Source organism: Anastrepha obliqua, chromosome 5 (assembly GCF_027943255.1).
Source record: "Anastrepha obliqua isolate idAnaObli1 chromosome 5, idAnaObli1_1.0, whole genome shotgun sequence".
In the NCBI taxonomy this organism is placed as follows: domain Eukaryota; kingdom Metazoa; phylum Arthropoda; class Insecta; order Diptera; family Tephritidae; genus Anastrepha; species Anastrepha obliqua.
In genome coordinates, this window is record NC_072896.1 from 12134875 (window position 1) to 12191675 (window position 56801).

Consider the following 56801-nt stretch of genomic DNA (forward strand, 5'->3'; position numbering starts at 1 on the left):
ACAATTAAAAATATATCAAAAAATATTTCTATTATTTATACCCTTTATCGGATATTTGGCCGAGCATATCCTCTTATTAGTGCGTCCCTTTTTTGTTGTTCCACAAATGGTGGGACCTACAGTTTTAAGCCGACTCCGGATATTCGAACCTGCCATTTCCATTAGCTACGGCGGCTCGTATATTACATTTATGAAATATAAATAAAATAACTAATACAAATTATTAAGTTGATTTTGTATGGTATATATAAAAACATGGCTCCAAACATAAATCAACCCAATTTTGACTTTATAAAATAAATAAGAATAATAATATATATTATATAATAATGAAGTAAAACACGTCTTCTTCTGTCAAAGAACTTTATTTAACTTCCACTTTACAAAAACTCTTCTTAACTTAAAGCTTAACTAATATTTAACATTTAATGAGAATGGGAGAAAGTAAAACTAGCAATGAATGTAGGAATGCATGTTGTGTGTATGTTGAGTGCGTGAGTAAGCGTGTGGGTGTAGAGTGTGAGAAAGTATGTAAAGCAGTTGTTGGTTTACATTAGAGTTAGCATAAGTAATTAAATATGAGAGTAAGATTAAGTTAGAATTAAGAGTAGGTATAATATAGGAATAGGGTGATCATGTAACTAAGTATAGTAGTATGTAACATTATAATATAACTATATAATATACATATAATATAATAAAAAATAAGAAAAAACACCATACGCAGAAGCCGGTGCAAATGTCAAGTAGCGATCGGCAAGCACAATTCGTTCATGTGTTGCATTTAATACAAACATGTCGAAACTTGCAAACAGCACTCGGGTTGGTGAGTTCGAGTATGTCCACCCCACGCGAGCGCTGTTTGTTAAAATCGTTAAGCGGTTAAATTAGATTAATCGGTAATTTTATTTATATTTTAATAAATAATAATAATGGTAAGAAGTGGTTAAAATATGTTTAGATTCCATAATAAAACATTTGTTTATGTGTATGGAATATTTGCATGGAAAACACATAGAAAGTACGTGCGATGCACTTTCTGAACATTCACAAACACATATGTATAATATGTATAACCCACACTGAGTCTGTTAAAATGCTGGCGCCTAGTTGTATGTAAGTGTATGTAGCGCCTATATAAGTATGATACATGCGTATATAGCAGCGATGCCAATATTCGCGAAAATTTCGACAACGGGATTTTGAGACATTTTTAAGCTATCCCACCTATCACCTTGAGACATAATTTTTTGTACTAATCCCGGGATTCTGTGAAACACGGAAAGTCTACCAGGTTAGGGAGCGATTTTTATTGAGGTTAAAAACCCGGTGAAACTAATCTCTTTATACGAAAAGCTCCAGCACCGTTCCCACGACATTCGATTTTGCGTAACCGCAACGCCTCGGATTTATAACCAAGGACTGTAGGTTCAGCAGCATTCGCCGTGTATGTATGGGGAATGTTTATGCTGCTATAACAAGCTCTAGCACCGTCCTGCAGCAATATTTACGGTGCTTACGCTGTTTGAAAATATTTATGACTTCAACATCCTGTAATTCTAATTTGTCTTCGGGCTTTAACCCAGATTTTAGTGGAAGATATTTTTGCATCTGATCATACATAATATATTTTTATGATTGTACAATAGTTATTACTTATTAAATTAAATTGAAAAATTATTAAAAAAATATTTCTGATAAGTTTCGAAAAATCAATGTCTTTTATAAAAAATGGTTTTAAAATGAATTTCTGCCACTATAAAGAAGAATGAAAAGGAACAGTTTCGAATTAGTGTCTGCTATTTTAAAACTACAGTAGCTACAAATGGGTTAAAAGCTCATTGAACAATAGAAAATTTGGTTTTAATATATTAAGTAAAAATTTTTTACAACGTGAATTTATTTTAAATCTTTGAGTTTGTTTTAAATATTTATATTTATCGCTTGAAACAAAGAGAAAAAAAATCTCATATTTATGCTGCTGCACAAACAAGAAATTCGTTTTTTATTTCAGTAAGTGATATATTCCCTGAAAGCAATACTGGTAAAAAAAAAATACTAGAAAATAAGTTTAGCATCCCATCGGCTCCACGAAACGATAAGTAATTATAATAAAAAGAATATATGTACTTGTATTGTTAGTTCCTGCAAAATGGCCCAGTGACGACTAAAGTTGCAATGTACGTATTTTTTTTTTATTTAAATTTAATTTCACAAATTACGGCAAAACTATAAATTAATGAAAGTGTGTTTATGTTTTATGTTCTTATACTTAGAGTAATTTATTAATAATGTAATCATATTACTGCGTTCTTCTTGATTTGAATTTATTTAGAATTATGTGAAACTCAAAAAAATTTCTTTAACACACCATAAAAAATCGTAAGTTAGTTGTTTATAAAAATATCAGCTTAACTATTAAATCCCAAACGATCGAAAACTGATCCAGAATTTTTTTGTTGTTGCTTTCTTTGCATTGCCGGTGAATTCCTCGAAATATTCACTTTGCTGATGCGCTTTGAAAGTGATGACACAGACTTTCCTTGCATTGAGGTGTTGTTCATATTGCTTCCACCACCCAAACGACGATGTACTGGTATTTCTTGGCGCATCATAATCTCGTCGGACTTTAATCGAATAGATTTGATTTTAACTGGACTAACGCGTGATTTGGGACTGCTATTGCTGGCAGCCTTTAAATTGTAAGCTTTCTTCGTGGTGTGCAAGATTGTGTCTATTAATAGAGGTAACATTCAATTTAAATAGTGACATATGCATTTATTAAACTTAACAATTTTTAAGAGACTTCTGGCCCTTTAAATAATTAAATTCAATTTCTTTTAACTCACTCAAACCCAATCTGGACTTAACGCCGCCTGGAGCTTTTCCGTGATGTGTGCCGCCAGCTGACTTAAAACGAGGCTCCGGAGCTATTTCATGCACCTCTGCTGTAGACGCGAATTTGACAATTTTCTCACTGCTGCTCACAGCATTTGAACTGGTGACTATGTCATCCATATCCATATCATTAGCACTATTCATTGAATCATTATCATTGTCATCACTTTCGTTGGTCTTCAATGGCACCTTCTTCACTAGTATAACCTTTTGCTTTTGTGTATGTATGCGCACTGGTGATATATTCGAGGCGACAGCCTTAGCCTTAATAATTGCAGAACGATTCTAAAATGAAGCTTCCTTTAGCCAAGCAGCTTTGTTTTTATTTCAAATTATTCTACTTACTGTTGTTTTCGATGCATTTTTCAGTATGGGCTTAATATGTTTCGCTATGATGAGATCATCATCTGCATCTACTTGAGTTTTCCCACCCAAACGCGAAAATATGGATGAACTGTTTGTTGTTTTGACATCTTTTCCACCAACACCAGTAATTCGTACTCGCACGTTACGTACGGTGGTACCTTCAAGATTGTCACTGTTGCTGCAGCAGCTACTCTTACTGCTTATTTCACCCTCATCTGTATCATCATTAGCCAAATCTATAGTTGAGGCAGAGTTCTTGGCTAGACGTTCGAAGACATGCGAGCGTTGCATACTTTCACGTTCTGAATACACTACAAGAACGTAATTATTTCGCTATAACATAACACAAGCGATACAACATAAAACAAGTTGAACACTCACACTTTTCTTTTGTGGCAAGTATTTCACTACTGCGTTTCGTACTGCCGGTGGGAAGCTTTATTTTATATTTGCCTTCATGCTCGGGTAAAACACGCCGCGCTTGTTTTGGAAGTGATGATTCAAAATCTTCGGAGGTCTTGACGAAAACTCTATTGCTGCCGCTGCTCGATGTTACTAGTGCCGCTATATTAAATGTGAAATATTGTTTCAATTTTTAGTGTTTCAAATATATTTCTAAATAATCTGAACCGTTATGGTAGAATAAACTGAAATAGCACGAGCAAAATTATTCATACTCACACTTTGGTTTTGCTTTGGTAGTCGTAGAGGGGCGCTCTTGTGATAAATGAGGATTTGCTGGTACAGCCGCGATTGGTACACACACTTCGGAATTGGTGAGTACTTTTTCTCGAGCAGTTTGATCACTGACATTTTTGGCATGTCTAAAATTAATTACAAAAGTAATGTCACAGAATATCATACAATTTTCTAGCTATTGTTATTGTTGTTATAACAGCGTATATCAGTCGCCCCAAGCATGCTCCTGACGCTGCTGGGTAGATAGCTCTAGGCCGGTTTTAATTCCAGATAGTCGTGCTACCGTGGACCTGACCTCCATAGTTACGATTTTTAGTTGTTAGTTCTATATCAAACTTACCTTAATATTGCGATTATATCGCCCATTGGTGTTACACCCATTTCTCGCAGATATTCTTTATTGAGATCCATTAGCATGTCGTTCTGTATGCGATTCTCCACGAATATGTGCGCGTAGCTGGCTGCCGCTGGAGAAGGTATACCAGACGCATTGAAAAATTTCACCCATTGTGCTGTTGAAGAAGTCATTTTCATTTATACCGAAAACTATAAACAAAACTGAAATGTTCTTCGACCTCTCAACTGATGGCCACAAGAACTTGATACACACCTGCAGCTGCGTTGGCCATATTTGAGACCCTTACAGATACATTTATTTATAAAAATTCGTTAAATCAATTACTTTTACTTTTCACAAAAAAATCTTTCACAAGCTAAAAATAATTTTCCGTTTGCTGAACGGCAGCCATTAAAGTTTTACCACTGAAAACGTCATTTTGCAGACGTCAAAAAAAGTGCAGGGACATTGCCATATAGTACTTTTTCATATTAAAAACTAGAGTCGAATAAAAATAGATAATAGCTAATGAATAAAAATAATGACTGATCGTATACATCATAAAATGCAAATTATCATATCTGCGTACTCAAGATCGTCAAAACAGTTTATGGGAAAACTTTAGTATAATGTATATCGCTTTGGAAAAAACGGTTAGAAGGGGGCGATAGAGGGGTGTATCCCCATCTTAAAACTGAAAACCGAACTTGCCGGAGGATTATAGTTTTAAAGTAATTTAATGTTAAAGTTCTCTAATTTAGCGAAAAGTTGGTGTTGCCATACGCCTGAAATAAAAACGAAGTTCATATGCAGGGATGCTCAGGGGGAGGGTTCATTGTAAAACTGCAGTATTTTTTTTTTTGCTGTAATTTAAAATTGAGAAAAATTTTTGAAAATAAAAATATACAACTCATTTAAACTTAAAAACAATGATATTAAGCGTATCACAAAAAATCATATAGTAATTAAAATTAGATTAAGTTAATTACCACAGTATTTTTGCGGAGAACTCCTTATGGCGTGGGCGGCCTTTGGCCGCGCTTCAGAAAAATAACCCTGATCAGTCCAACTCCGGCTACGCAATCCACAGTATTTTTGCGTAGAACTCCTTTTCGCGTTAGCGGCCTTCAGCCGCGCTTCAAAAAAATAACCCTCATCAGTCCAACTCCGGCTACGCAATCCACAGTATTTTTGTGTAGAACTCCTTTTCGCGTGGGCGGCCTTCGGCCGCGCTTCAAATAAATAGCCCTCATCAGTGCAACTCCGGCTACGCAATCCACAGTATTTTTGCGTAGAACTCCTTTCCGTGTTAAAACCATTGAACCCAAAATTAAAACATCATATGCGTGTATGTAGTAAGGAGGCACAATAACCCCCATCCCCATCATTAACACTAAACTTAAGTACTTAATTTTTGTTCATATTTTTGTTTCATTTGCAGGCATCCGGCAACACTATACTGTTGTCATTCCAATCTTCTTCTTATTCGCGTTTAAAATTGGAAAGTGATTGCATGGACAAATGAATTTGCATTTAATTTTAATAGAAATAATTCGTTTATAAGCATAAAAATCTGTAAAAACACGCGTATGAGTGCATATTTGGTGAATTTTAGTGAAGTGTTAAAAAATATATAGTGTAATGTGGCAAATTGTAGTGAAGTTCCAAAGGGAATTTTGAAGGCTAATAATTATGAAATTAATATTTCCCGAATAATTTGGAGTTATAAAGAGTGTTTCTTAACACCTCACTAACATCTCCACCAAGTTTCATTAATAAAAACATTATAGTTTGCCAAAAATTTCCCAATATACATTGTTCTAAATTCCAGCCCAGTTTATATATATATATGTACATATATAATTGGCGCGTACACCCTTTATGGGTGTTTGGTCGAGCTCCTCCTCCTATTTGTGGCGGGCCTCTTGATGTTGTTCCACAAATGGGGGAACCTACAGTTTCAAGTCGACTCCGAACGGCAGATATTTTTAATGACAAGCTTTTTCATGGCAGAAATACACTCGGAGGTTTACCATTGCCTGCCGAGGGGCAACCGCTTTAGAAAAAGCGTTTTCTTCATTTTGGTGTTTCACCAATATTCGAACCTACGTTCTCTCTGAATTTCGAAATGTAGTCACGCATCAATCCATTCGCAGTTTAATTGTTATAAAAAATGGAATCGGCAATAAAATTTTGCACGAAAGGCATTGGAGTGGGACCCTCTCATGAATATTAGTCGCAAGCCTGATAGACCAAGAGAAACTTGAAGTCAAACAGTTGGAAGGGAATCTGGACGCATCGAAAAGAGCTGGAACCAATTGAAGTATCTTGCCAAAAATCGCACAAGATAGCGCTCGGGCGTGGTTGATATTCACGAAGGATTAAGACCTGAAGAAGAAGAAGAAAAAGAGATTTTGTTGTATTCAAAATCTATACTAATATTATAAAGAGGAAAACTTTGTTTGTTTGTTTGTTACGAATAGGCTCAAAAACTACTGGACCGATTTTAAAAATTCTTTCACCATTCGAAAGCTACATCACGAGTATCATGGATTATATTTTATTTTGGAAATAGGGCTCGAGATATAGGTCAAAACGTGGACCCGGGTAACCTTCGGATGTGTATGTACAATATGGGTATCAAATGGAAGCTGTTTTTGAATGCATTAGTCCAGAGTATCTTTCATGCCGCTCCGTGACTAGGGTCTCGAGATAGAGACCAAAACGTGGACCCTAGAATGTGTTTGTACAATATGGATATCAAATTGAAGCTGTTGGTGAATGCTTTAGTACAGAGTATTTTTCATGCCGCTCCGTGACTAGGGTCTCGAGATATAGGTCAAAACGTGGACCCGGGTAACCTTTGGTTGTGTATGTACAATATGGGTATCAAATGAAAGCTGTTGATAAGTGCTTTATTACGCGGTAATTTTCATATCTATTGATGACTAGGGTCTCGAAATATATGCCAAAACGTGGACCCGCCGTGTCTTTGCACCGAATTAAACCAAATTTACACACATTGTTAAGGAGGTATTGAAGATGGTTTCCGTATAGTTTGGATACCTATTGGTAGATAGGGTCTCGAGATATAGGTCAAAACGTGGACCCGGGTAACCTTCGGATGTGTATGTACAATATGGGTATCAAATGGAAGCTGTTGGTGAATGCTTTAGTTCAGAGTATTTCCATCCGCTCCGTGACTAGGGTCTCGAGATAGAGACCAAAACGTGGACCCTAGAATGTGTTTGTACAATATGGATATCAAATTGAATCTGTTGGTGAATGCTTTAGTACAGAGTATTTTTCATGCCGCTCCGTGACTAGGGTCTCGAGATATAGGTCAAAACGTAGACCCGGGTAACCTTTGGTTGTGTATGTACAATATGGGTATCAAATGAAAGCTGTTGATAAGTGCTTTAATACGGGGTAATTTTCATACCTATTGATGACTAGGGTCTGGAAATATATGCCAAAACGTGGACCCGCCGTGTGTTTGCACCGAATTAAACCAAATTTACACACATTGTTAAGGAGGTAATGAAGATGGTTTCCGTATAGTTTGGATACCTATTGGTAGATAGGGTCTCGAGATATAGGTCACAACGTGGACCCGGGTAACCTTTGGATGTGTATGTACAATATGGGTATCAAATGGAAGCTGTTGGTGAATGCTTTAGTTCAGAGTATTTCCATCCGCTCCGTGACTAGGGTCTCGAGATAGAGACCAAAACGTGGACCCTAGAATGTGTTTGTACAATATGGATATCATATGAAAGCTGTTGATAAGTGCTTTAATACGGGGTAATTTTCATACCTATTGATGACTAGGGTCTCGAAATATATGCCAAAACGTGGACCCGCCGTGTCTTTGCACCGAATTAAACCAAACTTACACACATTGTTAAGTAAGTATTGAAAATGGGTTTCGTAAAGTTTGGTTGTAATTCGGAGCAGTGGCAACGGGTACATCGTTCTTTTGAGCCAGCCATAATGTCGCTTACTTTTCTAACGCTTGGGGCGGAACTGAACTGTCAAATTGACAGTGTGAGTTACAATGTGTCAATATTTCTTTCTGATTTGGATGCCATAAGGAAAAAACGTAAGTGCAACATGTAAAAATTGTTTGTGAATTTTTTTGGAGTGGATTTTGGAACAGTCAATAATTTCTTACGAAATTTGAGAATTTAATCTGAAATCCGAATGAAATTATGTGTTCGTGGAAAAAACAATTTTTTTCGTTTTTTTGTTTTTGAAAAATATAAATGGATAATGGTTAAAAAAGCTCCAATGCTTAATAAAACATATAAATTGAAACGAAAAATTCATGGATGATCAGGAAAAAAGACGATTGTTTATTCATATGCGTTGATTTGAAATTTAAAAACAATCTTCTTTTTTCCTGATTTTCAATTTATATTTTATATTTACTCAAAAACAAATAGAAAAACAAAAAATATTGTTTATGCCAAAGCGCTTGAATAAAGAATAAAGAAATAAATAATATGAAAACCGTATATTTTCTGTTCTAAACCATATCTATTCTATTTTAGTGTGCCCAGCGAAGGGGGCCGGGTTTGCTAGTATTTAAATATACATATAATCTGTGGAAGTGCTGAATTTTTTTGTTATATTCTCTTATGAAATATGCAACATTTCGAAGAGCGTATGACAATATTTTCGTAATGTTGTTGTACAATGAATTGACATTTTTTTTTAAGAATACACTATAAATCTAATTATAGTAAACTTTTGCGAGTAAATGGAATGAATCTGCGAAAATATCAAGGCTTCATATTGAATGACACTGTTCTTTATATTTATAATTGTATAAATCATACAGAAACATCACTAATGTATATTAAGTGGTAGAAAAGGAAGTTGAGTGTTTAGAATACTTCATTTGCATTTTAGCAACCAGTCAAAAATTTAAACGTTTATAGCATTGGCAGGCGGGGGCGTTGATCCGACTTACCGGGATAGTTACTCTGATTAAAATTGTAGTGTGACAAAAGGTTGGTACGCTAATTAATGAATAGCTCATTGAGCCGCAGCCAAGAAATACGGATATTGGCTGAACTGATAGTAAAAAATATTTACTTGTTAAAAAAAACCTTAAATAACTGTTTCAAATATTAAAACTTTTTATTTAATGCCGATTATGTTAGTGCAAACTAGCACAGCCTAATAAAACTTTGATTATTTTTCATTCACAATAGTTATTAACTGTCGTTTTCGGTAGTAAAAATAATAAATCACTTAAATTATACACTGTAAAAAGGAAAAATTGTAAACTTAGGTTAAGTATGTGTCATATCGAAATAATAATCGAACGAATAATCGAAACCGAAGGGATGTATCGAAAACAAAAAAAAGAAGAGAAGTTCCGGAAAAGAGACGCACGTGGTTTTAATTATTCATATTTTTGAAAAGTGTTTTTTTTTTAATTTACAACTCAGGTGTGTACCCAACAGCGAAAATGGAAGTGAAAAGACGAATCCATCCATTGCTAACTACTGACTATGCAGGCCTTGGCAAAGCGCGCCAACATTGCGGAAACGGAAGTCATAGACTTCATAATCGATGGCATGGGTAACTCGGTTCCGAACATACAAATACTAATGATGGCACGTACTTTGGAGGAGTTAAAAGCGTTAGCAAATCGCCACCAACATCAATTCACAGTAACTAACGTTCCTGGAACTACTGCTAGACAGCCGTCTACCACAGGGCAGCGAATTACAAAGGGGAAAACTGATGCAATATTATGCTTTAATTGCTCACGGCATGGGCACATGAAGCCCAACTGTCCCTATCCACTTCGGCCTGACGGGTCCTGTTTTCGTTGCTGGCGCATGGGCCATGACCATCGGTCTTGCCCAAACCCTGCAAAAATACTAAAACGACGAGATGACGTAGCCATCATCGGAGATGAAACCGAAGAAGAAGACGGCATTGGCGCATTTAATTTTGTAAGTATAGTAAGTAATAGCTAATGCAACTCGTGATAAAATATTTTCTTTGTTTGATACCGGTAGTTCGGCTAGCTTCATAAAGGAGTCATTTGTCCCAAAAGAGTTGGTTGAAATGAATTCCAATAAAGCCACATCAAATTTCAAGGGCATCGGGGGGAAACATATACATGTATTAAATAAAATAAAATGTAAAATTCAATTTTTGAATAAATTATATTAAATGAAATCGAACTAAACGTTATACCAAATGAGAGTATGAACATACCAGTCATTTTGGGACTGGACTTCCTACACAGTTTTAATATTAAACTAAGAAATAGCGTAAAGAGATACCCTAAGGAAAAGTTGTTAGAAATAAGAGATCGCTCTAAACCTATGTTGACTTAACCTGTAATTGGTTCCGACGTATGCCTCGCCGTTGTTTTACCGAAGTATTTAGATGACAGTCTTTGCCGAGGAGAAAAATTGCAGAAAGGTGTCAGGAGGATAATGAATCCGCTATCTCTCAAGTACCAGAAATCTTTAGTATCGACATTTTCCACAACTACAGGGACGTCGACATAAATCCGAAATTAAGCAAAAGCCATTAAGATGAGTTAATACGACTCATCGACGATACTTACCTCTGTAGTGATCCTTTCAAATACGAAATGGAAATACATTTGACTAGTGACGTACCCTTCCATTGTGGTCGCAGACTCTCCTACGCTGAGCGCATCCAGGTTCAATCCATTGTAGACAAACTGCGTCAAGACGGTATAATAAGGCCTAGTAACTCACCCTACGCCTCGGCCATTGTACTGGTAAAGGAAAAGAACGGTAAATTACGACTTTGTGTGGACTATCGGGCATTAAACAAACTAACCGTGAGGGATAACTACCCCTTACCTCTGATCGACGACTGCATCGACTATTTAGAGGGGAAAAAATTCTTCTCTGTACTTGATTTGAAGAGCGGATTCTAGGTGCAGATGGCTCCTGCGTCAATCAAGCTCGTGACCCGAAATGGCCAGTACGAATATCTAAAAATGCCTTTTGGTTTGAAAAATTCGCCAGCGGTATTTCAACGTTTTATAAATAACATCTTTCGGGATATGATCGATGACAGAAAAATCATCATTTACATGGATGACATACTTGTCGCAACTGAGGAACTCAACGAACATGAAAATGTTCTAAGAGCTGTGTTAGAACGACTCACCCTACGGAAACTGAAGCTTAACCTCAGCAAGTGTAAATTCGGATACGACGAAATAGACTATTTAGGTTATACCGTAACACGTGCAGGAATACGTCCAAATAACTCCCACATTAAGAGTATACAGAACTTCCCAATACCCATCGATTGCAAACAATTGCAATCATATATAGGTTTATTTTCATACTTCCGCCGTTTTGTGCCGTCCTTTTCTCAAATCGCTAAACCACTACAGAATTTACTAAAAAGGAATTCTAAATTTGATTTTGATGAGAGCTGTCTTGATGCCTTCCAGGAGCTTAAGTTAAGATTATCAGGAAGCCCAGTCCTAGCAATATATAACCCTGGACGGGAAACAGAACTTCATTGCGACGCCAGCAGCGTAGGGTTCGGTAGCATACTCCTGCAGCGCCAAGACGACAAAAAGTTTCACCCCCTCTCGTACTTTTCCAAGACTGCCTCCTCAGCCGAAGCAAAGTACCACAGCTTCGAACTAGAAATCCTATCCATAATTTACGCATTGAGAAGATTCAGACCTTATCTGGAAGGCATACCCTTCACAATAGTCACTAACTGAAACTCCTTGACCATGACCCTCGAGAAAAAACAACTAAACCCGCGAATAGCTAGAACGGCTCTCGAGCTCGAAAATTACAACTGCAAAATAAGACATAGAAAATTCATTGGGAACTGCTTAAAATGCAGCTTGTACGCTACACCTTTATACCCCATCCTTAAGACCCCATTGCCTTTCGACACCATCCACATAGACCACTTCGGACCTCTGCCGTCTGTTAGGTCATAACGCAAAACATCTTAGTGGTGATTGACGCTTTTACAAAGTTCGTCAAACTCTACCCGACTAACTCCACTAGTACTCGAGAGGTAATTTCCGCACTCGAGAAATACTTAAGTTACTACAGCCGACCGAGGTGAGTTATCAGTGATAGAGGGTCCTGCTTCACATCCATGGAATTCAGTTCCTTCTTGTTGAAACAAAACATAAGCCACGTGAAGGTTGCTGTTGCTTCCCCACAGGCCAACGGGCAGATGGAGAGAGTGAACAGAATATTGAAAGCCATGCTAGGGAAGTTAACCAACGATATAACCCATGACGACTGGGTCCAGAGACTTCTCGAGGTGGAATACGCTATAAACAACTCAACCCATAGCACATGTCGGGACACACCTAGCCGCCTTCTGTTCGGCGTTGAGCAGAGAGGGGTTATCATTGATGAATTCACCGAATTCTTTCAGGACAAATTGTGTCCCGACAATAATCGGGACTTGGGAAACCTACGCCAAGACGCATTAGACTCCATCCAAGCCAAGCAAGAGTACCATGCCAAGCGCTCACTCGAAAACCGCACTGAAACTAAAACATAAATTATAGGTGACTACGTTGTGGTGAGAAACATTGATACAACGGTAGGGAGTAACAAGAAGCTAGTACCTCAGTATAAAGGCCCCTATGCAATCTCCAAGATACTAGGAAACGATAGATACGTGGTTAGAGACATAAACAACTGCCAATTGACTCAACTCCCTTACGACGGAGTAATTGAAGCCCACCGGATGAAGAGATGGCGACAAATGACAGGGGGGTGTACCGACGAACCAAATGAAGACCCTCTGAAGATAGATTAGAGAAAGGAAAAAATAAAAATTTCCCAAGTGCGATCGGGGTCGATCTCTTGTCAGGTCGGCCGAGTTGTAAAATGAAAAAATTGTAAACTTAGGTGAAGTATGTGTCATAGTGTAAACATAGGTTAAGCATGAAACATTGTATGACGATAACATGTAATCGAAACCGAAGGGATGTATCGAAAACAAAAAAAAGAAGAGAAGTTCCAGAAAAGAGACGCACGTGGTTTTAATTATTCATATTTTTGGAAAGAGTTTATTTTTAATTTACAACACTTTATTCGGCTGGAATTTAGAACAATGTATATTTGGGAATTTTTGGCAAACTATAATGTTGTTTTTAATGAAACTTGGTGGAGCTGTTAGTGAGGTGTTAAGGAACACTCTTTATAACTTTAAATTATTCGGGAAATAATAGTTTTTTAATTATTTGCATTCAAAATGCCCTCGGGAACTTCACTATAATTTGCCACATTACACTCTATGTTTTTTAACATTTCACTAAAATTCACCAAATATACACTCACACGCGTGTTTTTACTGATTTTTATGCTAATATTCTAATTATTTCTGTTAAAAATAAATGCAAATTCAATTGCCCATACAATCACTTTCCAATTTTAAACGCGAATAATAAGAAGATTAGAATGACAACAGTATGGTGTTGCCGGATGCCTGCAAATAAAAACAAAAATTAAGTACTTGAGTTTAGTGTTAATGATGGGGATGGGGGTTATTGTGCCTCCTTACTACATACACGCATATGACGTTTTAATTTTGGTTTCAATGGTTTTAACACGGAAAGGAATTTTACGCAAAAATACTGCGGATTGCGTAGCCGGAGTTGGACTGATGAGGGTTATTTTTTTGAAACGCGGCCGAAGGCCGCCCACGCGAAAAAGAGTTCTACGCAAAAGTACTGTGGATTGTGTAGCCGGAGTTGGAGTGATGAGGGTTATTTTTTTGAAGCGCGGCCAAAGGCCGCCCACGCGATAAAGAGTTCTACGCAAAAATACTGTGTTAATTAATTTAATTTAAATTGCTTTATTATTTTTTGTGATACGCTTAATATAATTGTTTTTAAGTTTAAATGAATTGTATGTTTTTATTTGCAAAATTATTTCTCAACTTTAAATTACAGCAAAAAATACTGCAGTTTTACAATGAACCTCCCACTGAACATCCCTGCGTGCGAACTTCGTTTTCATTTCAGGTGTATGGCAACACCAACTTTTCGCTAAATTAGAGAACTTTAACATTAAATTACTTAAAAACTATAAGCCTCCGGCAGGTTCTGTTTAAGATGGGGATACACCCCTCTATCACCCCCTTTTAACCGTTTTTTCAAAGCGATATACATTATACTAAAGTTTTCCCCTTAATTCCTGAGATAATTCAGAATTAAGTCGTTGATTCCGATTAGCATCACCGTCTCTCTATGCAGTTAGATAGCTTCGTTTTTGAAAATACAAGCTTACCACCTATTACTTTGGCTCTACTGCATTCAATTTTGTCACATCTACCATTACGCAAGAGTGTTTAGAGATACTATATGCTTATAATATATCTTCTCTCAAAAGATAAGTATATATTTTGTTGAAATGTTGTATTTACAGAAAGATCATTACACTTAAAAATCTTTCAACTTGGTAGAAAAGAAATGCCACTTGGCGCACTTTCCTTTCCTAGCAAGTGTTTTGGGTATGAAAACACAAAAATGTGATAATTTGTAAAATAAAAATAATTAGCGCTTACATTTCGGCGCGTGTCTTGATGTTAGCTCCGAACGGTAGATATTTTTATGAGGAGTTGTTTTTTTTTAGCAGCTCTCTCGTTTTTTCACGCTCTCATTTGTGTTCTCTTCTACTAATCTTAATAATCTTTTGTATTAAATGTACCTACTTATGTACCTCGTTTTAAATCTTATATATAAAATAAAGTCAACTTTTTGTGTGTGTTCGCTAACCGGCCGTGTCTTTGCACCGAATTAAACCAAACTTACACACATTGTTAAGAAGGTATTGAAGATGGTTTCCGTATAGTTTGGATACCTATTGGTGGATAGAATAGATATGGTTTAGAACAGAAAAGATATGGTTTTCATATTATTTATTTCTTTATTGTTTATTCAAGCGCTTTGGTATAAACAATATTTTTTGTTTTTCTATTTGTTTTTGAGTAAATATAAAATATAAATTGAAAATCAGAAAAAAAGAAGATTGTTTTTAAATTTCAAAGCAACGCAAATGAATAACTAAGAAACAATCGTCTGATCATCCATGAATTTTTCGTTTCAATTTATATGTTTTATTAAGCATTGGAGCTTTTTTAACCATTATCCATTTATATTTTTCAAAAAAAAAGCCAAAAAAAATTTTTTTCCACGAACACATAATTTCATTTGAACATTCGGATTTCACATTAAATTCTCAAATTTCGTAAGAAATTATTCACTGTTCCAAAATCCACTCCAAAAAAATGCACAAACAATTTTTACATGTTGCACTTACGTTTTTTCCTTATGGCATCCAAATCAGAAAGAAATATTGACACATTGTAACTCACACTGTCAATTTGACAGTTCAGTTCCGCCCCAAGCGTTAAAAAAGTAAACGACATTATGGCTGGTTCAAAAGAACGCTGTACGCGTTGCCAGTGTTCCGAATTACAACCAAACTTTACGAAACCAATTTTCAATACTTACTTAACAATGTGTGTAAGTTTGGTTTAATTCGGTTCGAAGACACGTCGGGTCCACGTTTTGGCATATATTTCCAGACCCTAGTCATCAATAGGTATGAAAATTACCCCGTATTAAAGCACTTATCAACAGCTTTCATTTGATACCCATATTGTACATACACAACCAAAGGTTACCCGGGTCCACGTTTTGACCTATATCTCGAGACCCCAGTCACGGAGCGGCATGAAAAATACTCTGAACTAAAGCATTCACCAACAGCTTCCATTTGATACCCATATTGTACATACACATCCAAAGGTTACCCGGGTCCACGTTTTGACCTGTATCTCGAGACCGTAGTCACGGAGCGGCATGAAAAATACTCTGAACTAAAGCATTAACTAACAGCTTTCATTTGATACCCATATTGTACATACACATTCGAAGGTTACCCGGGTCCACGTTTTGACCTATATCTCGAGACCCTATCTACCAATTGGTATCCAAACTATACGGAAACCATCTTCAATACCTCCTTAACAATGTGTGTAAGTTTGGTTTAATTCGGTTCGAAGGCACGGCGGGTCCACGTTGTGGCATATATTTCGAGACCCCAGTCATCAATAGGTATGAAAATTACCCCGTATTAAAGCACTTATCAACAGCTTTCATTTGATACCCATATTGTACATACACAACCAAAGGTTACCGGGGTCCACGTTTTGACCTATATCTCGAGACCCCAGTCACGGAGCGGCATGAAAAATACTCTGTACTAAAGCATTCACCAACAGCTTCAATTTGATATCCATATTGTACAAACACATTCTACGGTCCACGTTTTGGTCTCTATCTCGAGACCCTAGTCACGGAGCGGCATGAAGAGTACTCTGAACTAAAGGATTCTCCAACAGCTTCCATTTGATACCCATATTGTACATACACATCCAAAGGTTACCTGGGTCCACGTTTTGACCTACATATATCTCAAACCCTATCCACCAATAGGTACCCTATATTACTTCTATCACCTCCAAAAACATGTGTACAAAGTTTCGTAATAATCGGTTAAGTAGTTTTGGCGTGAAAGCGTAACAAACAAACTTACATTCACATTTATAATATTAGTAGGGATAGGGATATATATGTATATAATTGGCGCGTACACCCTTTTTTTGGGTGTTTGGCCGAGCTCCTCCTCCTATTTGTGGTGTGCGTCTTAATGTTGTTCCACAAATGGAGGGACCTACAGTTTTAAGCCGACTCCGAACGGCAGATATTTTTATGAGGAACTTTTTCATGGCAGAAATACACTCGGAGGTTTGCCATTGCCTGCCGAGGGGCGACCGCTATTAGAAAAATGTTTTTTTTTTTCTTAACTTTGGTGTTTCACCGAGATTCGAACCGACGTTCTCTCTGTGAATTGCGAATGGTTGTCACGCAAGTTGCTTACCCTTCTGATGTAAGTTTGTCGCCCCCTCATCTAGCACTTTGCTAACACGCTCTGCTGCGAGCGTGCCACTCTGCTGCCCGTCCCTACTGTAAAGTCAAGGAAAGTTATCGTTGCTTTTAATATCACCCTTTTCTTAAAAAATTCGTTTGATTCACAGACAGCATTTAAAAATTGTGTATACTCCTCCTCAGATATTATGGCATCATTTCCCACGGTTTTTCTTCTTCAAAAACTCGTAAGGCTTTTGGCTTCATACATTAAGAGAGCCTGCTTTAGAGGCTTCAAAAAATCGATTTTGTTTTGTAGAAATGTCTTCCCAAACTATACAAGAATGTGTCCTCAAAATTTCAGAAGCAAATTCAAAATATTTTCGGAGTTACAGAAGAAATTGTGAGAAAGCGTCGAGCAGGAATACGAGCGACCGGATCGCTCGATTTGCGATTTCTCGGTTTTTTATTTTTGCGATTTTTCCTAAATGGCGGGAAAGATAGGGAAAAAGTTAAGCGTCTTATCGAAATGAGATAACATTGATTGTATTCGGAATTAAATTCTCTTCTAGTTGAACCTAAAAAACCTTAAGAAACTTATGATTAACCCACTTTTTAAATTATTAATAATACATTTTTTTTTAATTAGCAAAACATTGTTGAATTTCTCACTTTTTGTTTAATTTTCTTGGTTTAACTAGAAGCTATACTATACCAAAATAAAAACTTTTTGGGATTTTGGTTTCAGATGAAAATTGCGATCTGCATCTTTCCCGCCGCACGACACATGCACACTCAAGGCGCCTCGGCAAAATGCTTGTACCAGGCATAATATGACATATATTTTAATTAAAAAAAGTTTCGTTTCATCGACTATTTCTTTCCTTCCCAAAAAAATCCACGAAAAAATCGATTTTTTGAAGCCTCTAAAGCAGGCCCCCCCCCCATAACTCAAAAATTCCTTAAATTTTTTACTAAATTTTTTTTTTTAATGCGTGCATTTAATAATTTTAAGTAAAAAAAATTAATAAATTTCACAAACGTGAACATTTGAATTAGTTTTTATTGATATTCTATTAATTGTATCGGGAACTTGTTGTGTATACAGTGCACTCGCGAAAACTCGAACACACGATAACTCGAACATTCGGAAACTTGAACATTTTTTTTCTCCATTGACTACTTTAAAACTCGAACAAAATGTAGCTACTCTAAAACTCGAACAATTATTTTCTTTTTTCATGGAAAAACATATGAGAAACTGTCGTTTTGCATGTGCTGTAACGGCCAGTATACAAATTTTTGTCGTTATGTGCGTCTTTTGTTTCAGGCGCCGCACTGGCTAGGTTTCTTGCTAATTACGGAACTTTCCTTTTAAATTGATTGATATTTGTCAGTGATACACGGGATTTTGCGCGGTTAAGATCAAATTTATTTGCGTTTTATAATGGGACGAAAACTAAATGTTTTGAGTTTATCAAAAAAGGCTGAAATAATTAACGAGGCCAAGAATGGCCAAGTCCACAATTTGTGGAATTGTGAAAAATGAAAACAAAATTTTGGAATTCGTTAATAACACGCTATCGGGCCCTGGAAAACGTAAAACGCTTCGCGCTTCAGAATTGCCAAAAATGGGAAAAAAGCTTTACATGTGGTTTTTATTACAACGCAGCAAGAATTATCCTATAAATGGATTAATTTTGAAAGAGAAAGCTAAGAAGTTACATGCCAAATATGGCGAGAATGGCTCAACCTTCTTTGCCAGCGATGGATGGCTACAAAATTAAAAAAAACGGCATGGCATACGATTGATTTCAATCTCAGCTTGAACTTTGCCCAGAACAAATTTACAAAGATGAATCCGGGTTATATTGGAAGCTCCTTCCGGGAAAATCATACGTTTCTAGAATGGACAAGCAGGCACCGGGAAACAAATCTGAAAAACAGCGCATCACATTTCTGGCGTGTGCGAATGCTACTGGGAAGCACAAGGTTAAAATGCTTGTCATTGGAAAAGCCGAAAATCTGCGTGCATTTAGGCATTTTAACTGCCCAGCCTCAAAATAAGCCTGGATGACACCAACTCTGTTCCAAAATTGGTTTCACTTCAAATTAAACACCCTTTAAAAAACCTATTTTTTTTATTACATAGGTGAAAACTTCTTTAAAAAATATAGGAAAAGGCATTACTTTTGTTGACAATGCACCTTCGCATCCAAACGAGGACACGTTAAGATCCGAAGATGGTTTAATTAGGGTGATGTTTATGCCGCCGAATGTAACTCCTTTGATTCAACCAATGGATCAAAACGCAATAAGAATAACAAAGTTACATTACCGAAATTCTCTCTTGGCAGCTATTTTCTCCGATGGTTGCGATTTGATCCAATCATTAAAAAAAATTTGCTTGAGAGATGCTGTTACATTTTGGATAGAGCTTGGAATAAATTTAAACAGGAGACGTTGGCGAAATGCTGGACAAATATTTTAAACTTTGCAAACCTGAAAGACGATGACGACGATGACATTCCACTTAGTGTCTTGAAAACCCAAATAGAAGCTGAAGCTATTGTAAAAGTATAGAAAAGAAGCTGCCGAAATTCTCGAACACTTACATCCTGAGGTAGTTATGGTTTTGATGTAAATAAAAAAACACACGATAACAATAATAAATATTTATTAGGCTACTTTCACAGAAGAAGAAATAAGAGACTGGAATAACGACGACTTGATTGAAGAGGCTGAAACTATTGAAGAAAGCGAATCCGAAGATGAAGTTGAAGCTACAGGTGGAAATGAACAAAGGCGCATAAGTTATCCGAAGCCGTAACAATTTTCAACAAAGCTATAACATGGGCAACTGCTGAAAAAATTAACCCGAGGAAAGTTAATGTGCTACAATCACTGCGCGAAAAGGCTGTATTGAATGCGGTAGAAAATAAGAAACATCAAACCAAAATCACTGCTTTTTTTTCTAATAATTTGTAAACAACATTCATATTTCCTAACATTTTTTATTAAATAAACTGGCGATGAATTACAAAACATGAAACCAGATAATCTCTTTGATTAAATATGCCTAAAAATGGACAGGGTATAAAAACTGTTAAAACGAATACATATATGTATATTAAAAATACATAACGTTCGAAAACTCGAACATTTCGATAACTCGGACAGGGCTGGTTTTCATTAGTTCGAGTTTTCGCGAGTGCACTGTATTTCTCGTTGTTTTTATTTCTTTTCGATAATCAGCAATCCAATGGCCATGTGTCCGGAATTCAGGTGCTGAAATAAAAAGTAGCTAAACATACTTTATTTAAAAATACAAATATACCAAAAACTTGCTTACCTTTTTTACTGATCTTTGGTAGATCTAGATACGATTCTTTATAAAGTTTAATAGTTTTGCACTCAAATATTTATGCCCATTTAAATTAATATTTTATGTTTTCTTGTCGTTCAAAAATTACACAAGAACTCACATATATTTATACATAGAGTTCGAAATAACCAAAATGCGCCAACATTAAGCATTTGCTTTTGCTGACTTCCGACTCTATTCTACTTTGCATGCGTTTTACCACAGTTTGCAGATAGTCAGGAAATGTAGATTATGGAATAGTTCATTTCTGAGACTATGAAAATTTTTACAGCAGTACTTAATTACATGCATACATATAAATATATTCCAAAAGTGGATGCTTAAATTTACATCTGGCTATATGCGGTTGCACCTGGGCACATATGTATGTAAATTTTAATGTTAATAGGCGCATCAATTTACGTTTTTTTTTATTCAAATGCAGCTGCACGATCGTCCGCTTGTTTGCCAGATAATTTTTTTACTCACATCTCAATGAGTACACAACATGAATGTACATTTTTTTTAATTTTTACGATGCCGGGAATTTGGGGATCTTATTATTATAATACCGGTATTCCGAGATTTAGATATTCATTACTTTTCAACAACTTTAGCCAGCTTTTAGGTTGGAAAAAGCTTAGGTATCTTAGGTGAAGGGACACGAATTCCAGAAAGATGCGAATGAGGTAACGTTAAGGACTTTAACCTCTGGTCAGTGGCACACGACTGACGGCTCAAGGCTAGATAATAAGATCATGAGTGGCATACACTCAGAAAAGCTATAGCAGAACTTAAGTCTACGGCTACCTGACTACTGCAGTGTCTTTTAAGTGGAGCTATAAAGAGAAACAGTTCTCAAAATTAGCTTATTTTTTTCGCTGTCACAGGTACGCGTAAGGAGCAAAAGCTCTCAAAGGATTACCATTTAAAAATAAGAACTTAAAAACTCGTTTTTGTTAGGCAAAATAGTTCCTTTCGGAATCAGTACAATCTTTCGCAACCTAGGCCGAGATGTCCTTAATATAATGGTACCAACTTTTCCTCCGCCATTTCGTTCTCTTCATTCTGATCAATTTTCTGAACGAAAAGTTCTATAAATTCAAAATTTTTTGAAATGTTTGATATGATTCAGCTTCACAAATTTCAGTGGAACGTTTAGTTAGTTTTACTTTATTATGCGAAGCTTTCAATAATTCTGCGATGTTAATACATTTGAGTTTTGCGCCGCATTTATTTTCTCAAAACCGTTTTGAGGCCGCCTATTCGCATAACGGAAATAAACAACCAACTAGGGAACTCGTTTTACCAATGAATTGGCAATCAATGAGCTCACTGAAAAACAAAAAAAGCACTTCCAAATTGCTACCATAAGCTCCTTGAGAAAACTAAAGGATTCAATACAATGAGAATGGAATAAATATATTCGCTCAATATCAATTTGATTTATTTGTATGTATATTTGCACATCAATGTACAATTTTTAGTGACACTACAATACTTTTTTTTATTTGTTCTCTCTTCTAATGCGAAGGAATTCGTTTTAATGGATCGTTTTTTAAAATATCTTGGTTTTTCTCATTTATGTATGCTGTTAGAACTTCCGTATGGGTCACATGATAAGCAGCCGTACGAGTATCGAGCTCTTTTTCGAGAGGATCGTACTTCCTGTCGATACATTCAGCACGGCTTGCTGTAATGCAGACTACAAAAATAAGAAAGATTGTTAACTTCATTTTCACTTAAATCAACTGAAAGCAATGATGTGTAAAATTGACTGATACAATGAAGTTAGTAAAGGTTGCCTTATATAGGCGGTTTCTAAACCTTAGTCATTGTTTTACAACGCTCTTTAGATTATTGTTGAGCATCGCTGCTGAAATATGTTGACTAAACAATTTGTGGTTATGAAATCACATGAAATTTAACTTTAATCACTGTGGCGGTGGCGCACTGTGGCTAATTACAGATTAATACAAAACTTAAATTTTAGGTAATCACAATAATATTGATACCGTCATAAAGAAAATTTAATTTTAAAATACCGATTGTTGCTTTCTAAGCTTTGGTCATCCTTCCGTGCCTTATCAAAAATCATGTACAATGTTGTGAATTGTTGAAAGCGTAAAGAGCGAATTTTTAGTAATTTTCGTTGATAGATTTCAGTATGAAAGCTTAAACTGTACGAGTTTGTCACGAAATCTTTAACTTCAGGTATTTTGAAACTCACTTTGTTAAAAAAAATTGAAATAGACTAGTTTTTTTTTTTTCATTATTTTATATAAAAATTACCTGAAATATAAATCTATTTTCTTATATAGTATACAAGGTGAAGTCCACAATAAACAAAACTGGCGTCATAAAAATGTTTTCGATAGCGCCATCTTTTTAACGAGTTAGTGCGCTGGAAGCTACATTCCTAGCTGACTTCCAGTGGCAGTGACATTCGATTTGGTGGAGGTGAAGTTTTTGCGTCTAAAGTGTCAGTATGTTTGTGTCATTGGTATAAAAATGAGTTTCGAACAAAGAGCTAATATCAAATTTTGTTTTAAAATCGGTACAACTTTTACCGACACATTTGAATTGATGAGAAAAGTGTATGGCGATGATTGTCTCTCTCTTGCCAGAGTTCATGAGTGGTTTACAAGTTTCAGAGATGGTTGTGAGGACATAAATGACAATGAACATACGCGCCGCGCAAAATCAGTAATCACCTAAAACTCCATCGAAATTGTTCGTAAATTTATCAAAAATGAACCGAAATCATCGTTGAAATTCATGAAATCGAAGTTGAATATCTTCAAAACATCGATTTATCGCAATTTAACTGATCATTTGGGCTTACGAAAGGTCTGTGCACGTTTAATCCCGCACAAGTTAACTGAGGACCAAACATTCCTCAGAATTCAATATTCGAAAGACCTAATTAAAGAGGCGAGAAAAGACGAGAACTTCCTTTACAACATTGTAATTGGTGATGAAACGTGGTGTTTCCAACATGAATTTGAAACTAAGCATCAAAATGCCGAATGGAAGGTCCCACATGAGCCACCACCCAAAAATTCGCGTTTGGAGAAGTCAAAACTTAAGTCGATGCTCATTTGATTTTACGATTCCAAGAGAATTACCCACAAGGAGATCGTGCCACTGGGTCAAACCGTCAAGACAAGTTTATATCTTGGCATTTTGAAGCGTTTGTTGAATCGAATTCGTTGAATTCGCCCTGAATACCGCGAAGGAGGAAGCTGGCTTTTATTGCATGATAATACAAACCATCTCATCGATCCACTCATTTTTGGTTAGAAATTGCATTTTAACCATCAATCACTCAACGTATTTGCCTGATATGACTCCCTGTAACTTCTACCTGTTCGAAATATTGCTTGGCCTGAAAGGAAAACGTTTTGCCTCCGTAGAGCCCATCCAAAAGTCTTTTACCGACATCCTGAAGGAAATTCCGGGCTTCGTTCAATGAGGTCAGAGGAGACTATTTTGAATAAACAAACTCCAAGTTATCAGAACAAAGCTTCTGCCATTTCTATTTTAGCTCAATCTTGTTTATTATGGACTTCTCCTTGTATGTAGACTAGGGATGTCAATCTCGGGAGCCTGAGATCTTGGAGTGTCGAAATTTCAGTCTCTTTTAAACTCGCGATTCTTTACCGCGCTTTTCGGGATTGTTAATTTTTTACGAAGCATGTGAAATGTAGGCCGAAGAGTTTTTCTATATATAACAAAAACAGCAACGTTGGCTTTCACTTTTTTGCAAATATGGACGTTTTTGTTTTGATTTTATTTTTAATATAAAAAGTAGTACATTCATATGAATGACTCTATTTTATAAAGTTGCGCTGATTATAACTGGTTTTTTATTTGTAAATAAATAAATCTGGCTTAAGGGGTTACATGGGTTTTGTTGGGTAAAAAAAGGCTAATTTTAAATTTTTTTTTCTATGTAAAAAATTATTTATTTAATTCAAACTTTTTTCTGTCTTATAGATACATATTTAAGGAATAATTTCTGAAATTTTTCGTTTTTTTTAAATAGTTGTAATTGAAAAAAAAAATCCTTCGTCCAAGCACGAGTAAATTGTATCTCGAACACCTGCGTAAAATTTCATCAAGATCGGTTGAGTAGTTTTCGAGAGCATTGGACAACCGAGTTTGAAAACACGGTTCCGAGAAAAACGCGTTTAAAGTTTTGAGTAACAATACAAGTGGCTTGGAGCGCACACCTTCCAAAGGCTGTATCTCCGAAACTATTATTCGGATCGACTTGAAAGTTTAGGATAACATTCTTGAGATATTGTAGAAATTAATAAGCCAAAAAAATTGTTTAACCCACGAAACCCATGTAACCCCTTAAAGCCAAAAACTTCCTACTTATTCCATTTGAATTGCGCGGAATTAATTAAATATATGAACTTCTGTCAACCACAAAATATAAGTATGTGCACTTATTTACTTCCTCGGATTTTTTAATCCAATTTTTTTCAATATACCATAAGCTACTTTATCAGTTATACACAGGCTAAAAAATTATAAAATGCATATAAATTTAACTATTCTCTATTGTTTTGTTACTAATGAAATAATTTTCAATTTAAATAAAATAAAATTTATTATTCAATTATTATATATTATTTCTATACAATTTTGATGCAATTTTTCGAGTGAAGTTGCTCCATATTAAAGAATATTAAAATTCCGGGGTTATAATAACAGGATCCCGAAAATCCAGTGATCGAAAAATTTAAAAACATTAATTAATGTATACTGATAGTTATAAACCAATCCCTGCTTCGCAATAATCGATACACCATACGAAGCTAAGAATATTTAGCTAATTTTTTTTAAACCGAATTTTACTACTTTTTGTTCGATTTGAAAATGATCTTTATCATTTGAAAATCATGCTCATAATATCTGTAAAGCACATACTGCCTTTGTTAGTTCTACTCAGAGTGCGTAGAGCGCTCAAAATTCGCTCCTACTCTTTCAAGCTATCACCAAAAGCAGTACAACTCATACAAAATATTCTCTGAGTAAATCATTGAGAGGATCTATTTTGCGTAAACTCCTCAAACACTTTTATTACTCATTTGTTTGTATACAAAGAGTGCTTGTCGTTCTGTGAGCATTCGCTTTGTTTTCATCCCCCGAGTTTTGTAAACGATGCGCTCTTTATTTGAGCTCAAGTTTATATGAATTTATCAATGATAAGTAATTTGATATTCAATATTGTCCCTTTTTGCACTGCTCAATTATAAATATGCATTTCGAGCATACCCTAACCAATTTCTGCTTTATTTAATGAAAGTAATACTTTGCGAGAATAGTGAAGTTTATTTTATTTATTTTTTTTAAATATAAATAATAAATAAAAGTTATATGAAAATAAACATTTCAAAGAATTTCAAAGAAAGAAAGTAAAAGAAAATTCATAAAAGTTGAGGTTCATTGAATTTAATGAAAGTCGATTAAATACATTATTTAAGACTGATCCACGTTCGGTTCGTCAAAATCTGTACTTTTGAATAAACTTTCATTCAATTTGATAAACAGCTAGAAAATCTGCCCATTTTTTTATACTTTTTGCACACGCGAAACACGTGCAAACGCAAACTAGCCACAAAAATGCTTTAATAAAAACTAACGGCGATAGAAATTCAAGTAGGAAAATGTGTCAATATAAAAGAGTGATAAAAAATGATGCTTTCAAAGAAAACTCACTGAGCATACAAAATGATTGCTATTGTTGAAGAGAGTTTATCATTTTTAAATAATCTGAGAGGAGAGAATAAACTAGCGAACACTCAATTCGGTTGATGCGTTCAAAGAGCGCATGTTAAAAGAATGTCGAAAGAAAAACTCAAAACAAAATGCACTGAATTGAGTTTTTATCAGCTGAATGAGGGATATTTTACTCATCAATGATAAGTATTTACGAACTCTGGTTCTACTCTCGTTTCCATACTACGTTGATAATTTTTGTTGCTAGACTTACATCGTTTGTGTATCGTTCAGTATTAAACTGTTACGAGTGCATTGGTGATGTATTCATAAATAATTAATATGTTATTTGTTCTTTATTACTTTCTTCATTATTATACTATATCGATTTCCCGACAAGAGATGTACAAAATTGCGAAAAACTCATTTGTATGAAAAAAAAAATATGCTTGCAGATTAGTACTTAGTGTGCATGGGGGGTATCACGCCCTCTTAAGCTATATAATCCATTTATTTTCGAATATTCTGCCAGCGATCGAAATAAGTGTACCGAATTCCTACACCTTTGCTCGATTTAACTGGAATTAAAAAAAATTTATAATTTCTTAAAATTATCACTCAAATTTCTTTCCCACCAAAAGTATTCGGGAAAACGCTTTTAATACTTCCATTAGTACAACAAATATCTAGCCACGGGTATTCCTTGAAATGCTTCTCCGCATAACTTTTCGAAGTTTAGCCCCCTGTACGACGGTTTGTTGCGGTAAGGAAATATGTACATATCAAGCAGCTTAAATGACATCACATCTGTTTCAGATGTATACTCATACCACAAGCATTTCTATAATTATTCATCGCTGTAAAAAAATTTAAAATTTTGCATTAATCAGAAATGAATCAAAGAGAATTTCGTTATGATATTTTTTTTGACGTGATAACGTCTTATAATTCGATTTAACAGGCTGCACGCACGAAAAAATGTGTCGTTACCTTGCTCATATGTAGTTACCTTGCTCATTAGTGTTACCTTGCTCTTTAGTGTTACCTTGCTCTTTAGTGTTACCTTGCTCATTGCATTGAATGAACTGCAAGCGAAAGCGCTGAAGGAACGACAAAGCAAACAAAGCAAACGAACGGCAACGTTCGACATCTTGCTCTCCCCTACTTAAGTGAGCGTATATATGTATGTATATGCGCATATGTACATATATAAATTCATGTATTTGTATTGGCATATGCCTTCTTATTGATTATTATTAATTTGATTTACTTGAAGAATTTAAAATAAAACCAAGTTTGTTAATAATACCTGTTGTTTTAATGTTATTATTATTATTTTTTTATTATATCTGAAGGAAAAAATGTATGGTAATATTTACCATATCTATACTAATATTATAAAGAGGAAAACTTTGTTTGTTTGGTTGTAATGAATAGGCTCAAAAACTACTGGACCGATTTTAAAAATTCTTTCACCATTCGAAAGCTACATCACGAGTAACATGGATTATATTTTATTTTGGAAATAGGGCTCGAGATATAGGTCAAAACGTGGACCCGGGTAACCTTCGGATGTGTATGTACAATATGGGTATCAAATGGAAGCTGTTGGTGAATGCTTTAGTTCAGAGTATTTTCATCCACTCCGTGACTAGGGTCTCGAGATAGAGACCAAAACGTGGACCCTAGAATGTGTTTGTACAATATGGATATCAAATGAAAGCTGTTGATAAGTGCTTTAATACGGGGTAATTTTCATACCTATTGATGACTAGGGTCTCGAAATATATGCCATAACGTGGACCCGCCGTGTCTTTGAACCGAATTAAACCAAACTTACACATATTGTTAAGTAGGTATTGAAGATGATTTCCGTATAGTTTGAATACCTATTGGTAGATAGGGTCTCAAGATATAGGTCAAAACGTGGACCCGGGTAACCTTCTGACGTGTATGTACAATATGGGTATCAAATGAAAGCTGTTGGTGAATGCTTTAGTACAGAGTATTTTTCATGCCGCTCCGTGACTGGGGTCTCGAGATATAGGTCAAAACGTGGACCCGGGTAACCTTTGGTTGTGTATGTACAATATGGGTATCAAATGAAAGCTGTTGATAAGTGCTTTAATACGGGGTAATTTGTTATGTTATGTTATGTTATGTTATGTTATGTTATGTTATGTTATGTTATGTTATGTTATGTTATGTTATGTTATGTTATGTTATGTTATGTTATGTTATGTTATGTTATGTTATGTTATGTTATGTTATGTTATGTTATGTTATGTTATGTTATGTTATGTTATGTTATGTTATGTTATGTTATGTTATGTTATGTTATGTTATGTTATGTTATGTTATGTTATGTTATGTTATGTTATGTTATGTTATGTTATGTTATGTTATGTTATGTTATGTTATGTTATGTTGTGTTGTGTTGTGTTGTGTTGTGCTGTGTTGTGTTGTGTTGTGTTGTGTTGTGTTGTGTTGTGCTGTGTTGTGTTGTGTTGTGTTGTGTTGTGTTGTGTTGTGTTGTGTTGTGTTGTGTTGTGTTGTGTTGTGTTGTGTTGTGTTGTGTTGTGTTGTGTTGTGTTGTGTTGTGTTGTGTTGTGTTGTGTTGTGTTGTGTTGTGTTGTGTTGTGTTGTGTTGTGTTGTGTTGTGTTGTGTTGTGTTGTGTTGTGTTGTGTTGTGTTGTGTTGTGTTGTGTTGTGTTGTGTTGTGTTGTGTTGTGTTATGTCATGTTATGTTATGTTATGTTATGTTATGTTATGTTATGTTATGTTATGTTATGTTATGTTATGTTATGTTATGTTATGTTAAAGTATATGTTATGTTAATGTTAACTCATTCTCTATATCCATACAAAATATGTATCAAACAAATAAAATTAAAATTTTCTTTTGAAAATTCAACCATTCAATCAGTATTTTCTTATGACGTTATCACGTTAAACTATCGTCAGTAAACCGACTTTGCAGACAACCTTTTTTTTAAACGGCTTTACTCATATTAGTCTAAAATTAAAATTAAATGGAAACTGTAGCCAAATATAGTAAGTAGCTGCGGTTAATGGAATCCGCGACCCTTAACACGTTCGCGGACACTAAAAATTTCAGGGAGCTGCAAAAGTAGACAGGCAATTATTTTTGAAACTAGTTGTAATATCCTAAATATGATTATAGGTACATATATAATAAGAGTAGTCAGAACATCGTTTTTTAACTGTTATATGAAAGTACTTAATCAAGTGGTCATTACTTTGAAATGTATATTAATTACAAAAACTTAAAGTAACATGAAATTAAATGAACACAACTTGGATTTAAAATTTGAATGCTGTAGCATCCACGTCATTCTTCTTCTTAATTGGCGCGGTAACCGCTTACGCGATTTTGGCCGAGTTTAAAAAAGCGCGCCAGTCGTTTCTTTCTCGTGCTATCCGGCGCCAATTGAACACACCAAGTGAAGACAAGTCCTTCTCCACCTGATCTTTCCAACGCAGAAGAGGCCTTTCTCTTCCTCTACTACCACCAGCTGGTACCGCATCGAATACTTTCAAAGCCGGAGCGTTTATATCCATTCGGACGACATGACCCAGCCAACGTAGCCGCTGTCTATGTCGTCGTAAAGCTCATACAGCTCATCGTTCCATCGTCTGCGATATTCACCGTTGCCAACGTGCAAAGGTCTAAAAATCTTAGGCAGAATCTTTCTCTCGAACACTCCAAGCGTCGCTTCATCGGATGTTGTCATCGTCCATACGCGAGCGCGCCGACTGTTTGTTTGAAGACAGGAGGTACTTCGTTTTGTCCTCGTTCACCACCAGACCCATTCGCTTTGCCTCTTTATCCAGTTTGGAGAAGGCAGAACTAACAGCGCGGTTGTTAAGGCCGATGATGTCAATATCATCGGCATACGCCAGCAATTGTACGCTCTTATAAAAAATTGTGCCTGAGCGATTAAGTTCTGCGGCTCGTACGATGCTCTCCAACATCAGGTTAAAGAAGTCACACGACAGCGAGTCACCTTGTCTGAAACCTCGTTGGGTATCAAACGGCTCGGAGGGGTCCTTCCCAATTCTGACGGCGCTGGGGATACCAAATTCAGACATCGCGGCATGCAGATAACTCCTCTTCGTACTGTTGAATGCAGCTTTGAAATCGACGAAAAGATGGTGTGTGTCAATTCTCCTTTCGTGGGTCTTTTATTTGGTCGATGGTAGACTTTCCAGGTCTAAAGCCACACTGATAAGGTCCAATCAGTTGGTTGACGGTGGGCTTCAGCCTTTCACACAATACGCTTGCTAGAACCTTATAGGCGATATTTAGAAGACTAATCCCGCGGTAATTGGCACAGATTGCAGGATCGCCCTTCTTATGGATTAGGCAGAGCACACTTAAATTCCAATCGGCAGGCATGCTTTCATCCGACCATATCTTGCATAGGAGCTAATGCATGCACCTTACCAGCTCCTCGCCGCCATGTTTGAATAGCTCATCCGGCAGTCCGTCGGCGCCCGCGGCTTTGTTGTTCTTTAGCCGTGATATTGCTATTCTCACCTCGTCATGGTCGGGTAACGGAACGACAATTCCGTCGTCAACGATTGGGGTATCGGGATCTTCACATTCTCTATGACATGCGCAGCTGTCACCGTTTAACAGGTTCGAGAAGTGTTCCCTCCATAATTTAAGATTGCTCTGGATGTCAGTCACCAGTTCGCCGTCTTTGTTCTTACAGGAAAACGCCCCGGTCTTAAAACCTTCTGTAAGCCGCCGAACTTTCTGATAGAATTTTCGGGCGTTGTTCCTGTTGGCCAGCATCTCAAGCTCCTCGCACTCACGTATTTCGGCCTCTCGTTTCTTCTGTCGGACAATACGTCTCTCTTCCTTTTTCAGCTCTCTGTAGCGATCCCACATGGCTCGCGTTGCGCCCGATCGAAGCGTAGCTCTATAGGCGGCATCCTTTCTTTCTGCGGCAGCATGACATTCCTCGTCGTACCAATTTTTTTTTTGTTGCTCCATTGCTCGTGCATGCCGGTTTGTTGGGCAGTGCTCTCTGAGAGCAGGAGTGAGAGTCGAGTGGCGAATCTTCTGGCAGTCTAATATGATTGCAGCTTTTCGATGTCGAACATTCTTTGCGTAGGTAGATGCACGTTTTTTGCTGCACAGAGGCGTGTGCGCAGTTTGGCTGCAACAAGGTAATGATCCTAGTCAATGTTGGGTCCTCGGATCGTACGTACATCTAATACACTAGAAGCGTGTCTTCCATCTATCACAACATGATCGATCTGGTTTCGCGTTTTTCGATCATTTTTGTGCTGGAATCTGATGCTGCAGACTACCATGTTTCGGACCCCGGCGAAGTCCATCAGCCTCTGTCCGTTACCGGATGTTTCGTTGTGCAGGCTGAATTTTCCGACTGTGGGACCAAAAATTCCTTCCTTGCCCACCCTGGCGTTGAAGTCGCCAAGCACGATTTTTATGTCGTGGCGGGCTTTGATGCGGATTATTGCGAGACGACAGTACTTGGCGACGAAGTCTCTCTCCCACAACAAATCCGACACCGAATTTGCGCTGCTTTAGATGGCAGCTGTAGTAGACGTCGCAAGGTCCTATGGGTTTCTTGCCTTGCCCCGTCCATCGCATCTCTTGGATGGCAGTGATGTCAGCTTTTACTCTCACGAGGACATTAACCAGCCGGGCAAAGGCACCTTCCCTATTAAGGGACCGGGCATTCCAGGTGCATGCCCTCAAATCGTATTCCTTATTTCGTTTGCAGGGGTCGTTATCAGTGTTGGAAGTTCTCATCCGAGGCTTTGTTGCTCTTTCCATTGGGGGGGGGCTTTTTAAATGGCGGGTCCCAGACCTAGCGCACAACCAGCTATGCTGGGATGCTTCGCCTTCTCACGTTAGCTCACTCCCGAAAGGGTGTTCGGAAGCTACCCAGAGGATACGTGGGCTAATCCCGGACGTTGTGAGCTGCTTAAACCATATGTAGAAGAATCGTCCTGGCCACTCCCAAGTGAATGGTGATCAGTAACTTTCCCCACTTGCATGGACTTGGACTACACATGGAACCATCCTCATTTTGCATCAGTATAAAAATGAGTGCCATAGCATTCACAACCGCGAACGTGTTAAAGTTAGACTGTTTTTTTATCTTTTTTACTCTCAATAATATCACAAGGCATGTTTCTCGTCCAAGTGGGTCCTTGCATGGGAAGCCATGTAACCTAACCTTCTTTCTCATACAAGCTAGAAGTTTTCAATTGGCTTGTACTACCTAGAGCAAAATAATTCAATGAATTCAAAAATTAATTCAAATGTGACTGAAATGTCATATTTTTGGTTTCGAAGCCCTACGTAGCTAAGGTTAAATACATACATAGAAATGGCAGTTCATATTTAATCAGTAGTGCTGTTATTTTTGCTGTCCATTCTTCAAGGTTACGAGTATCTGAAAAAGTTGGCGTTACTATTTTATTTAAATACATCCATATCGATCTTAACCCAGTTTCTAATTATACTTCTTATAATTTCTGGCTAGAATTTAGTATAATGCCGATCGCTTTGGAAAAAACGGTAAAAAGGGGGTGATAGAGGGGTGTATCCCCATCTTAAAACTGAAAACAGAACCTGCCGGAGGCTTATAGTTTTTAAGTAATTTAATGTTAAAGTTCTATAATTTAGCGAAAAGTTGGTGTTGCCATACACCTGAAATGAAAACGAAGTTCGCACGCAGGGATGTTCAGTGGAAGGTTCATTGTAAAACTGCAGTATTTTTTGCTGTAATTTAAAGTTGAGAAATGAATTTGAAAATAAAAACATACAACTCATTTAAACTTAAAAACAATGATATTAAGCGTATCACAAAAAATAATAAAGTAATTAAAATTAAATTAAATTAATTAACACAGTATTTTTGCGTAGAACTCCTTTTCGCGTGGGCGGCCTTCGGCCGCGCTTCAAAAAAATAACCCTCATCAGTCCAACTCCGGCTACGCAATCCACAGTATTTTTGCGTAGAACTCCTTTTCGCGTGGGCGGCCTTCGGCCGCGCTTCAAAAAAATAACCCTCATCAGTCCAACTCCGGCTACGCAATCCACAGTATTTTTGCGTAGAACTCCTTTTCGCGTGGGCGGCCTTCGGCCGCACTTCAAAAAAATAACCCTCATCAGTCCTACTCCGGCTACGCAATCCACAGTATTTTTGCGTAGAACTCCTTTTCGCGTGGGCGGCCTTCGGCCGCGCTTCAAAAAAATAACCCTCATCAGTCCAACTCCGGCTACGCAATCCACAGTATTTTTGCGTAGAACTCCTTTTCGCGTGGGCGGCCTTCGGCCGCGCTTCAAAAAAATAACCCTCATCAGTCCAACTCCGGCTACGCAATCCGCAGTATTTTTGCGTAGAACTCCTTTTCGCGTGGGCGGCCTTCGGCCGCGCTTCAAAAAAATAACCCTCATCAGTCCAACTCCGGCTACGCAATGCACAGTATTTTTGCGTAAAACTCCTTTCCGTGTTAAAACCATTGAACCCAAAATTAAAACGTCATATGCGTGTATGTAGTAAGCAGGCACAATAACCCCCATTCTCATCATTAACACTAAACTCAAGTACTTAATTTTTGTTTTCATTTGCAGGCATCCGGCAACACCATACTGTTGTAATTCCAATCTTCTTCTTGTTCGCGCTTAAAATTGGAATGTGATTGCATAGGCAAATGAATTTGCATTTAATTTTAATAGATATAATTAGAATATTAGCATAAAAATCGGTACAAACACGCGTGTGGGTGTATATTTGGTGATTTATAGTGAAATGTTAAAAAATATAGAGTGTAATGTGGCAAATTATAGTGATGTTCCCAAGGGCATTTTGAATGTAAATAATTAAAAAATTATTATTTCCCGATTAATTTAAAGTTATAAAGAGTGTTCCTTAACACCTCACTAACATCTCCACCAAGTTTCATTAAAAAAAACATTATAGTTTGCCAGAAATTCCAAGATCGGCATTGTTCTAAATTCCAGCCTAATTTCTAGAGATTAGTTGAATATTTTTTCAAACTGAAAAATTTTTGATGTTATAAAATAAATTGTTTCCAAAGGAGAAATATTTAACTCTGAAAAGTATATATCAATGTTTATATTTAAAGCTGCACCCAGTACACTTTTTGCGATAATTACACATTGTGAAACACAGCTATTTTCATACTCCTGGCTGTCAGATAAATCATATGCGCGTAACAGCTGATATTTGTTATTGTAAATAGATTAACCAAAAATGAAAGGATCGCACTCACGCATATATTTGCTTATATTATTGTAGCAAAAGTTTATTTTAAATTATTAATTAATATTAACACATAGACAATTACATCATGTTTTTGGGAAAAATACTAACGCGAGGAATGGTGCACAAAATTAAATGCATGGTTCCACTGGGACCTCAATCACAACAGAAGCGTGTGTTATCACTTACTACCAGTTTGGCCAACAAGGAGCCACTGAAAGTTTCTGATGATAAAACACAAAAATATTTAGAAAGTTTGCGTGTTGAGTTCTACAACTTACGAGCAAGCCCTACAGCACACACGCGAACACGACTTAATCGGCTAGACGGTGTTGTTTCTGCACTTGAGCAATATCGCTTACTAAAATCTAAGCTCGCAAGCAAAGAAGATATTGAAAACGAAAAGGATGAGGAAATGCGTCAATTATTGCAGGAAGAAAATGAAGTAAAATTTCACTTATACATTTTTCGACAGTATTTGTTTTACTAATGTGTTCATCTTGCAGGTATATGGAGACCTTTTGCGACAAACTGAAGAAGAGCTTCTTAATCAGATGCTTATGCTAGCCGAGGAACAAACATATAACTCGCTTATATTTGAGGTAAATGCTGGAGCAGGGGGACAAGAAGCAATGCTTTTCGCACGCGAGCTCTTTGACATGTATATAAATTACTTTGATTATAGTGATTGGTCCTATGAAATTATTGATAACGAGAAGACAGATATCGGAGGTTTACGGCATGGCAATGTCATTGTGCAGACTCGCGATGCTTACAATCAGCTGCAATATGAAGCTGGTGTGCATAGAGTTCAACGTGTACCGTCAACAGAAAGATCTGGTCGTATTCATACCAGTACAGCTTCAGTCACCGTAATTCCACGACCTGACGATGTTGATGTCAAGATATCTGAGAAAGATTTGAAAATTGAAACGAAACGTGCAAGCGGTGCTGGCGGGCAGCATGTAAACACCACAGATTCGGCAGTGCGTGTTGTGCACTTACCCACCGGCCTAGCAGTAGAATGCCAAGCAGAACGGTCGCAATTAAAAAATCGTGAACGAGCCATGCAGCGTCTACAAGCGAAGCTTGTGCAGCGAGAATTGGAGAGTAAAGAAGAAAATGAAAAACGCACACGGAAACAGCAGCAGGGGAATCTAAATCGCAATGAGAAAATACGTACCTATAACTTTCCACAAGATCGTATTACTGATCACCGTATTCCCAATGGGACAGTATATAACTTAGAAGAGTTTCTCGAAGGAGGGGAGAGTTTGGAAAAACTAAATCAACAAATTGCTGTGGAATTTAGGCGCGCAAAACTAGCCGATTTGATTAATAATTTTAAGCCTATAATGAGTGAAACAGAAAATGAAGTGACAAAATCTAATTTATCACCCAAGAAAAGTGTCGATATCGAGCGTGGAGTTAATTAAAAATATACCTAAACGAGAGTAAATTTGATAATCTTAAATTTTATTATTTTTTTTATCCACTTAGAAATTAATTTTTATTCATACAAAATTATTTTGCAATATTACTCCAGTCTCCAGCTGAACCCATTTGCATCAGATGCTTTCGCACTTCTTTTTCCATTATAGCTTGTATTTCTCGACAACCATTCAACGCCTGCTCCATAACTGATGGCAAATTGTCAAGGTGGAAACGTTGCGACATTTCCATAAATGCAATTTTATTTGATGTTGGCAAAGATGCGACCGTTAATGTTGGTCCTCCCGAAACTTCCTCGACATGCGAAACATCCGTAAGTGGTATATTATTTTTACTTAACGAAGCGGTACAAGCCACAACATATTCTTTAAGGCATATACCTGCATCCACCAAGGCTAATGTAGCGGCATTAAGTGCAACTGCATAATTTGCACCATCTGCTTGTAAAACTTCCACATATACATCGATTTGTGAGCGTGGATACAGTTCGGTCTTGATGGCAGCACAAAGTGCTTGTCGTAGATATAGTGTGATTTCTTGTGATTTTCGGTCGCCACGTGGTCTGTTTTTACGTTCTGCGGTCGAAAATGTCGCCATACTATATTGACAATTAATTACCACTTCATTAAGATCAAGTTTTTTCATTTGTGCCTGATGCGGACCGTACACAGCTGCAAGCACCTTTGTATTGCCCTGCTCCAAGTATGCACTGCCATCGGGTTGCTCAAATACACCCAACTTACATTTAATGCAACGAAGCTCATGCGGCCGTCTACCATCTAGTCGCAATCCCTGCTCACTAAGTAACTCAAAACTGGACATTTATTTAAATATTTATAATTACTAATTAATAACACAAGAAAAACAACTTAATTTGTTCCCTATATGAAATGCACGCGATTTTAAAAGTCGCTCTGAGAATGTCAATCGTCTTTTGTTTTGATCGAAGAGGTAGAATGCAAACGCAGTGTTGCATTAAGAAGAAATACAAAAACTTAAAAACAGAACTTAAATGTTTACCTCAATTCGTGAGTTGTGAAATATAGAGAAAATTGCAAGCGCATATATTCTTTACTAGCTGTTTGGTCGGACCTCTCCAATTTGTTTTTAGGTATTGTTCCAACGAAAGAACCCCGCAACTGAATACAACATGCAGAAGATAGTTTTGTGAGAAACATTTTCCCTTGGCTTTTTTTATTATTATTTATATTAAATAATGATTACCTGTGATATGTAAATGATATACAAATGTGAGCAATAACATTAAAAATTTGTCATATAATTTAAATCTATTTTTTTACATATTTAGATTTTGGTTACATATTTCAGTAGTGAAAATAATAAAGCATACATCATCATCATAGTTCCCACGACAGTCGGTTCTACGTTACCGGACTTATATCCGGCCAAGGACTGTCATTTCAGCAGCATTCCCCATTTATGGGGAATGTTTATGCTGTTACAACAACATCATAGTATCACAGTTCGGGGTGAACATTTGCTTCCGTAAGTAAACATACAGGCAGACTTATTTTTTGACCACCTTTTTGCTTAATCAAAATAACAACTTGGTATCACTGATTATATGTCAAAAGTGAAGTCACGAAAATTTACAATGGGCGTTTAACAGTGATAAAACAAATATTTTCACGTTATATTTGCATAAAAAGATTGAATACGAAAATATTTTCAATATAATACTGTATACGTTACACAGTGGTGTAAGTTGAAAAATTAATATGATATTAGTAATGAGCGACGAATGGATTAATGTTTCCATAAACCCTAAAAGAATTTCTCTACGCAATACAATTGCTGTTTGTCTGCCTACATACATATCCCACATATCGCCCACCACCCAACGCCAATATTCGTTTTCATACTGCCTGCGGACATTAAAAAAATTTGTAATTCACAGTACAAAATTTTGTGGTCAGTGATAGTAATTGTGAGCAACTGCACCAATTAAGCTTAATTAAATGCAATTGTAGTGATACTTGTGTGTTTGTCTTGGGGCTCGTAAAGGCGTTGAGGCATTGCACTTCTTAGATGTATTACTTATACATTTTATTTATGTATATAGCAGAGTATTGTAGTGATGCAAGTTAAAGAAACGCAAGCCAAATTTTTGTGCTCCACCTGCGTGACTATAAAAATATGCATAAGTAAAATATTTATATTTTCAAAAATAAAAAAAAAATATTAGTAATGAAACAATAAATAAAATGAATTTATTTTTGATAGGATAAAACGTATAATATCTTCAAATAAACGGTGTAAATCTACAAATCGCATTGCAATGCCACCATTGAAGACCTATTCACCGCACAACGAATTCAATGCAAACTGTCACAATGGCAATAGTACGACCACTGGTGGTGATGGTGAAGGTAACAGCTCGACAGCAACGGCAATTGCAACATCAACCACAAGTGATATATGTGGCGCTGTGAGTAATGCTGGTGCACAACAACGCGCTAATCTGCCTTGCTACAGCAACGCACAGTTTCCCTTCAAAGTGTTGGCCAATTTAAATCAGTTGCGAACAGAATCTCGTTTTTGTGATGTGGAAATTGTCGCTGGCGGCATTACATTCAATGCTCATCGTGCTGTATTGAGTGCAGCCAGCGCCTACTTTGAGGCAATGTTTCGGCCTGAGCTTGGTTTGAATGAAGTGAACCAAAAATCTGTTGTATTACACACCATAGATGGAGAAATCTTAAGTATTCTGCTAAATTTCATATACACGGGGCGCTGTGAGATTACCCAGGTTTGTACACTAATTTGTATATTTTTGTAATATGTTTTTTTTTTAATCTGTACTCTTATGATCAAGAGCTCTGTTAATATCCCATTGTTTTTTCACTAATCCTTTCAAACTATTTTATTATATATCTACAAATTATATTTCAATTGAAATTTTACGCCATAATGCAAAAAAGTGCATGAGCTATTGTTGTTGTTATGACATAAAAAATTCGCCACAAATTTTGAGCGAATGCTGCTGAAATGAAAACCCTTATCCGGTAATAAATCCGGGCCGTTTCGGTAACATAGAAGCCACTGTCGTGGAAACCGCATTCTATTTTTCTTTTATTGTGCAATTTTTAGTACTTCTGTGTAATTTTTACTAATAAAACATTTTAATAATATTGTTGATATTGAATTGCTACCTTCCAGTCGAATGTGCAAGAGCTCCTAGCTGCTGCTGACATGCTTCAGTTACCGGAAGTGGTTGATGGTTGCTGTGATTTTCTATGCCGCGAATTGCATGCCACCAATGCATTGGGAATTCTACGCTTCGCAGAAGCTCATAATTGTGAAACATTAAAGAAAAGCGCTTTGAATTATGTGCACTCCAATTTTCCGGCGGTAAGTTTATTTTATATACAAATATGTATTTACACATATTTACTTAGAATTACAATTATTTTTGTATGTATGTGCATACGTAAGGTGGGAAAAAAATTAATTATAAATATGAATTGAAAACTTTGAAAAAAAAACGGTAATATTGTTATATGATATATTCAAAGACTTGCACTGCTTAAAATGTAAGACAATATAAAAAACACCAATAATTTTATTAAGCCATCAAAATATTGCTATTAAAATAATTGACCATTAAGAAAAAAGTGTAATCTAAAAATTATATGTACATAAAAAAAAAAATTTATTACGACTGTCAATTGTTTCCGGCCGGGTTCGAACCGGCGACCTTGTGCGTGTGAAGCACACGTGATAACCACTACACTACGGAAACTGTTACAAATTGTCTGATATGTTGCGCATATCAATTGAAATTGGTTATAAGTATATATACATTGGTATAGTATGTATATAGTAATTAGCGCTTACACCCTTTTTGGGTGTTTGGACGACTCCTACTCCAATTTATAGCGTACGTCTTGATGTTCGACAAATGGAGGCACCTACAATTTTAAACCGACTAGTAAGGCAAATGGTTTTTTATGAGGAGTTTTTCATGGCAGAAATATTAGAGAAAACTTTTTCTAACATTTAGTGCAAATGTATTGCAATTCCAAATATTTGCTGAAATTTCAAATGAAATATTTACATATCGGCATTTTCACCACAGGTCCACCCCAGACAAAAGATTAAAAGTTAATAATATTACATTATTTTAGCATAATTTCATAGGGAAACAATGAAATTGAATGCAGAAGAAAGATAGCCATTATGCTCTCTAAAATCTTTCTGAGGATCTAAAGAGTAAAAAAATGCATAAGAAACTATGCGATTTTAATAAACTGTAAGTATATTTCGTTGTCCCGTGCGACATTGAAAAATAACACTTGTTGTCACTGCGTCGGGATTACATGCAGAAAGGTCGTCAAATATTGAGTATAAGCAGAGATTTTTTATACAATTAAAATAAAAGTAGCTTTGCTGAAAAATAAGAAGATTTGGGATCTTGTTATGTACATAAAGTAGGTTACCAGCGACATCGTTAGTGTGAAATTTAAAAATGTGAAAATTATTTTATACTTTAAGTTATTTAAGGGGTCCCGGTGGTCTAGAGCTCGAAAATTTAGGGTATTTTCAGGATATTTTTTTACAATAAAAAAAATTAATAGGATATTTAATTTTTATAGGACTTTTATTTAACTTTCTTTACATACAAAAATTGAATTAATGATTTAAAAAATGGCGCTGAAGTTGACCCTCCCGAAAAATTGGACTGGACAGTGTGCCCATTTAGGCTCTACTATTTATCTGAAGCACAAAAACCAAAACAATTATTAATCAGTATGGCCGTAACTATGCCCCGTACTAGAATAAAAAAAATTGAAAAAATGGCGCGGTTTTGAATTTGACAAAAAAGTAATTGAAATAATAATATGATTCTAGCACGGTCGATAGCTTTTGATGTTGTGAACAACATATTAAAATTTCAGACGATTCCGCTGAATAGTTTTTTTTTTTTTTTTTTTGACATTACCAGGAAGAAAAAGTAGTTTTGAGATAATTAAGTTTAAAGTTTTGAGAGTGGCCGCGTGCAAAATCTAACTCTACCTGCTAAAACGGCTGGAGAATCGAAAATACTGGGAATAGCCTTCCAAAAATTTGACAGTATATTCATAAAAGCATTTCGAAATATAAAAAAAATGGATTTTTTGAAAATTCTAGACCACCGGGCCCCTTAATTCAAGATGAGCAAAAAGGCGGTGAAAAAATAAAGAAATTTACAAAAGTTCAAACAGAATTTAAAAACAATGAATTACATACTTTATTTATTTAGTCATTTGATAATTATAAAAAATATAAAAAATTAAAAAACAAGGAAAAAGTTCGAAATGCTGGCCAAAAGTGGAAAGCGCTGGCCGAGGGAAATATTGAAATGATTGAAAAGAAAATACCGCATAAGTACATACGTAAAATACAAAGTCGGGAGATACTCGCAGAAATGCGAAATACAAAACAAATAAGCCTTGCAAATGCAAGCAAACGTTGGCAAAGTGGAAGCTTTGCAGAAAAATTGAAAAGTAGGTACTTGAAGTTTTGTTTGAAAAATATATGTAAGCAGCCCATATAAACGAAACAATAATACTAATCCTGATACTATTTTTATTTAAATTTATTCTTTTTAATTATATTTTATACCACACAATACATATTTTTGTTAAATTTGCTGATATTATATGACAATAAATACTTTTAATACTTCTGTTGAATCGAAAAAATTTTAACTAAGCTTATTTATATACATATAATTATGCAAAAAGAGCAAACAAAATACATATAATTATAAAAAAACTAGCAAACCCGGCCCGCTTCGCTGGGCAAAGACACGGCGGGTCCACGTTTTGGCATATATTTCGAGACCCTAGTCATCAATAGGTATGAAAATTACCCCGTATTAAAGCACTTATCAACAGCTTTCATTTGATACCCATATTGTACAAACACATTCTAGGCTCCACGTTGTGGTCTCTATCTCGAGACCCTAGTCACGGAGCGGCATGAAAAATACTCTGAACTAAAGCATTCACCAACAGCTTCCATTTGATACCCGTATTGTACATACACATCCGAAGGTTACCCGGGTCCACGTTTTGACCTATATCTCGAGCCCTATCCACCAATAGGCATCCAAACTATACGTAAACCATCTTCAATACCTTCTTAACAATGTGTGTAAGTTTGGTTTAATTCGGTGCAAAGACACGGCCGGTTAGCGAACACACACAAAAAGTTGACTTTATTTTATATATAAGATAACATAAATATCATGATGAAAAAATGGCACGTGCGACATGCCCCATGTGACAGTGGTTAAAATTTAATTTAAAAAAGTATAAATAATTTTGGGTAAAATTAAAACCATTTTTAAGAGAAATCAATGCGCAACATTCTAATATTAAAATAAATAAATAAGTAATTGGCGCGCACACTTCTGCAAGGTGTTTGGCCGAGCTCTTCCTCCTATTTGTGGTCGTCTCCGAATGGCAAATGGTTTTTTATGAGGAGCTTTTCCTGGAAGAATTTCTAATTATTCTAACATTCTAATAAAGCGTTTTTCAGTAAGAGCGCTTTAACTTTTTTTTTGAATAAAACACAAACGGTTTGAATTTTGTAACTAATTTTTTTTTTATTATCGAGTTTGAACATATACATTTAAGTATGAAATTCGATTTCTTTTGCATGACCACCGCGTGCACGTTTTACGAAGTCCAATCGTTGAACCCAATTTTCGACCACTCTTTTGCATAAATCGGCCGAAATTCCAGCAATTTCGCGTTCAATATTGGATCTGAGCTCACAAATCGTCGCCGGGTTGTTACTGTAGACCAATGACTTCACATAACCCCAAAGAAAATAATCTGGAGGCGTCAAATCACACGAGCGCGGCGGCCATTCGACCGGTCCATTTCTGGAAATAATGCGCTCATCGAACTTACTCTTCAACAAATCAATTGTAGCGTGTGCTGTGTGGCTTGTGGCCCCGTCCTGTTGAAACCACATGTCGTCTAAGTCCATACCATTCATGAAATGTATACTAATGAAGTTTACAAATGACAAGCGAAAAATAAATTATTAGCCACATTGAAATATTGCCTCAGGTTCACTTACATCACCGTTTTAATTCTTGGCCGCGAAGACCACTTCTGTTTTTCCCCCGCGCGAGTTCCTTTTTTTTGTTTTTGTAGTTATCTTGAAACTCGAAATTATCGAAAAATTACTTCAAATCGACTTTAGCACCAATTATAGGACTAATTAAGAGCTATAAGTTAAGCCGATTGAATAAAAATAAAAAAGTTTTCGATAATGTCTTTTCTATTTGAATGTGCACTATGGTCACGTATGGACATGATGGAAATGACTCTATCTACAACATTTTCGAGGCTAAAACTTAATATCGTATTTTTATATTGATAATTTTTTTATGTCATTAATTATTTTTCTAAAAATTGGCTATTTTTTATATACACAATTTTTCTAAATCTAAAGGCTGTGTAGACATCTCTGAAATTTTGCTCATATAAGAGATATGTCTGCCATCTCAATTTAAAAAAACAAAAACAATTTTTGATGATGTAAAAGTTATCTTGACTTATTTATCTCGTATTTCGTCACAGATAACACTTGAAGACGAGTTCTTAGACACACCACAAACTCTGCTCGCTCAGCTGCTCACTTCTGAGCAGCTGCGTGTCGATTCCGAATCTCAAGTTTTCCAAGCAGCTCTGCGATGGATAAAGCATGATGTCACCCAACGTCGCTGTTATGTCTTCGACACTTTGTCGCATGTGCGGCTAGCACTTGTGCCCGTAAAAGTTATCGATCAAGCGTTGAAAGACTGCCGTGATATGTCGGTTAAAATTGCCTTACGTTCTATTTGTCGCGACATAGCCTCGAAGCGTGGCCAATTGGTGCCACTGCGCGTATGTCCACGTCAACAAGCTAAGAAGAATATATATATTATTGGTGGGTCAAGACGTGAATCTCAACGTGACTGGACACCATCCGATTGTATTTTCGAAACAGTGGCCAAATTCGATATATTTCGACGTGAGTGGTCAGAAACGGCACCAATGGAAATCGGTCGCATTCTACCTGGTGTAGCAGCGTTAAATGGGAAAATCTACGTCATTGGTGGTGAGCGCGGTTCACAAATCCTGGCTAATGGTGAAGTGTATGATCCACAAACCGATGTATGGACGCCTATTGCGCCAATGATTGTGCCTCGTTGTGAATTTGGTTTGTGCACTTTCGGTGGTACATTGCTGGCGGTGGGTGGTTGGTTAGGTGACGATATAGGCGGTTCCATTGAATGTTATGATCCCGAAAAAGATGCATGGCACAAGCTTGGCGATTTGCCAGAACCACGTTTCAGCATGGGAGTGGTCAGTTTTGAAGGACTTATTTATATTGTAGGCGGATGCACAACTTCAAGTCGTCATTTGCCAGATTTAATTAGGTGAGTTCATATGGCTTATGGATAGTTGTTTGTATCTCAAATAAATTAAAAAAAATTAAATTTCTAAATTCGCAAATGAGTGTACGAAATTCGATTTTTCAATGCGTTACTTGAATTTTTTAAATTATTATTTTTTCTTTTAACACAGCTTCAATCCAATAACTCAAGATTGGCAACCGATGGCACGCATGCGCACAGCTCGCTGTCAAATGGGTGTTGCTATACTCAATCGTTATCTTTATGTTGTGGGCGGCAACAGTAGTTCACAGGATGTACTGAGCACCGTTGAGCGTTACAGCTTCGATGAGAACAAATGGGAGAGCGTATGCTCGATGTCAGTGCCACGCGCTATTCCAGCTGTAGCAGCAGCTGATGGCTTACTCTATGTTGCTGGTGGTGATCAGGTGTGTAATTTTAGTAAAGCAATTCACGCACATAAGTACATACGTTTTACACAAAGCACTTTTAAAAATATTTTTCGTTTTCCAATCAGCCTTGTGAAGACAATTTCTATCGGGCCCATATCACTATCAACGCCGTGGAAGCGTACGACCCGTTGACTGATACATGGAAGAATTGCCCCGATCTGCCTGTTGGCCGCTCAGAGGCTGGTGCTGTCGTTGTTTAACGCCGGTTCTTGCATATCTCCGTGATGCTTTTGGGCAACAGCAACTGCATTCGTTTTGTTTTGTGTTTATATTATGAATTGTTTTACAAAGCGTAAACTATAAATTTAACTATACCTACATTCATATACATATATTAGTAGATAGGCTTTCATGTTTCCCGAATTTATTGAACAATTTTTATACTATATTTGCATACACATTAAATTAAATTAAGTCTTTGCATTATGTAAGAGAGATGTATTCCTGCCCTTTTATATTTAAAAAAGTTATTTTTACACACAAGTACACATAGTGCGCTAAGCAACTTGAATACCAAAAAAAAAACAAAAAAACGTGCAAACGCTTTGCAAAAAATTAATCTTTTGTCACTTCACGCGCAATCAGCAGAATTAGTAAAATCCGGCGCGCGAAATTGAAAAATCCATAATTTATTTAATTATCTGTATATTCCTACTTCTGGTAGAACTTTTAAATTGCAAGACTGTTAAGAAGCTTTTTAAGTTTGTGACTATGCAAAACTAAAAACAAAAAAATATGAAATGGAGTTGGCTTTAAGGCTTCCATTTAAAAACGTTAACGTTAAAATCAAAATCAAAACTAATAGATAAATAAAATTTGTCCTGGCAAGTAAACTAAAATTGAAATTAAATGTAACTTAAAAAACAGTGAGATTTCCTTCAGCCGCTAATAAATTTAACTAAATACAACTTGTAAGTGTAGTATCTCAATTGATGTAGTAACTATGTGTAAATCAAAATTAACTGTGAATATGTTGTAGCACTCTATTGTATTTAAAAATGTAAACTTTCCCTCATAAGGTTACTGAAAAGTGATTGTGGCATGTTCAAAAACTATGTTTTAGGTAAAACAAAGCGTCATCATCTAATTTATAAAGGGTGTTTTTTTAGAGGTTAGGTTTTCAAGTTGGCACTACTTTTTTCGTAGAAGATCTTTTTGACAGCTGTCACTTGATTTATGCTCAGTTTGGTTTGCCATTTCATAATGAATAGACTTACACCTGAACAACGTTTGCAAATCGTGCAAATTTATTACGAAAATAATGGTTCGGTTCGCGCGACGCATCGAAGAAAATTTTGTTCAGCGATGAAGCTCACTTTTGGTTGAATGGGTATGTCAATAAGCAAAATTGTCGCATTTGGAGTGAACATAATCCACAAGCCATTGCTGAGACGCCGTTACATCCTCAAAAAGTCACTGTTTGGTGTGCTCTATGGGCAGAGGGAATCATTGGTCCATATTTCTTTAAAAATGAAGCCGGCCATAATGTTACAGTCAATGGAGAGCGCTATAGAGCCATGATTAATGACTTTTCGTGCCTGAATTGGACGATGTTGATGTGGACGACCTTTGGTTCCAACAAGACGGCGCTACATGCCATACAGCCAACGCAACAATCGATTTATTGAAGGAAACTTTTGGTGAGCGCATTATCTCGCGCCGTGGACCTGTGGCGTGGCCTCCAAGATCGTGCGATATAACACCGCTGGACTATTTCTTGTGGGGCTATGTAAAGTCGCTTGTCTACGCAGATAAGCCCGAGACGATTGACGTCTTGGAAGAGAATATTCGGCGCGTTATTGCTGGCATACGGCCCCAATTGCTGCAAAAAGTGGTCGAAAACTGGGCGCCTCGGCTGGAATTTAATCGAGCCAGCCGCGGCGGCCACTTGCCCGAAATCATTTTTAAAACATAATGGCAAACCCTTATCTTTATAATAAAGCTAAATTCTTGGCCATAACATTAAATTATATACGTTTTATTTCATCTTGAAAACCTAACCTCTAAAAAAAACACCCTTTATTACACGATTTCCCACATTGACCAGCAAAAAACTTAACTAAATTTAAATGATTCAATAATTCAGCCAATTTTCCCCAGTAGATTTAAAAGGCTCTACCGCCATAAAATTTTTAAATAAAATATAATAATGATTACACACATAATCGTCCCATTTGTTTCATTATTTTTTGTTGCCAAAACCAAATATTGTATTGTGTGCGCTAGTTTTTTGATGCCTTTTTAAGCAAACTAAAATATTGCGCTATTGAATCTCTAAGACTTTATTTGTATTTATTTTTATGTTCCATTGAACATTATTATTACACATGTTGACAGTTATTTATAAAAAACTTACGAAACTAATATATAATAAATAGAAATTATTGCCACGGAAAATGTTATAACAAATAACTAAAATAAGTATTAAAATTATCACTAATTGTAAGAAAAAATAAAAATTAAATAAATAAAATTACAATTGAAATGATTATAAAATGTGAAATCAAAATTGTGTTTCTTCTGTTGTGGCTCTTGTCGTTTCTGCGAGCAATCCATGGAAACTCCAATGCACGCTTTTGTTGTTGTTCATGTTGTTGTTGTACCAGCATAAACAATCCCCATACATATACTGGGAATGCTGCTAAAGTGGCAGTCCTTGGCCGGTTAAAAATACGGCTCGTTCCGGTTATGTAGAACCGACTGTCGTGGGATGCAATACCAATACACCTGCTCCTAGAATGCAAAAAAGATGGAGGCATATAGGCCAACTGCAGCCAGAAGAAAGGCACATACGCTCAACCTAACCCAGCTCTATCCTGAGTTTAATAAACGAACTGGATCTGAATGACGTACTGTGATGAGGAGAGGGCACAAAAGACCATGAGGTCCAAGTGCAAACCTAATAAAGAATCTTCTGCAGTATATCAAAATGAGAAATACTCGTAAATGGAACTGCAGCTAATGTACGCTAAATTACTTTACCTATGCCTGCGAAAGTTAAAAAAAAAACAAAAAACATTTCAAAAGTTTGCATAAAAAAAACTTCATATGCCTTCTATGTTTCCGGCCGGGTTCGAACCGGCGACCTTGTGCGTGTGAAGCACACGTGATAACCACTACACTACGGAAACGTTAAACAACATTTCGTCAAACTATACATATCACGTTTACTATTTTACTCAGCTACAGGCAAAATATAAATATATATTTCAGAACTCCCTCCCAGGTCTCGCACCACTTGCGTCATTGCAATTTACCGAACCACAGAGTGGTGTGTATTTAGGTAAATTAATTTGTTGCAACCTACCACACCCTGTGCTTTTCCATCTGATCGACGCAATGAACGTTAATTTCCTTTGTTATTTGTTTTCAAATAACACAAAAATAAATAAAATTTAAATTAATTGAATCAATTCAAATGCGCCCTTATCTTTTCGATAAAGGCTTGAACAAGTAGAGAAATGGTTAGGCTTAACCAAGTTGTGCTGAAAAATGAGTGAGCGTCCCAAACTCAAAGTTGTGGCCGCTGAAACTGTCTATGACTACCATAAATTCTATTAAAATCCTCTTCCGCTTCAATAAGTATTTATTTTATAATATATTTCACAACTAAAAAAAACTCTTTATACACAACGAAAAATAAAATTTGCTTTCACGACAAAAACATCTGTGTTCTTGCTTGCATGCGGCAATATTTCGACCCTGGGTGTGAATTTAACATATTTCTATTATAGCTAACGACTTGCGCTTCAAGGTAGCTTCCTAAAATTTAATTTTCTATCGAATTATGGATCTAGCCTTTTAAAAACGATCCTCGAACAGGACGAAAAAATCCCAGACCAGGCTGGCCAACTAAATGTTTTAAAAAAGGTGCCCAACGAAGGATTAACAATTATCATAGTGCAGATGTTAAAATGGAACAGATAATCAGTGCAATTTTTGGACTTGTTTGATTCAGGTTCAAGTCCTGCGGTGTCAAAATTTTCTTCTCCTTGAACAATTTTTCTTACTTTATGCCATAATTCCATACTTTAATTAGAATTAATTTAAATAGTGTGTTTATATCTGCTATTTAGAAAGCTCTCTTCTGCATAAAATAATTCATACTTAATATGAAATGATTTATATTTAACATTTGCGTCTTCTCATATCATCAACATTCTCTGCCTGAAGTTTCTCTGTGAAATCAGAGAATGTTAATGGAATGAGAAGGCGCAAATGTTACCGTTAAGAATGTTTAGTATTGAGATATATTAGATATACATTCTCTGAACATACTAAACGTCCTAGTAATGAAAACAATATTGTACGTTCTTCGCCCATATATATATTTGACATTTTTTTTATTTGGCCACCTAGATTTTAAACAGATAACTTATTACATAAATCAATTGACTCAGGTAGCTTATAAATTCCTGAAGAATAGTTTATGCAGTAAAATGTTAAAAAAAAGCTTTAAATTACCGAGTTCTTTTTTTTGCTTTTGCCTAATTTAATCATCCAATTGTTGTAGAAAAATATTAAACGCATTTCGCATATACTCACTACCCAATTGTGGGTTAGCTTTCAGCGCTTCCCGCAATGCGTAACGACAACTCTTCAAATCATATGGGCTTTTGAATTTTTCTTCACTACGCAACAAACCGAGTTGCATCAATACATAATTCAAGACACGTCGCTCTTGCTTCGTATTTACAGCATAATCCGCTGTTTCTGCGTAAAGTGCTTTAGCCAAGTCAAGTGCAGTCGCCGATGATTGGGAGAGATGTGCACACTTTAGTGTGGTAAAAATTAGTAACAACAGACGATTGTCGCCCGAGAATTGCTACAAGTAGAAATTAATTGAAAATATTTTAGATAAGATATGTGACATAAAACATGTTTCCGGTCTTAATATGTACCTCAATAATATCCTTGAGAGAACTTAATTTATCACTCTCCTGCAACGATTCGAATGCTTCTATGGTACATGGTGTTTGACTCAAACAAAATGACTTGATTGTGAGCGGCTTTACTGGTGTATTTGTATCGCCGAAATGAACGTTTTTAGCAGAAATAAACGATTCATTTGGATTTAAAAGCTAAAAGAATAAAAGTTTAAAATTTTACCAAAAACAGAAAAAAAAATAGCTTACATTTGTTGTGAATGTAGGCGAAGTTATGTACGCTTCATCACCTTCTTCATCAGCATCTTCGTCTGGATATTCTTCATCTTCATCAACTTCCTCAGTAGTATCCTAAAATATTTTTTTAACGCCGATCAGCTAAATTCATTAATTTATTAGATGAAACTCGCACTTACATCCTCATCCTCATCGTCTTCATCATCATCGTCATCATCATCCGCTTCTTCATCTTCATCATCCTCACCCTCAGATTGATCTTCGTCAAAACTCCCTAATGCACCCGGATTAGCAGACAACTCCATAATCTCTTTTATACGTTCACGACCCTCATAACCAAACTGAAAATTTAATGTGCACGCATAAGTATTTATTTAATATTGAGAATAATTGTAAGTTTAAAAGCGTATAAAAACTTACTTGATTGCCGTCCAAGTTAAGAGTCTTTAAATTAGGTTTATTTTGTAAGGCTTCGACTAACACAACACCTCCATTAGCGCCGATTTCATTGAAGCCTAAGTCCACAACCTCCAGTTGAGAATGATTTTCAGCGAGTGCTTCTGCAAAGTGATATGCACCATGATTTTTTAGCAGGCAATCACCGAAATTAATTTCCTGCAACCTAAAATATAAATAAAAGCAAAAAACCCATGTGCATAGTTTACCAAACTGCCTCGCTCTTAATTATTTTGTTCACTTACAAAGGAGTAGAGGCAAAAGCTTCTGCTAGAGCAGCAGCACCTTTCTCGGTCACCGTATTGTCATTTAGATTCAGAATTCGTAAATTATGATTTTCTTCAAAACCAGCCGCCAACGCGGCAATGCCTACATGATATATGGAATTTTGTGGCATCGCTATTTCTACCAATGTTTTGAGTGTTGAGAATATTTTCGCAATAGCTTTGGCACCATCGTTTTCCAAACGATTACGACCGGCTATGAAAACTTTCAATTGGAGTGGTGTGCCGGCTGCAACACTACTTTTATGGCAGTCTAATATGGCCTTTGAGAGCATTTTACCCCCACCAATGCCCAAGCCACAGTTATTCAAACGCAATTCTTGCAGTGAATAGACAACCGGTGAGCGTAACAAATCCTCAAGACCAACCATGCCATTTGGACCTAAAGCATTATCACTTAAGTCCAAAACTGTTAATTTTGCTCCCGCTGTCATCAATCCATTGCCCAAGTGCTTTAATGACAATGGTGTCTCTGTCTTCAGTCGTCTTGAAAACATATTATACCACAACGCTTTACGAAACTCTGGATGTTTTTCGAGCCCTTTGGCGATGGCAGCCGCCGCATCGATACCCAACGTATTACCACCTAACTTAAGGTAGTGCACAACTTTTGTTGTTTCCAAAGCCTTAACAATATCAGCGACTGTGAAGAATGTCCATGTAAGAAAGTATTAGCATCTTCTACAGCAATGCGTGTTACTGTACTTACCATCCTCTGCCGTATCCCAGGTTAATTGTTTGTCTTCGAATGAAAGCCCTTCTTCCTTTATGTCATCCACTGCTTGCACAATTGTACCGAGATCAAAATTGGCCATTATTGATTATTATTTAATTGTTTTGAGAAGATGTCTTCGAAACATGAAAGCGCTTGCGAATTTAAATTATTTGTTAGTTCGTTTCTGAATAACCTACAAAACAAGCCGCTACTTCGCCGCCTTGCAGCTGTCAAAATATATTACACAGGGTGATTCTTTAGAAAACGAAATGGAAAGTGGATTTGATGGGTACTCTTCTGTTTCCAAAAGAATTAATTAATTTGCATTTCAATGTATGGTGCATTCAAATAAAAATGTGCTATATATTCTAGAAATACACCATTTAAATTCTTAAAAATTAATTATATTTTTTATGTAATTAAATATAAACAAGTAAGGAAGAGTTATAATCTGACCGAGCTCTATGTACCTGCGCATATTTTAATAAAATTTAATTTAGCATGACTGTTGATTTTTGGAATCAAACAATCTTTTAGACAATAATAATAATAATTACATCTTGTAACATCTGACGTACAGAAAAAAATTAGTCTAAGCCAAGGTACAGGTAGTTGCTCTTGTTGTTTTTGTTCTACCGTCACCAACGAAAAATTGCATTTTTTATAATACGTGCTTTTATTAGTTGAAATTAATTTAAAATTCACACATTTTAAAATCCCAATATTACCAAACTGCTTACTGAATACTACATAATTCTCTTTTTACACGAATTTTAGTTAATAATAGTTTACTTCTTATAATATATTTAATGAATTAGAATGTGTATGCACGAAATACATTTTTAAGCGAACTCTAGAAAGAATTTTTTAATATTGTCTTCACCTAATTCTTACAAATAAAATAATATTTACAAATAAGTAATTTTTCTTCCTCTTGCTTATTTATTTGAAAAAAATGCCTTTAACCGTTTGTCGAAATCGCTAAAGATAAAGTAGCTGTTTTCAGAAGGTGACACCCTTAGTAATCTGTACAAAACGGGTTTTTGCTCAGTTTCGCGAACACAGCTATCTTTAACCCTTCGCTTCTCATATCACACACGCCAAAAAGAGAACGAAATCGCAGTATTGCAGGTTTTTAGAAGTCTTGGAAGGGAACCGCCAAGTAACACCGAGCTTTGATTAATCATACTATAAAAAATTCCTAGAAATATCTCGATTCCAGCGCCCCCTGGTATGTGCAAACAAATTCGAATTATATAGTATTTATAAACTCCCTTTGTTTTAGGAAATTAATATTTATTTGCAGGCGAAAGCCTCTGCTGCTAGTGCTGCGTTTGCTTGAGTTTACTATAATGTAAGTTAAAAAAAAAAAATAATAAATAAAAAATATTAATTTGATTAAATCGAACTATGAAAATTTTTTTTTTTTTTATTTATTTATATAAGCTTATACAATGTAAATTTACATACATATGTACAACCTAAAAACATGCAGCGCTAGCATCAGAGGCTATCAGCTGGCCGTTGAATGAATGATTTGTGTTAAATTCTTCTCAATAGGTCACAATCTTTTAGAAAGTTATAAATGGTTTTTATGTTTTCCTCAGTTGGGCTGGAAAGGAGGGAAATAGGATCCGTATTAGAGTAACATTCTCTTTTATCTCGAAGCATTGGGCAAAATTCTAATAGGTGTAGGACCGTTGCTGTGTCGTTGCAAAATGGACAGTTATTGGTTCTTATGCCACCAAGGAGGTGAGCATGCGTAGCTATTGTGTGTCCTATCCGGAGACGTATGTATGGAGTGAGAAAGTTAGCTGGAATTGTTGCAGGATATACTGGTTTGATCCTTGCTGAGTTGACTATTGTATAATGATGATTATAAGAAATCCAATCGATGAAGAGTTTCGAGTGCCTCTTTTCGTTGATGAGACGATATATATCAGATTTTGTAAAGAAGTTGAGTGTTAATGTGGGCGCGTTAGCTGCATCTTTTGCTAATTCGTCTGCGTAAATATTTCCTGTTATACCAGTATGGCTAGGAACCCACATTAGCTTGATTTTCTTTTGATATAAAATAAGATATTCTCTAATTGAATTGATAACAGTAGTTTGGTTATAGCAATTTTTTATAGCTTTAAAACATGATAAGCTGTCGGTACATATTACATACTTTCCCGAGTTTTTAGAAGCATGTAGAACAGCGTGGAAAATTGCGGCAGCCTCAGCAATAAATATTGAACAGAAAGGGAAGAGCAGCCCATAGGATATCGGCTTACCTTTCTCGCTAACGACAGCAAAAGACGTATTTGAGTTTTTAGAGCCGTCCGTATAAAGAAATTTCCAATTATTATGTTTCAATTCGCTCGCGATTACTCGAAACTCAGCGATATAAATCGCATTAGGAGTGATGCTCTTAGGTAGGCGGACTAGATTGTCTATAAAAGATTCTTTAGGGATCAACCATGGTGGATGACAAAGTTTACGTAATTTAGGTGGTTTTAATGGCAAGTTATTTGTTTTAGCGAAAATCGCGCAAATGTATATAGCTGATTCAATTTTTGGCAATCGGATCCGTGATGACGATGAAAACAAAACTTTTCGTAGCAAGTTGTTGGAACCAAGAATAATCCTAGGGTAGAGTTTCATAGTACTGTCTTCCATGTTATCCCTTAGTGAGGGAAGGCCAGATTCAGCTAATAAATTTTTTATAGGCGATGTTGGAAATGCACGAAGCGATCTTCTTATAGCTGAATGATAGGGTGCAGCAAGCAGCTTGAGATGGTTATTTGAGTGATGTCCATAAATTTCAATAGCGTAGTTTATTACTGAGAGTATTAGAGCGTTGACGACTTGAATTAATAGAGCTGGGCCAATGAGCGAGCGCTTACATGATAGGTACTTAACAATATTTGAGTTTTTAATAATTCTATTTCTTATATACTGACAATGATCTTTAAATACATACTTACTATCTAGAACTAATCCAAGAAACTTAAGTGTAGGAGAACATGTAATATTAACATTATTAAATGAAATGGTTGGAAAAATACAATTTTGTTTTCTACAAATGTGGAATGATTTAGATTTAGAGTACGATATTGAAGCGCCTGACGAAAGGGACCAAGATGATAGCTGGGAAAGGAAATCTACAAAGGAAGATGATATGGAATTCAGGTCGGAAGATTTGGAAAATAGGAGAAGGTCATCAGCATATAGCTGGTGACATATATTAGGAAAATTTGATAGAATAGAACTAATTTCGTCAAATGCTATGGTGAACAAAATAACTGATAACGGAGATCCCTGAGGAGTTCCGTTATCTAAGGGAAGTGTGGAAGAAGATGTATCAGAAATAAGAACTTTGATTTTACGTTTATAAAGGAAAGATTTTACGAAATTAAAAACACGGGGTCCTACCTTCCATTTAATTAATTGTCTTAGAACTACGTGTATGCCAACACGGTCAAAAGCCTTTTCAAAATCAAGCGAGAGAAGGGAAACGTGGTTTTTGTTAGATAGAGCATCACAAATGAAGTGGTCAAGGTACAATAGAGCATCGATTGTGCTTTGGCCTTTTTTAAAAGCAACCTGATTAGAGTGAATAAGCTTATTAAATTGGAGGAACCAGGAAAGCCTTGTAGCAACAATTTTTTCTAAGAGTTTACCTAGGCAAGGAAGAAGAGAAATAGGACGATAGCTGGTAACTTCGCAGGGAGATTTGCCCGGTTTTAAAATTGGAATGATGGCGCTGGTTTTCCAGACTTGAGGGATGATGGAGGTTTGAAAAATATTGTTGTAATGTTTAAGGAGTCTATTGAGGAGAAGAGGGGGTAGGTGTTTGATGATGGGATAGGAAATTTTATCTAAGCCAGGAGTTTTACCTTTCACAGAAGACAGGGCAAGATGGAGTTCAATTGAAGACAAATCAGAGTCGAGATATTTGGCTGAATGTGATAAGGGAGGGGGTAAGTAACTATGGGAGAGAATAGATTTCTTGTTAGAAGAGTATACAGGTGAGAAATTAGAGTCAGAGGAGATGTTAGAAAAATAAGTGGCGAACTCTAAGGCTATATCCTGAGGATATAGTAGAGTGCCTTGGGAGGAGTTGAGGGAGAGAATAGGAGAGGAAGTCAGGTTACCAGATAGTCTTTTTATGTTTCTCCAGATCATTTTGGGATCAGAAGAGGAGTTAATGCTGGAGGTGAGAGTCTGAAAAGATTTAATTTTTGCCAACTTAGCTTTTCTTCTAAAAATTGCATTCGCTTTTTTATATGCTACAAGATTTGATGGCGAGCGATTATATTTGAAATGATGCCAAGTTTGTTGTTTGTGAAGTCTAAGCGAGGAAAGTTCGTTATCCCACCAAGGAGGGTTTTTATTGCGGGATTTAGGAGAGGTTTGTGGAATGGATTGGTTGGCTGCAGATCTTATAATTTTTTGAATCCTGGAAGTTTCTTGATTAATATTATTAGAAGGAAGTAGTTTATCTGAGTATTTCAAACAAAATCCTTCAAACTTAGGCCAATCAGCTGAAGAGGTTTTGAAGAATATTCTAGGTTTAGTAAAAGTTGAATTATGGTGGGAAATGTTAGCTTTGATAGGAAAATGATCGCTTCCATGAAGATCATCAATACGATGCCAATCAACTTTGGGGGAGAGTGAAGTAGAACAGAATGTAAGGTCAATATGAGTAAACGTGGAATGAGTGGAGAAATGGGTAGGGGAACCATCGTTAAGTACAAAACAGTCGGAGCTAAGTAGAGCGTCTTCAATTGAGCGGCCTTTGGTATTAATTAAGGGAGAACCCCAAAGCGGACACCAGGCATTGAAATCACCAGCAAGTAAGAAAGGAGAGGAGGAGGGGGGGAGAAGGTTAAGGAAATCGGCAGAAGTAAATGTTTGCTGAGGCGGGGAATAGGCACAAATTAGAATAATTTTAAAGGGGGAGGAAATTTCAAGGGAAATGGACGAGATGTTAGAATGAGGTGTAGGGAGAATGTTATGAGGGATGTTTCTTCTAATCAGGATTGCGATACCCTGCTTGCTTGTTGTGTTAGACGGAAGGTTATAGAAGTGACCAATGTACGGTTTTGGAGTATAAACTGTTAAATTGTTTGCTATATGTGTTTCATTAAGTAATATAACAGAGGGGGTGTGTTCTTTAATTAATATTTCAAGTTCAAAGTAGTTATTTATGTAACCGTTAATGTTCCATTGAAGGATAGTTAACATATCATGAAGAGAAAAGAAAAAATAGTGTAAGGATTTAT

The 56801-nt window shown here is 36.2% G+C and overlaps 5 protein-coding genes and 2 non-coding genes across 9 annotated transcripts; 2 read left to right on the top strand and 5 right to left on the bottom strand.

Annotated features, from left to right (window-relative positions):
• Positions 1–2205: 2205 nt before the first annotated feature.
• Positions 2206–4802, bottom strand: LOC129249302 (uncharacterized protein C19orf47 homolog). Its single transcript, XM_054889029.1, has 7 exons — positions 4574–4802; positions 4304–4475; positions 3946–4088; positions 3646–3828; positions 3244–3575; positions 2850–3183; positions 2206–2734 (listed from the first exon to the last, which is right to left on the bottom strand). The coding sequence occupies exons 1-7, from the start codon at positions 4590–4592 to the stop codon at positions 2412–2414; spliced, it is 1506 nt and encodes a 501-aa protein (XP_054745004.1). The 5' UTR covers positions 4593–4802; the 3' UTR covers positions 2206–2411.
• A 29819-nt stretch (positions 4803–34621) lies between these two features.
• On the top strand, positions 34622–36206 carry LOC129249303 (peptide chain release factor 1-like, mitochondrial). Its single transcript, XM_054889030.1, has 2 exons — positions 34622–35075; positions 35137–36206. Exons 1-2 carry the CDS (start codon positions 34719–34721, stop codon positions 36064–36066), a joined length of 1287 nt encoding a protein of 428 aa, XP_054745005.1. The 5' UTR covers positions 34622–34718; the 3' UTR covers positions 36067–36206.
• LOC129249305 (exosome complex component RRP41) lies at positions 36086–36904 on the bottom strand. Its single transcript, XM_054889032.1, has one exon. It carries the CDS (start codon positions 36902–36904, stop codon positions 36155–36157), a length of 750 nt encoding a protein of 249 aa, XP_054745007.1. The 3' UTR covers positions 36086–36154.
• Positions 36905–37691: 787 nt separating this feature from the next.
• On the top strand, positions 37692–46512 carry LOC129249299 (actin-binding protein IPP). 3 transcript variants are annotated; one of them, XM_054889024.1, is made up of 6 exons: positions 37692–37803; positions 38327–38852; positions 39263–39454; positions 43684–44525; positions 44674–44929; positions 45019–46510. In XM_054889024.1, the coding sequence occupies exons 2-6, from the start codon at positions 38382–38384 to the stop codon at positions 45151–45153; spliced, it is 1896 nt and encodes a 631-aa protein (XP_054744999.1). In that variant the 5' UTR covers positions 37692–37803; positions 38327–38381; the 3' UTR covers positions 45154–46510. The 3 variants fall into 3 exon arrangements, with proteins under 3 accessions (XP_054744999.1, XP_054745001.1, XP_054744998.1); XM_054889026.1 differs by lacking the exon at positions 37692–37803 and adding an exon at positions 37863–38014 and having other exon boundaries at positions 45019–46511; XM_054889023.1 differs by lacking the exon at positions 37692–37803 and adding an exon at positions 38185–38247 and having other exon boundaries at positions 45019–46512.
• Trnav-cac (transfer RNA valine (anticodon CAC)) lies at positions 39773–39845 on the bottom strand. The gene has a single exon. It is a non-coding gene; the product is annotated as a tRNA-Val (tRNA).
• A 1499-nt stretch (positions 46513–48011) lies between the features above and the next one.
• Positions 48012–48084, bottom strand: Trnav-cac (transfer RNA valine (anticodon CAC)). The gene has a single exon. It is a non-coding gene; the product is annotated as a tRNA-Val (tRNA).
• Positions 48085–49257: 1173 nt separating this feature from the next.
• LOC129249300 (ran GTPase-activating protein) lies at positions 49258–51745 on the bottom strand. Its single transcript, XM_054889027.1, has 7 exons — positions 51526–51745; positions 50778–51459; positions 50497–50698; positions 50256–50417; positions 50089–50190; positions 49855–50034; positions 49258–49778 (listed from the first exon to the last, which is right to left on the bottom strand). Exons 1-7 carry the CDS (start codon positions 51629–51631, stop codon positions 49446–49448), a joined length of 1767 nt encoding a protein of 588 aa, XP_054745002.1. The 5' UTR covers positions 51632–51745; the 3' UTR covers positions 49258–49445.
• Positions 51746–56801: the final 5056 nt, after the last annotated feature.

Coding starts and splice junctions, on each gene's coding strand:
- LOC129249300 (XM_054889027.1), bottom strand. CDS start 51,631: ATGGCCAATTTTGATCTCGGTACAATTGTGCAAGCAGTGGATGACATA. Junction 50,418..50,496: donor TTAACTTGGACGGCAATCAA/GTAAGTTTTTAT, acceptor TTAAATTTTCAG/TTTGGTTATGAGGGTCGTGA. Junction 49,779..49,854: donor CTCTCAAGGATATTATTGAG/GTACATATTAAG, acceptor TTCTACTTGTAG/CAATTCTCGGGCGACAATCG.
- LOC129249302 (XM_054889029.1), bottom strand. Junction 3,829..3,945: donor TACCAAAGCAAAACCAAAGT/GTGAGTATGAAT, acceptor CATTTAATATAG/CGGCACTAGTAACATCGAGC. Junction 3,184..3,243: donor AAAATGCATCGAAAACAACA/GTAAGTAGAATA, acceptor GCTTCATTTTAG/AATCGTTCTGCAATTATTAA.
- LOC129249305 (XM_054889032.1), bottom strand. CDS start 36,904: ATGTCCAGTTTTGAGTTACTTAGTGAGCAGGGATTGCGACTAGATGGT.
- LOC129249299 (XM_054889023.1), top strand. Junction 39,455..43,683: donor TGCACTCCAATTTTCCGGCG/GTAAGTTTATTT, acceptor ATTTCGTCACAG/ATAACACTTGAAGACGAGTT. Junction 44,930..45,018: donor ATGTTGCTGGTGGTGATCAG/GTGTGTAATTTT, acceptor TTTTCCAATCAG/CCTTGTGAAGACAATTTCTA.
- LOC129249303 (XM_054889030.1), top strand. CDS start 34,719: ATGTTTTTGGGAAAAATACTAACGCGAGGAATGGTGCACAAAATTAAA. Junction 35,076..35,136: donor TATTGCAGGAAGAAAATGAA/GTAAAATTTCAC, acceptor TTCATCTTGCAG/GTATATGGAGACCTTTTGCG.